The 66738-nt window shown below is 36.6% G+C and overlaps 1 protein-coding gene and 2 non-coding genes across 7 annotated transcripts; 2 read left to right on the top strand and 1 right to left on the bottom strand.

Annotated features, from left to right (window-relative positions):
* The first annotated feature begins 10630 nt into the window (after positions 1 to 10630).
* On the top strand, positions 10631 to 10736 carry LOC145596391 (small nucleolar RNA R71). Its single transcript, XR_014103230.1, has one exon. It is a non-coding gene; the product is annotated as a small nucleolar RNA R71 (small nucleolar RNA).
* A 5684-nt stretch (positions 10737 to 16420) lies between these two features.
* Positions 16421 to 36648, bottom strand: LOC145593548 (eukaryotic initiation factor 4A-1-like). 5 transcript variants are annotated; one of them, XM_081649798.1, is made up of 7 exons: positions 36424 to 36648; positions 36097 to 36269; positions 20381 to 20954; positions 20220 to 20268; positions 20045 to 20151; positions 19538 to 19968; positions 16421 to 17418 (listed from the first exon to the last, which is right to left on the bottom strand). In XM_081649798.1, the coding sequence occupies exons 3-7, from the start codon at positions 20835 to 20837 to the stop codon at positions 16774 to 16776; spliced, it is 1689 nt and encodes a 562-aa protein (XP_081505924.1). In that variant the 5' UTR covers positions 20838 to 20954; positions 36097 to 36269; positions 36424 to 36648; the 3' UTR covers positions 16421 to 16773. The 5 variants fall into 5 exon arrangements, with proteins under 5 accessions (XP_081505924.1, XP_081505926.1, XP_081505925.1 ...); XM_081649800.1 differs by having other exon boundaries at positions 20381 to 20505; XM_081649799.1 differs by having other exon boundaries at positions 36097 to 36223.
* A 22531-nt stretch (positions 36649 to 59179) lies between these two features.
* Positions 59180 to 59286, top strand: LOC145596300 (small nucleolar RNA R71). Its single transcript, XR_014103149.1, has one exon. It is a non-coding gene; the product is annotated as a small nucleolar RNA R71 (small nucleolar RNA).
* The last annotated feature ends 7452 nt before the right edge of the window (positions 59287 to 66738 follow it).

The following is a 66738-nucleotide window of genomic DNA, read 5'->3' as shown; positions in this document are numbered from 1 at the left end:
AAAGATACAACATATAAGACCTGGAGGGAAGCTACAATCGTTAGATGTGCCAGGATGGAAGTGGGAGTCTATCTCTACGGATTTTGTGATGGGATTACCACTTACAAGGGCAGCAAAGAATGCTATTTGGGTCATAATTGATCGTTTAACGAAGACAGCAAGATTCATAGCAATAAAGGATACTTGGAATGTGAATCAGTTGGCAGATGCCTATGTGAGAGAAATTGTGAGGCTACATGGTGTTGCTAAAGATATTGTTTCAGATAAAGATCTAAAATTTTTATCAAAGTTCTGGGAGATGTTTCAGCAAGCATTTGGTACTATCCTGAAGTTTAGCACAGCGTTTCACCCTGCCACAGATGGACAGACAGAGAGAACAATTCAGACCTTGGAGGACATGTTGAGAGCTTGTGTGATGAACTTTGGTGGATCATGGGACGAAAGATTACCTATGATCGAAATTTCATACAATAATAGCCATCATGCGAGCATAGGAATGGCACCTTATGAAGCGTTGTATGGGAGAAAATGTGGGAGTCCCTTGTGTTGGAGCGATATTAGTGAGTCTTTAACTTTGGGGCCAGAAATGATTGAAGAAACAACGAAGCAAGTTAGTCTTATCCAGGCAAACATGAAGGCAGCTCAGGATCGACAAAAGTCATATGCAGACCGGAATAGGAGAATAATGGAATTTGAAGTCGGGAAAAGGGCTTTACTAAAGGTTTCACCTACCAAGGGAGTCATGTGGTTTGGTAGAAAAGGGAAGTTGAGTCCTAGTGATGTGGCGGAGAATGGTAGGTCGTTGGGCTACCACCCCGCCCTATCAAACAATATTTATAGCTTAACTAACCCCTAATAGTGTAGCGGCAAGTCAAGGTCGAACCCAAGGGAATGATGTTAAGTGCACCAAGTCTAGATCAAGCTATTTCGGAAACAAAAGGGGTTTGAGGTAGAACTAGGTCTAAACTAGGTATGCAAACTTGTATTTAATCGATCTAAAACACTAGGGCAATGGATCCACATGCAATCACAATGAAATCTGTAATTTGGGAGGTCAAACCGACTAAGTCAATCGATATGAGGGAAAATTATCATGTATCCAAAAGAGCATACTAAGGTGGTTCACCTAGAGGTCTAACTAGAGTCAACTACGCTAAACACTAACTAGGGAACGTCACAAAGCACCTCAATCGTGAAATTGCAAGTCTACTAATCAATTGTCTGTATCATAGCAAGCTTACAATGCAATCTAGTGTATTAATCAAAGATGGCCAAACCTCAATTAATCACACACATGCACATGAAAAATCAACCAATTTAATCATATCATCAACTCCATCAATTATCCCCAAATTACACTATTCCATCATTCATGCATGCTTCACCATCTCCCTAGCTAGGGAACTACTCGCTAGCCATATAAATGGAGATCAAAACTACAACATTCATCAAATTCATCATCAACATGCTTGAATTCAAAGATTAAACCAACAATCAATCAAAATCAATCAAAATTCAATCAATAACCAAATCAATCATCAACAACATGAAAAACTAATGAAATCAACTAAAATCAAACTTGAATTGAGATTAAGAAGAAGATCCTTACAAAACTTTGATCAAAAGATCAAATACAATGATGAATTCTTGAACAAACACCAAAGATCATGAGTTTCTCTCTCTAGTTCTTGAGTTTCTCTCTCTAAAATTCTCCCAAAAACTAACTATCTAATTCAATCTAAAACTTCCTTTCTAAAAATACGTAGAAATAACTATATATACAAGGAGGAGGTCGGTAATGACGCCCAAAAATAGACCCTCGTAAGTGCGGGCGCTCGGAGGAGGGAGAAAGGTGCGCACGGGACAAACCCAGGCATGTGCGCCCGCACGCACCTGGTGTGTGGTCGCACACGACCAATGTGCGGCCGCACACTCCCTGTGTGCGCCCGCACATAGCTGGGTTTCCTCCCCTACTTCTCTTTGTCCTAGCTCAAGTGGTGCACGCATCTAGGATGATGATGATGGAGGACAAAGTGGGCAGAAACTTTCTTGAACTTCTTGAAGAATGAAATCCATGAATAAGGCATAAACAAAGCCTTGAAGCTTGCCCCTTGGATCCACCTTTGACTTGAAACTTCTTGCACCTTCTTTAGGCATAAAAGCAATGAAAAATCGTAGAGAGGAGGCTCGAGAATTCTTGGACAATCAATTACCACCTACAAGCAAAAGATAAAAAGCAAGTAAAAGAGAAAAATAACAAGTAAACTAGAAAAAGACATGAAAAAGAGAAATAAACTACAAAAAGCATAAAATGAGGAAAACAAGAATAAAACTAAGGGAAACTAAAGAAAAGAAATAAAAATCATCCAAAAAGGAACCAAATGAGTGCCAAAAATGTCACTCATCAAATTCCCCCAAGCTAAACTTTTGCTCGTCCTCGAGCAAAACAAAGCAAGGAAAAAAAAGAGGATGAAAATTTTATTAAAAACGAAAAAGAAAGACTCAAGATAAGAATATACACTAAAACTCATTGTCGTAGGAATCACGGTTGTTTTTAGCTACAACAAGCCCTTTAAACCCCAAAGTCGCCTATGAGGACGAGTGAGGTCTCGTAAGGGTATCCTAAGAGTTTGACCCATAACTCTCAACCAAACATCAATGAGGCAAACCAAAGAATTAAAAGATAGAAAAATGAAAGAAAAACAAACATTTACGAAATGAATCAACATAAAGACTATAAAGCAAATGAATGACAATCTTTCTCAAGTAGTTAAGGTATGCACGTTTCAAGATATCCAAGGTTGATTGAAACATAGGGTATGCTAGGCATAGGAACTAGTTATCACAATTCACTTTCATCCCAAACAATCTTACCGCGTTCTTCCCACTAGTCTCAAATCTCCCTTTAGTGAGTGTCCCAATGATTCCTCGAAGGAACCGGAAAAAGAAATATTTTTAGGCTACTCGACATCTTGACTATGCATCCCCTTTCCTTAGGCAATGACCCATGATGCCCTCCCCCGAATAGTGACTCAACTATCTAGGTCGAAAGGTCTTTCCCCAAGGTTGTAACGTAAGGCATAAAGGGTGAAGGTAGGCTAAAAATTTAAAAATTTGGTGATATTCCTAAAAAGTGAATCAAAAGGGTGATCAATCCTTAACACCACAATCAAGAAATTACCAAACAAAAAACAACACCCCCAAGCTTACTTGAAGCTATACTCACAAAAATATATACAAAAAGCGTACACGCTTCTCCCCCAAGCTAAAATGGAGCATTGTCCTCAATGCTTAGTAGGAGAAAAGAATACATCAAAATATTTTTGAATTTTTCACTTTTCACATTTTTTGTTTGTATTTTATAATGTAATTGCAAAGTCCTTGCCTTTTTTAACTTTGGACGGCTTTTACAACTTTTGCACTTATTTGTCCATGCCTTTTATAACATAGGACGGCTTTTACTCAAACTCAAATGCCATTATTCACAAAGAAAACAAAACAGAATCTTGCTTTCATAAAAACCAAATTTCCAACTTAACCACCACAAACTTCATCTCAAATGATCATATTGCTTCACAAAAATCAAGAAAGGTAGAAAATGAAACAAAAGGTCAAATAACTAAAGATGTGGCTTGAAAAGAAGGGATTAAGCTCAAATGGTTGCAAGAAGGCAAATGTAAACCCAAAATAAAAGAAAATAGCAAAATATAGTAAAAATGAAAAATACCACCCCGAAAAACGTGCCTTTGTCCTTCCTAGATAGTTCGGTCTCGTGTTTGAGAATCATACATCAAGCTTTATTAGATTAGGTTTGCATAGTCAAGGATCCACGCCGCTCATACAAGGAATGTTGAAGGCTAGAAAAACAAGTAACCTCACAAGGTTGTGGCAAAAACTCACCAATGGTGTCAAATCAACTATAGGAAGCAACTACCAACATACCACAAACAAGTAGAATCCGGCTTCATGATCCTCCTAGTTCAAACCAACTACCCTAGCATACACTATCCTAGAGTCAACCAAACATAGTCTCAAACCGTGCATACCTTTACAACCTAGGAAGAAAGTCATGCAAAAGGCAAGTCCAATGTACAATGTTCATCTCAAAAGAAAAGAAATGAAAAACAATGCCTCAAAATCACATCAACAATAAAAAGAAAAATAAAAGAAAATAAGAGAAAAAGGTAAAATAAAAGAAAGTAAAAGAAAAGAAAAATGGAGACATAGGAAAGGAAAACATAGGAGAAAAGCATGCAAAGGTCTAGAAAGCATGTAAAACACATAAAAAATCCCAATCGACAAACAAGTGATCGATAGACAACAAAGTCACCGATCCCAAACACATTACGTGTTAACAAGCATCCATCCTCGAACTATTCAACTTCTCCTAAACTAATCCTATTCTATGCAACCAAGGAAAATAAAGAGAAAAATAAGAAAGGTCTCACCGGGATTCCAAGCATAGCAAAAATAGACGAAGCAATAAGAAACCACCTCGTAGCATTCCATATCCATAAGCTCTTCAAGGAACCAAGTGAGAAAAAGAAATAAAAGAAACTATGAACAAAGAAAATGGTTAGTAACTTCAAAACAAAGAAAAGAAAACAACAAATAAAAGAAAATAACCAAAGCAAGTAATATATACAACTAAGGGAAAGAAAAGCTAAAACTAAACTAACTAAAGAACTACTCTAAACTACAAGAATTGGATTTAAGGGATTTGGATTGAGGGATTTGGATTTAAGGGATCATCAACAACAATATGTCAAGCAAAGCATCTCCACAAACAACAAACATCCAAGCGAATAGGGCAAACAAGCTAGCTACAAGGAAAGTAGCCTAGAGATCAAGAAAATGAGGAAACCAAAAAGAGGAAAGAAAATAAACATGCGAGCAACTAAGATATGTACACAACAACAACAAGGTCACCGAGCAAGTTACTAGTTCCCCCAAGATAGATAGAAAATACATCTCAACATCCCAAATCAAAACAAAGCAAGTATCAAAAATATAAGGGATGGAGGTAAAAAGCATGAGAAGCTAAAAGGGAACTAATAACTACTACCATCACCACCACCACTCCCACTAGGCCCGGCCCCATCGGGGTCTCTGTTGCGCTCGGGGTCATCAAAGGGATGAGGGTAAGGCTCCCATCCTCCGGTGTACCCATCGGGCCACCCATAATGCCCCTTGAAAAGATCTTGTTGCCAAGGAGCAAGAGGGGTGTAGCTATCGGGCAAAGTGAGCTCAAAAGGGTGGTTGGGATGGACATGGGGATAGTTAGGATCCCCCCTAAAGTCACTACCACCCGGAGCCTTGTAATCATAGTTTCCATGCTCATCCGGGTAATAGCGACGCTCGGTGTCGGGGTTAGAAGGCCCCGACCAATAAGGATGCCCAAACGAAGGTAGAGGACCTTGTTGGGGCGGGAAATATGGATAGTTAACCGGGGGAGTGATGTTCCCACGGTTAACTTCCATATCATAGAGTTGTTGTTGTTGTGAAAACATACCTTGTTGCACTTCTTGAATACCTCTTACTTGGTCATAGAGTGCCCCAAAGTCTTGATCATACATGTCATCAATGTGGATTTTCCATCCACTCATTTGCTCACTAAGAGCTCTCAAGTCATCATTGGCAAAAGCATGTTGCCCTTGCTCTTGCTCTTGCTCATGGGAAGTTTGTTGGTGTGGAGAGAAATGTTGTTGTTGTTGAGGATGTTGTTGTTGTTGATCTTGTTGTTCTTCCTCATCTTCTTCTTCTTCATCCTCCTCGGAATCAAAGTTGGGATGCCGGAAGGACCTTGGAACATGCCAAACATTGTTGGCAATCCTAGCCAAAGAAGTCAAGCTAGGGTTAGGCAAGAAGAACCAATGCTCGTTGTTCCTTAGCCACTCATATCTCCCTTCACTAAAACCCTTGGAGATAAATTGGATTTGGCCCAATTGTTGCATATCAAGATAGATGGAAGCCGCATCCCCTATCTCCCTACAAAATGGAAGATAATCATTGAGGCGAAGGCGAGTCACAAGCCTAGTCACCATACCCCCACAAGGGATCTCTCCCGACCTTCTTTTGCGAAGGTCCAAACAATATTGGGCAAAGATGTAGCCCAAGTTCAACCGGCCCACAAACTCCGGGCGAGTAGAAAGCCAAAGTACCTTGAGCTCCAATTTACTCAATTTCCCCATCTCTTGCTTGGGGAACAAGACATAGCCCAATAGACGATGCACAACCCTAAGGCAAGGTTGGTACACGTCCGAGATCTTGGCCTTGTTGGCAATGAACTCACTACCACCGGAGATGTCTTCCCACCAAGAATCTTGATCATAATCCGGGAAGATGAAGTGTTCAACGTTAATAATATCCCCATGGGGATCAAAGTCCAAAGCAACGTTGAACTCCTCCAAAGATTGGTCAAAAATGTGGTAGAATAATTGGAACCGCACTCTATATACCCCTCCAATGGGTACAAGTTCCAAGGTAGCCAAGAATTCCAAGGTAGGCTCCTTGTAAGTGCGGTAAGCATCGGCGATGAAAGTCCCCAATCTCAGATTCAAAAGCAATGACCGCACATCATTATCGATCCCCAACTTCAACATATCGGGTTGAAAGTAATGGCGGGTTTGTTTGAGGGTTCTTTCATCTTTGAGATTTTGGTAAAAGGCTTTTTGTTTATCGGTGAAATTTTTCTTCTTTGGAAGAGAGGTTGGAGGTCGTGTTTGAGTAGAAGATGGGTTGGAAGTACTAGGCCTAGAAGATGTACTAGGCCTAGAGGAGGTACTTGGGCGGGGAGGCTCTTCGATGCTAACATCGGTTTTTCTCTTTTTGGTGAGTTTCTTGAGGTATTTAGACATTGTGAGAGGTATAGAAAATCACCAACAACCAATCAAGTAATCAACCAAAGAACCAAGAACACCACACCAAATTCAACGCTTACTACCAAAATCACCAAACTTCCAATTGCACAATTTCTTTCAACCAAACCAAATCCAAACCAATCAATAATATCAATGTACCAAGAAAAATTCCTTTCAATCAATCCAAGAGCAAAACACAAAGCCAATACCGAAATCACCACTTACTACCAACTTTCCAAAATTTCAACTCACAAGAATTCAACCAAAATTGATGAAAATTGCTACAAAATCAACAAACAACACAATGTCATGCAAAATCAATCAACAAACATCACTAATTCACAACCAAAATCAAGAACAATCATCAAAAATCACAAAATCAATACTACACTATTCATGCTCATACAAAATTGTAAATCATGCAAATTTATGATATAATTGACAAAATTAAAGCAAGGATTAGTGATTATACCATAAAAGAAGCAAGATAAACCAAGTTTGAGCAAGCAATTCCAACTCCACACAAAACCCCCAATTTTCGGCCACCAAGAGAAGGAGAGAGAGTGAGTGAAATTTGGGTCAAATTGTGAGGAATTTGTAGTGTAGAAAGATTTGTGAGTGATTTTGAGTGAAAAAGGAGTGATTTTAGTGAGGAATTGAGTGATTTTAGATGGTGATTGAGAGGGTTAGGGTGCGCACAAGGAGGAGGGTTTGAGGGTTGTGTTCGTGAGCTTGAGGATGGAGAATGGAGGAAATGAAGGGAAAGAAGGAGGAAGAAGAAAATAAAGCCCGTTCAGCTCATGTGCGACCGCACAGAGCTGATGTGCGACCGCACAGGCAGGCTGTGCGCCCGCACAAGCCTCGTGTGCGGCCGCACATCCTGTGCGTTCTCCTTCCTTCTTTTTTTCCTCAAAAATTTGATACTTACTGCCTATTTGGGTGCGCGCATGAATCATGATGGTGATGAGGAACAACATAGGCAGTAGCTAAAATCATTTTCAAAGTCCTCAAAGTTGAAAATTCATGTGCACACTTCAAAAATTCACTAAGTATCAATTTCCTCCATTATTCAATATATGAATTTCCTATCTCACCTTTCTAAAAATTCTTACCCTTTTACCTCAAATTTCGATTGGAATCGAACAAAATATGATTTGTGCCATGAACACCTTCCATCCATCATGCATGCTTGTTGAATTCCAATCCCACAAACGAACATCCTAAAAATCCAAATAAAGAGAAAAGTAAAAGAAAAGACAAAGTAATAAAAGAAACAAAAATGAGAAAAAAAAAATCAAAAATCAAAGAGAAAGGTTAGAAACTCCGGGTTGCCTCCCGGGAAGCGCTTGCTTAAGGTCCTAAGCTCGACCCTTCCTCCTAATCACGGAGGATCAAAGAACACCACCCTCTTCAAGGTGGTCGATAGAGCAAATTTTTCTTCAACCTTTGGCAACTTCTCATTGTTGCATGATGAAACTCTCACAAACTTCATTTCAAATTCTTCTTTTTCACTTTTTAACTTCTTCCTTTTTCTTGCCTTCTTTGAGTCACGAGCCTTTTTATTTGGCTTGACTTCAACATCCATTGTCATGGAAGCTTTCTCTTCCTCATGAGGATTAAGTTTGAACCAATTTGGAAAACCAATATCTTTCTCATCCTTTGGCTTTTGAATCTCAAATTCTTCTTCACTAACAACATCAATACTTGCACAAACATCATCAACAAACTCAAAAACATTGTTAGTGTAAGAATCAACCATGCACATATCATCGATCGAATGAGAAAGACTAGCACATGCAATATCTTGGACACAAGACAAAGACTCATGCATAGGTTTCAACTTAAATCTCTCTTCTAAATTCCCACACCTCAAAGTAATTTGACCTCCTTTGACATCTATTAAAGCTCCCGAGGTAGCTAAGAAAGGCCTCCCTAAGATGATTGGAATATGTTCATCTTCCTCAATCTCTAGAACAACAAAATCCACCAGAAAAACAAACGCTCCAATCCTTAAGGGGACATCATCAATTCTTCCCTTAGGTAGCTTAATAGAACGGTCGGCCAATTGAAGTGTTATCTTGGATGGTTGAAGCTCACCAAGATCAAGCCGCTTGAAAACCGAGTAAGGCATAATGCTAACACTAGCACCAAGGTCACACAAAGCATTTTCAAAAAGCATTTCCTTAATTTGACAAGGGATTGAAAAATTCCCCGGATCTTCCATCTTCCTTGGGAGTTCACCATGGATAAGAGCACTAAAGCACTTCCCTCCATCCACCGAACTACCCTCATCAACATCCTCTCTCTCTTCTAAGATCTCCTTAACAAACTTGGAGTACTTAGGCATGTCGGGAATTGGTTCGGTAGGGGGTGTAGAATCATGAACATCCTTAAAAGCTTTAAGGAATTTCCCAAATTGCTCATCCATTTTAAATCTCAAGTATTTTTGGGGATATGGAAGATCGGGAATTCTCTCTATCTCACTCATCCTTTCATCAACACACTCTTCTCTTTTGTCAACCCCACAAAAGAATTCCTTAGACTCAACTTTTTCCTCTTCATTCTCCTTAGCAACACACTCATCTCTTTCCTCCTTTGACCAAGAAACTCCCTCATCAAAATCAAATCCACCACTAGTGGCTATAGAGTACACGGGTTTCTTTGGTTCAACACCTTGGGAAGGCAAAGATGAAGGACTAGCAAAATCCTTAATTGTGCTTGCTAATTGAGTAATTTGAGTCTCAAGCATCTTATTGTGAGTCATCATCTCATTGAATTTCTTATCACTAACCGCCATATAGGTGTTAATGATCTTGGTTTGATTATCAATCAACTCTTCCAAGGTTGTCTTAGGAGAAGAAGGTTGTGAATAGGAATTTTCATTTTGAGTCTTTGGAGCAAAACCGGGTGGGGGACCTCTTTGAGCATTGTTTTGAAAATTTCCCCTTCCTTGGTTGTTCCAATTACTCCTATTTTGATTTGAACCATAACCTTGATTATGGTTACCACCACCATGATTATGGTTTCCATTACCTTGGTTATGATTCACATAACCTTAGTTTTGATTACCATAATTATGATTTTGATTACCATAATTTTGGCCTTGATTTTGGCTACTATAACCTTGGTTATTGTTACCACGAGAACCTTGATTCCCTTGGTTCCTATAACCACCATTATGATTATAGTTGTCAAAATTACCTTGGTTTTGATAATTCCTATTCCATTGGCCTTTTTGATTATCAAACCTTTGAACATTGTTGTTTGACACAAAATTGACATGTTCACATTCATTGTCAAACTCATCAACGCATTCATTAGGACAAGCACTAGAGTCATGATCATACGATCCACATGCATCACAAAACAAGCAACCCAAAGGCATATTATGTGAAGAGGGAGGGGGTTGAGAGTTAGAGGGAGTACCTCTCCCCTTAAATTGGGAGTGAAGATTAGAAGCTTGAGAAGAGGTAGAAGTGCTCTCCAACTTAGCTTTGATTGCGGTGACCTCCTTTCCTAAATTTGTCATTTGAGAGGAAAGGTTGTTGATTGCATTGAGATGGTCCACCGAATACAATGAAGATTGTTTGCTTGAAGAGTCTCTCTCCCCATCTTGCCAATCCCTATAATATGTCACCACATCCTCAATGATGTCTACAACTTCTTCCTCGGTTTTATTCATGATAGGGCCCCCGGCCCCTCCATCAAGGCATGATTTGCCTTGGGGACTTAAACCGCCATAGAAGATTTGGATCACTTGGTATGTGGGGATTCCATGATGAGGGCATTCCCTCTGATACTCTTTAAATCTCTCCCATGCTTCATAGAGACTTTCATTTGGCCTTTGCTTGAACCCTTGAATCAAGGCTCTTGCCTCCGCCGTCTTCTTTTGGGGATAGAAACGGGACAAGAAAGCCTTTGTAACATCATCCCAAGTTCTCAAGGAGTTGGGCTTCACCTCCTTGTCTAGCCACTCCAAAGATCTTCCTATTAGAGAGAAGGGGAACAACTTGAGGCGGATGAATTCTTGAGAGACCCCATTGACTTTGATAGTGTTGCAATATTTTTCAAATTCTTTCAAATGGTTCAATGGGCTTTCATTCTTAGCCCCACTATATTGCCTTCTCTCGATCAAGGTGATCATTGCCGGACGGATTTCGAAGTCATTTGCCGGGGTAGTTGGTGGAGCAATTCCACTCTCAAATCTATATGCCCCGGGCACTCCAAGCTCCTTCAAGGCTATTCTAGGATGTTCACCCATTCCTTGTTCTTCTTGAACTTCTTCTTCACTCGAAGAGCTATAAGCCAAAGATCTAATGTCCACTCTTCTTCTTGAAATAGTCCTTTCTATTTCCGGATCAAGGGGAACAAGGGGACGATCACGGGTTCTATGCATGCAAAACTCACACAAAAATGTTAGTAGCACGGCTACAAATGTAGCCTAGAGAAACAAAATCTTTTTGTATTTTATCAAAAATGAAATAGACTCAAAAACAACATACACTCAAGCACCATTCCCCGGCAACGGCGCCATTTTGATGTGGCGGAGAATGGTAGGTCGTTGGGCTACCACCCCGCCCTATCAAACAATATTTATAGCTTAACTAACCCCTAATAGTGTAGCGGCAAGTCAAGGTCGAACCCAAGGGAATGATGTTAAGTGCACGAAGTCTAGATCAAGCTATTTCGGAAACAAAAGGGGTTTGAGGTAGAACTAGGTCTAAACTAGGTATGCAAACTTGTATTTAATCGATCTAAAACACTAGGGCAATGGATCCACATGCAATCACAATGAAATCGGTAATTTGGGAGGTCAAACCGACTAAGTCAATCGATATGAGGGAAAATTATCATGTATCCAAAAGAGCATACTAAGGTGGTTCACCTAGAGGTCTAACTAGCGTCAACTACGCTAAACACCAACTAGGGAACGTCACAAAGCACCTCAATCGTGAAATTGCAAGTCTACTAATCAATTGTCCGTATCATAGCAAGCTTACAATGCAATCTAGTGTATTAATCAAAGATGGCCAAACCTCAATTAATCACACACATGCACATGAAAAATCAACCAATTTAATCATATCATCAACTCCATCAATTATCCCCAAATTACACTATTCCATCATTCATGCATGCTTCACCATCTCCCTAGCTAGGGAACTACTCACTAGCCATAGAAATGGAGATCAAAACTACAACATTCATCAAATTCATCATCAACATGCTTGAATTCAAAGATTAAACCAACAATCAATCAAAATCAATCAAAATTCAATCAATAACCAAATCAATCATCAACAACATGAAAAACTAATGAAATCAACTAAAATCAAACTTGAATTGAGATTAAGAAGAAGATCCTTACAAAACTTTGATCAAAAGATCAAATACAATGATGAATTCTTGAACAAACACCAAAGATCATGAGTTTCTCTCTCTAGTTCTTGAGTTTCTCTCTCTAAAATTCTCCCAAAAACTAACTATCTAATTCAATCTAAAACTTCCTTTCTAAAAATAGGTAGAAATAACTATATATACAAGGAGGAGGTCGGTAATGACGCCCAAAAATAGACCCTCGTAAGTGCGGGCGCTCGGAGGAGGGAGAAAGGTGCGCACGGGACAAACCCAGGCATGTGCGCCCGCACGCACCTGGTGTGCGGTCGCACACGACCAATGTGCGGCCGCACACTCCCTGTGTGCGCCCGCACATAGCTGGGTTTCCTCCCCTAATTCTCTTTGTCCTAGCTCAAGTGGTGCACGCATCTAGGATGATGATGATGGAGAACAAAGTGGGCAGAAACTTTCTTGAACTTCTTGAAGAATGAAAGCCATGAATAAGGCATAAACAAAGCCTTGAAGCTTGCCCCTTGGATCCACCTTTGACTTGAAACTTCTTGCACTTTCTTTAAGCATAAAAGCAATGAAAAATTGTAGAGAGGAGGCTCGGGAATTCTAGGACAATCAATTACCAAGCAAAAGATAAAAAGCAAGTAAAAGAGAAAAATAACAAGTAAACTAGAAAAAGACATGAAAAAGAGAAATAAACTACAAAAAGCATAAAATGAGGAAAACAAGAATAAAACTAAGGGAAACTAAAGAAAAGAAAGATAAAAAGAAATAAAAATCGTCCAAAAAGGAACCAAATGAGTGCCAAAAATGTCACTCATCACCTAGATACATTGGCCCGTATGAGGTATTGAAAAGAGTTGGAGAGGTAGCATATCAACTAGCCTTACCCATGGAGTTAGCCAATGTTCATAATGTTTTTCATGTTTCCCAACTCCAAAAGTATGTACAAAACCCTACCCATGTTATCGAACCCGAGACTATTGAGCTAGATGAGACCTTAACTTTTGAAGAACGCCCTGTGAAAATTCTTGATACCAAAATGAGAAGTACTCGAAATAAGGCGGTAAAGTTAGTTAAGGTGCTATGGTCTAATCAAAATTCTGAAGAAGCAACTTAGGAAGCTGAACATGACATGAAAAAGCCTTATCCGGAACTTTTTGACCAGGTATGCTAAGTTTCGAGGCCGAAACCCTTAAAGGGAGGGTAGAATGTAATACTAACTTAGCCTTTGTCATCGCATGAGCCTTGTTTGAGAGCTAACTTTAAAGTTCGAGGACGAACTTTTGTTTTAAGGGAGAGTAGATGTAATACCCCAATTTTCTAGCTAGTATAACCTTTTAAACTTTAATTAAACATGTTATTTATAATAGATTTTATAATTATTATTTTCGGATTTGATATCATATATATATAAATATATATACATAAAAAAAAAGAAAAAAAAAACTGAAAACTGATAATTTTCATAAACTGATTTTGGATTATTTCAAGAAACTGATTTTGTTAAAAAAAATAAATAAAATAAAAAGAAGAAATAATGAGAAACATATTTTCTAGAATTGGTGTTATCGGATAAAAAGAAAAAACAACAAACAAATTCTATTTGAAATCAATACTTATCTAGCTTGTAGAAGACCTTCAGGATGAATCTACCTTCACAATATTAAGTTTATAAATACCCAATCTCACGCACCCAAATTGCTATGAGAAAATATTAGTTTGTGTCATTTGCTAAAACACCAACTATAATTGATTGAGTATAGTGGTAAGCTATGATTCTACTTCACCTATCATCCTTGATAATAATAATTGTTAGCCAACCCACTACAAACTACGCCTTCGTCCCTTGACCTTGAGTTATATTTCTATGGCTTCTTCCGATTCACATTTTAAGAAGTATGGTTTTTATTATTTATTTTTGTTTTTTAAAAAAAAAAGAGGGGGTTGTTTTTGGTCTTCTGTAAATTGTAAGATGATTCTTTCAATCACAAACAATAGCTAGGCGAGCAACAATGGTGGGGAAAGATGAGTAATTGTCTAATTGATCTACAAAGTTAGAAAGAGTTGGCAGACATCTCTTTTATAAAAAAATATCTACTTCCTTTCTTTTTTACGTAGTGGTGTATTAGTAATAGGCATCAAGCATTAATGATGTTGCCTAACTAATTCGATTAGTATACTAAACTAAATTGGACTCGTTTATTTGTAGACAAAGGCTATTAGGTGAACGTTTCGGAAGTTATTTACCTTGAGATATTACGCACGATCAAGGTAATTTTCAATGTCCATCATCTTTAGAATCCCGTTAGGAAATTATTTTGAAATATTATGTGTCAAATACGTGCTTATGTAATTATATGTGATGAGTGTGCTATCGTATGATAATATGGAATCATATATAATATTTATGAGTTTTTCTATTTTGTGAACTAGTGTATGTAATTTCAAAAAAAATATGATAATTTTTTATCGTATGAGTTATTTTAAAATAAATATAATCTTGGGAATTAGATGATTGATTATATATAATTGATGGTCTCTAAGGCCTATTGAGAATCGAGTTATAATTAGTATGTCATGTGGAATGACTATGTTCTAATAATATTGGAATTGAAATATTGTTACTTGGGATTAAATTGATTTGTGCAATGCTTGTGTGCAATGTGATCGGACAATGTAACCTAATAAAATGTACAGTGAAATTTAATTTAAGAAGGGAAATGACACCCGAAAGGGTGAAGAACAGGTTACCCACTAGTGGTTATGGTTGCTACTAGTTGGTTTGAATTATTGTATATTACTGTTAGTCTTCCTCCTAATCACTGGGTATTAGTGAGGGGTGTGCACACTAGGGACATTCTGATTGTTTTATGACCATTTGGGGTTACGCGCGGCCCTCTGTAAAGTAGGTGGTGACAGGGACTAGTCCCGGCTTACTGGCGTTCTCTTTCCCTTTCTTAAATAAAGTAATAATATGTTATGTGATAATTTGAACTTGGTTGAGTATTATGATGTCTATGAAGCTATATTATGTATAATATGTTTTTGAACTAAAATTATTTATTTTACGGGATGGAGTTGGATCGGAATTACTCAGTTTATCTTATTTTTGGGAGTTTTCTCTCTTTTCTTGTTTCTGATTTATTTTGCAGGTTGGTAAGAGGGTACTCGATTACGTGTGAGGAGACGTTAGAATAATCACGTAGTTAAGACAATTTAGTTATTTCCGAGCTTAATTATTTCCTTTTAACTATTGGTTTCAAAATAATTGCAGTTTTGATGTAATGACTATTTGATTTGCCACCAATTAGACCACTTAGTTTATTATATATTATTTCATTTTGCTTTGCATTTATTTTCTACGGAAATAAGTGTAGCAGTAACACTCCCAGGGTTCGATGGTTCGGTTTGAAATTAAAGACTCGAATTTTGGGGATGTTACAGTCGAAATCAGGACAAGGGTCGGGATCGAGACAGAAAGTGGTTTTCGAGGGTGGAGGGCAGGTTGTTCTACATTTTCGTGGTGAAGGGAAGGTTGTTCTACGTTTTCGTGGTAGAGGGAAGGTTGTTCTGCGTTTTCGTGGTGGTTCGACAGTTCGTGGAAGGGGGTAGGGGAGGCGCTGCGTTGGGGAAGGATCTGGGCGGCCGGAGCCTGGCGCAGGGGAGTCACACAATCTAACTGTGGGGATGGGGCGGCTGGGAGGGTGGCTTGGGATGGTGAGGTGGTTTTCAAATAATTAATTTTTTTTTCCTATAAAAATATTTTAAACTTTTAAAAAAATTGTTTTATTTATTATTATTTTTTGACAAATTATAGGCTGACACGTGTCATCTAACCTGATATAACAAGTTCGATGACCGATTGGGACCATTTGGAGCAAATAGACATTAAAGGTCGGATTATTAAAAAATAATCAAAAGGTGGGATTATTTTTAGCGGATGAGGCAAAAGTGGGATTATTCCCAGCAATTTTTCCTTTCTAATAAGTGTAAGATTTGGAATTTTACACTTGTTAATGTAAATATTAGAATACTAATGTATCTAATTACCGTTTTATACGGAGTATCAAATATAAAACTTTGGTATTCCCACTTTAACCTTCCGGAGACGTTCGTTAACAAGATCAATTCACAAATGATTAATTTCTAACAGCCTTCAGGTAATGCTATGGCAAACTTGGGGCATCCACAACATAATGTAGTTTTTTTAACGCAAAAAGGGGGGGCTGATTATATTAATTTAGAGATAAAGTTGATGATTGAAATCATCAGTACAAAAGGAGAGCACTGCTGCTTGCAACAAACAGAACAGCAAGCACACAGCAGGCTCAAAATATGATAATCAGTTGGCTCAACATGCCAATCTGAAATATCTAAATTCATCCCCAAACCAGTAACATAAATTACCACAACATAATGTAGTGATGTTCCCAGAATAGAGAGAAAAAAAAAAAAAAGAAAAAAAAAAAAAAAAAAAAAAAAAAGACATGCAGTAATTTGCCCAAATCAGACAAAACATCTTGCCTCTAAACAGAAACACAGTGACAACTTGTACTTATCATCATATAAGATCCGCAACATTGGTGTGGAGCTCCTCATCAATCACCACATTGTAGAATTTCTGGATATAAAAGAGCATTTGCTTATCTGAGCTGGTCGCAAAATTGATGGCAACACCCTTTCTCCCAAAACGCCCACTTCGTCCAATCCTGTGCAGATAGTTCTCAGGTTTAGTGGGAAAATCATAGTTAATCACCAAAGATACTTGGTGCACATCAATACCACGAGCAAAAAGATCAGTGGTAATGAGGACACGGGATGAACCAGAGCGAAATTCACGCATATTATAATCCCTAATATCCTGGTCCATGTCTTCGTGTGTGGCAGACACGGTCTGACCACGAGCTCTCATTTGGTCAGTCAACCAGCCAACATTCTTCCTGGTGTTCACAAAGATGACACCTTGTCTTTGGGTGATTGCCAAAGTTTCATACATCTCACAAAGAGTGTCGAGTTTCAATATTTCATTATCAACATTTATATAGACCTGCTTGATACCCTCAAGGGTGAGCTCATCTGGCTGCACAAGAATCCACACAGGCTTGTTCATGAACTTTCTGATGATCTCAAGGGCCTCAAGAGGCATAGTAGCAGAGAAAACTCCCACCTGGATCTTAGGGGGTAATTGCAAGAAAATGGCATGGATCTGTGGAGGAAAAACGTAGAAATAAGTACCAATAGTACACACATTTAACCCACAGCAATTTAAAAAATTATGAGTGTCAGGTCAAATTAAAAATCATTCATGATGCAGCCCAAATAAAAGGCTGCTACCTTGTTTTTGCACCATGGCTGCAGTTATCATATAGTGTGCATTTCACATTGCAAAGGTTCTTTCAATAAAGAGCAAATAAAAGGCCTAAGCTGAAAAATCTGAATGTAAATTCCTGTAAGGTTAATAACAGTATTACCAAAGTTTATTTAGTGAAGGTGGGGGACAAAAGAGTGCAATCGCATCCTTTACCTACTCATGTTGCTACTCAAGTGTTGATTATGCCTAAGCTAATCAAACAGGAAAGAAGAGCAATAATGTTATCATTTAGACACTAACATCCTTTTGAGATTAGTACATTTGTTTTTTTTTTTTTTTTTTTTAATTCCCGAACGACTTCAATCATTCAAGGGGAAAGAATGAACCAATTGAGGTTTCAAGATTATGCATAGGAAGAATTATGATACTTGTCATGTACTCCATGCAACAAGAATTTAATTTGGGCTACTATTAGGGCATATGGCTTTTATATGAAACTTGAGGTCATAAACAGATTACCACATCAATTTGTCAGATAATAAGAGTATTAAAAATAAATCTAAAGATTAGCACTCTCTCATAAGTCAAGCTTCATGTGACACAAGATTTTAAAATGATATTCTTCTATGCCAAACAGATTGCCAAATGAATTTGTTAGCCTGTATTAACACCAAGACTTATTTAGAAGAATGTTTTCACCGCCAGGTAGGCTGAAGTAGCCCTAATCACATATATTCAAATGCCTAGGTCACATAGTAAGCTAACATTGAAATACAACAGATAATTGACAGTTCAATAATCATAATAATTCAGCACTTCATGGACCACTGTGCTCTCAAAAACTATATCAAACGTTCAAGCCCTTAAGAACCTACACTCCTACCTCCAGTTCATCAACAGCTTTTCAACTAGCTTGTGGAGTTTGGACACAATAGTCAACTAGTGGATTTTATTTTACCATGGATTATTTGAAATATATCCATCTAAACTAATATAGAGTAACTACTACAGCTAAATGCCTCCAAACCCCACTGATTCTTTTGTGCATTCTCACAAACAAAATCATATAATATATCCAACTATCAAGGTTTGCCTCCAAGGCTCCAATGCAAAATGGCACCAATAAACAAGGCAACACACTAAATACAACAAAGCACACACCAAGAACATATATAGCTGTAAACATGACACCAAATTCGATGTCATCCCATATAAACAGCCAAAATTTGTTAAGCATATCCACAAAGATCCCACATAGAAAGAACTTTCAAAAGACCACACAACTTAAAAAAACAATTAAAATAAAAAAAGTGCATAAAAACACCACCATTAAACATTCTAATAGAAAACTAGTAATTAAACACTTCAACCACTTCCCTCAATCCCTCACAGTGTCACCCTAATAGTCGTCCAGTTCTGATATAACTCAATAGATAACAATCCACATCATATCCAAAAGGCCAACCCAAAAATTAAAATAAGAACATTTGAAAGTAGAGCCAGCTTTTAAACACACACCGCCAACAGGTGAGATGGGGGAACTAGGCTCTATGATTCTTAGAGACAAGGTACTAGCAATAAACAAAGGTGAGTGTCCAAGTGTTAGACTTAAGTATTTCATGAAACTAACATCATAATTTAGCCTAAAAAGAAGTGACAAGCGTCTATACCCATGCCAGATAGGCAAGGATTTATAATGGTTCATTGAAGTGGAATGAAGAATAGGAGTTATCAGCAGCTCCACATAGTACTTTATGAAGTAATAACGCATTATAATTTGTTAAAAGAAAAAACTGCAGAATAGTAACCCATATAGTTATTCAACCATTGCAAAAAACATTCATGTATGTGTAGATTTCAATGATTAAAAACATAACCAGTCTCATTAAACAGTCATATATGTGTATATTGCAATGCATAGAATAGGCAGGACAAAACATAAACAGTCTCATTAAATATTGCAATGTAGAAAACCTAATTGCAAATGAATATACAAGTAAAGTGTGCATTGTACCTGGCTCTTGAAACCTCGAGAAAGAATTTCATGAAACTCGTCAAGAACAAACACCTTAAGGTTGTTTGCACAAAGGTGCCGTCTACACAATCTGTCAAAGACACGATCAGGGGTACCAATAACCACATGTACTCCTTCAGCAAGGATTCTTTGATCCTCAAGAACGCTTGTACCATCAACACAAACAAATACCTTCACCCCCAAGTAGTTACCAAGAGCCCTCAGAACGATCTCAATTTGCTGAGCGAACTCCCTACTAGGAGCAAGAACAAGAGCTTGACACTCCATCAAATCAAAATCCAGTTGGTTTAATATCCCACAGCACAAAGTGGAAGTCTTTCCAGTACCAGATTGGGCTTGCTGAATGACATCAAGACCATTACAAAAGGGAACGATTCCCTTTTGTTGAATTGCTGAAGGTTTCTCAAAACCTGACAGCATTAATACAATTAACCACCGGAATAAGCACATGATATCAATTTAAAGTAAATGTATCTTGAAATTTACCACAAGCACAGATTCCTCTGAGAAGGTTCTCATTCAAACCCATCTCATCAAATGTACAGAAGACCACATCATATGAAATGAAGAGGTCATTTAGTTTTCGGAAACACCTTCATCATAAGATTAAAGTTAGTCAGAAAAAGAAAAAAATCAAAAAGTTCAAGGTGGATACACTCACAAAGTAATTTGAGGAGCTCTAGGTATGACTCCAGAGTCTCTAGTCATGACTGCATCACCAACACACAAATATTATTAACACAAAAAAAAAAAAAACCAAATTGATTACACACTTTAAAAAAAAAACAAAAAAAAATTTCTACAATAAACTGATTACTATACCTCCTATAAGCTTCTGGATCCGAAACTCATCAACTCCTAATCTACGAGCTAAATTAGCACCATAGTGAGCTAGTTGATTCTCTTGTTTAGGAATGTATTGAAGCTCAAAAGCAGGGGGGAAATTCCTGTTCAACTTTAGAACAATTTGATAAGCCAATTGATATACAGGACCCCTTCTATGCTTAGGAAACTTTTGGTCTAGTGTGCCTGCTTTCATGGCATCAGAAATACTTCCAAGTTCAGAAATACCCCACAAACAATCAGAAAGTAGAAGATCCACTTTAGGTCTTTGCTCACTGGCAAATCTGTCAATGACTTTCAACTCACATAGTTTGGAAATAAACTTGCCAAACCATTTTTCATAGTAAATTTCGTCCTTCACCCAAACACCGTAACAATCCCTCTCCACCCAATACATTCCCACTACCCCTTCCTTTCCAGTTGTTGTGGCACTCATGTCACAATTGACCACATGAGTAGGTCCCAAAACTTCAGCGCCGTTCAAAGACTTCAAACCACTGAATCTTGGAAAAGGACATTGGTAGGGTTTATGATTTACAACGAAATATCTCCTCTGAAATCAAATAAGGGGTGCAAAAGATTCAAAAATCATTAATTTAAACCCTAAATGGGATTAATTAACATTTATTAACTACTACGTAATAGAATAGCATAGAAACGAACCTGAATTACTCTGGTGCTCGTCCTTCCACATTTCAATGTCCCAAAAAACATGGTTGCAAACCCTTGTTTGGCAAGTTGGGGGAGAGAGTATTGTTTACGTTTGGGGGTTTCTAAACTTAGGGGGTGTTTGGAAAGTGGGACTATGGCCCTGTTTGATTCCCCTTAATTCTGCTGAACTGAAATTATTTTTACTGAATTGAACTTATTTTTACTGAATTGAACTTAATTTTACTGAACTGAAAGTATTTTTACTGAAATTATTTTTACTAAAATTAAATTATTTTTATAGAATTGAAATTATTTTTACTGATTTTCTATTATAATTCTTCTTTAAGAAAACTGAATTTTACTGAACTGAACTTATTTTTACTGAACTGAAATTATTTTTACTGAACTGAAATTAATTTTACTGAACTGAACTTATTTTTACTGAACTGAAATTATTTTTACTTAATATTATTTTTTTAAGGTGAAAAGAACAGGGCCTATGAGGTGGGTAGGGGTGTTCAAAAAAACCCGACCCGCTGTCCTGCTGTCCCGGCAACTACCCGATGGGAATTTTTTTTAAAAAAGCATGTTTTTGCGGGTCGGGTTCCCGACCCGGGAAAACTGCCTTCAATCCGGGTCGGGACATGGGGCGGATTTTTTCATAAACGGGTACCCGAATACCCGAATTAAAAATTAAAAAAAAAAAAATTTACCCTCTCTAACCCCTCACAGTCAGTCAGACACTCAGACCCCCAACCTAATTTCACGAAATTAGGGTTGTTTCCCCTCACTCTCTCTCCGCCGCTCCCTCTTTCCTCTCTCTCTTCCTGCCCCTCTCTCTCTCTCTCTCTTCCTGCTCTTTCTTCTTGCCTTCTTCTTCCTGCCCTTCACGAGTTTCAGCGAGTTCGTTCCATCGAGTTCAAGGCTTCAGTCCAGGTAATTTCTATTCTCATGCTATTTTAATTTCGTTGTAATTTGTGGTAATCCAATTGATGGTGTATTTCGTGATAATTGATAGTGTATTTCGTGCTAATTGATAGTGTATTATGGTGTTTAATTAGATGACAAATTCATACATGCTCGAATTCGTTCTTATCCTTATTTTTCATTTTTATTTTTTGCTGATTTGCTCGAATAATGGTGCATTACTTAGAATTATTTCATTATTGATGATTGAATTATAATGTGTGACCTGAATTTTAGTTTCAAGATAATATATAGATTATCAATTCGGTATTTAGGCATTGACAGAATAAGTGATTAGTGTACAATGTAATTTTCAGTTTTAAAATGAATGGACTAATTTATGTATGTTTGTTTTTTTACCAGAAAATGTCAGATTTAGATGACATGATGGTGACAAATTCAAATGAAACAGTTGGGAACCAAAGATCTGATGATAGTGATGATAGTGATGAGGCAGAAATTTTGGAGAAGGCTCCGAAAACATGGCATAAGAAGAAGAGAGCGGGGAAAAAACCAAAAGCCGAAAACAATGGAGGTAAGAAGAAAAAAATCTCTGATGCTTGGGAACACTTTCGCGTGCTTGCAAATGATGTAGATCATGCTAAATGTGTTTCTTGTGGAACAATAATTGGTTGTAAAAGTTTAAATGGAACTAATGGCATGAAGAGACATCTGAAAGGTGTAAAAAAAGCTCCATTTTACAAAGATAAAACTCAAACAATCTTAGATTTTGAGTCTAGGACACAGATTAATACCGATGGGACTGTTCATCAAACTGTTAGTGTTCCTAAATTGTGGAGATATAATTATGATGAGATTAGAAAAGCACTTGCTAAGATGTTGATTGTAGCTGCCTTTTGCTTTCGTTGAACGTGAAGGTTTTCGTCAGTTTTGTAAAGTCGCTTGTCCTGAATTTGTTACTCCCTCGCGTGCTACAATTACAAGGGATTGTTATGGTCTTTTTATTGAAAAAAGGAAAGAGTTAATGAACGTTTTCAATAATTTGTCATCTAGAGTATGTCTTACTACAGATACATGGACATCGGGTCAAAATTTGTCATATATGTGTCTTACTGCTCATTTCATTGATGATAATTGGAAATTGCATAAGAGGATCATTAACTTTTGTCCTGTTGCTGGTCATTCTGGGGAGCTTATTGGTAAATCTATTGAAAAATGTTTGTTAGAATGGAATGTAAAGAGGGTTTTAACTGTAACAGTTGACAATGCTAGCTCAAATGATTTGGCTATAAAATACTTGAAAAAAATCTTTAATCTTTGGGATGGGTGTGTGTTGAATTATGAGTTTTTGCATATGAGATGTGCCGCACATATTTAGAATTTGGTTGTCAAAGATGGCTTGAAAGATGTGAATGTGTCTGTTTTAAAAGTTAGAGCTGCTGTGAAATATGTGAGGTCTTCTCCTTCTAGGCTTCAAAAGTTCAAGTCTTGTGTTGAAGAGGAGAAAATCACTTCCAAAGGTCTTGTTTGCCTAGATGTTGAAACAAGGTGGAATTCCACCTATTTGATGTTTAAGAGTGCTTTAGTGTTTAGGAAAGCCTTTAAGAATATGAAAACAAAGTTCTCTCCTTACACTAAAGAGCTTATGAAGCAACTGGTAGGGGGTGTTCCGGATGATGAGGATTGGGATAAAATTCAATGTTTCTTGCCTTTTCTTGAAATTTTTTATAATGCTACTTTGAAGTTGTCCGGATCCCGTTATGTGAGGGGAAATACTTTTGTGGAGGAGATTTATGATATTGGGTACACAATATATGACTATGTTAATGACCCGAATGATGATGTTAAGAAAATGGCAATGCAAATGAAGTTGAAAATTGACAAGTATTGGGAAAATGTTCATAATATTAATATTTTGATGTTCATTGCATTGATTCTTGATCCTGGAATAAGATGAAGTATACGGTGCACATTGTGCGTAATTCTTATGATGTTAGTAGTTCCTATACTTTGTGTCAACGCATTCAAGATGCATTGAATTTATTATATGAATCTTATGCACAAAAAGTAGAGTCATCTTCTACTAACCTTGCCTCTACAAATCAAAGTGAAAAAGGTGGACAAGAGCAAAAAAAGGGTCTTAACAATGTATCTCGGTTAAGGGATAGTTTTGTAAGGGAGAGTGGGAATGATTCATCTTCCAAAGGAATGATATTTTGATATGGTGGAGTGGACAAGGAAAAACATACCCAATACTTATGACTATGGCTCGTGATATTCTTGCTATTCCGGTTTCTTCCATTGCTTCCGAGTCCGCTTTTAGCACGGGAGGACGTGTTCTAGATTCCTTTCGCACTTCTTTGAGCACAAAAATGGTAGAAGCTCGTGTTTGTGGCCAAGATTGGATGCGTAGTTCTAGTGTCCCTATTACTATAGAGGAAAGCTTGCTTGAGTTGGAAAGTATGGAAGAAGAAGGTGATTTAATTAACTTTATCTATTACTTTATTTTACTATGTTATACATAATATATTTGATATGTAATTATTTTTTTGCATTATTTGTTTTTGCAGGAATTAAAGACTTGGTTTTGGAGCAACCAACAATTATTATTGATGAGACAATTGAAGTTTCGGATCTCACAAGTGAAACTTGACCTCCAAGCTTATTTAATTTGCATTGTGGCTTTGTTCTATTATTGTACTTTGTAATTTGTGTGTTTGGAATTATGTAACTAATGACTTCCCCTAAACTTTAGCTTTTAATTAGTACTTTAATTATGTTAAGACATGTATTTTAATATGTTAAAACAGGTTTCTAGGTTACTTAAATGATGTAGCAGGTATTTAACGAGTCAAGGGCTCAAGGCTGATTTCTGGAAACCATGCAGGTCTTTACAAAAAAAAAATGCGGCAGGTTTTTTTATAATAGGCAGCAGGTTTTTACAAAAAAAAAATAATAATAAAGCAGGTTTTTACAAATAAATGCAGCAGGTTTTTACAAAAAATAAAATCTGAAAATCTTGAATTTTTACAAAAAAAATGCAGCAGGTTTTTTATTAAAATAAATTAAATAACAGCAGGGATAAATAGTTAAATACATAATATTAAGTAAAAAGTTAATTAAAAAAAATGAAAAATAGATCCGGGTACCCATGTCCCGACCCGAATAACCCGGGTACCCGGATTATTCGGGTCGGGACATGGGACAAGCTACCAAGTACCCGAAAACCCGGGTACCCGGATTTGAACACCCCTAGAGGTGGGAATAGGATTATTTAATCCCAAGCTCCATAATCCCATGTTTGTTGGATGGGAATTAGTTTAGGGAGTGGGAATAAGCTTGGGAATATTTACCCTCTATTCCCACCATTTTATTACCTAGGGGGGGTAGGTAATAAAATGGTGGGAGTTCTCTAACTATATAAAAGACATAACTGCCCTCAACTTAATAATACATATCAAATTTGAGCCTTTGAGATTTAAGACAATAAGGATAAAATTGTAATTTCATCTTTTAATCCTAATTTTATTCCAAGTTATATGCCAAACAAGAGATTGGGAATATTTGACAAACTCCCACTTACCAATTCCCATTCCCACTTCCACTTTATATTTTCCCAAATTCCCATTCCCACTTGCCAAACGCCCCGTTAGAGCTTTCCCAATGGTTATAAAATTCGTTGCATGAAGAAATATTTTGGGGAAAATTTTATCCCAATGGTAATTTTTTACCAAAAACTTCATGAACTTTTGTAAAAAAGTTCACACTGTGAACTTATTCACAAAAATATTCACGCGGGTCCCAATCTCTCTAATTCTGACTTTTATGCCTTTTTTCCTTTTTTTTCTTTTTTTTAATAAATTATGTTAGAGAGAGAAAGAAAGATGAGTATGGTTAAAAGTAAGAGATAGATTGGTAAGAGAGTTTTTGGTTTTTTCATTGATGGGATAAAAAAAATTTCCTCACAAAAAATCTGATGTGGAGGAGAGGGAAAGTTAGAGAGAGAGTGGTGAAGAATTTTATTTTTCTTCACTATTGTGCATGCTCTAATGCTTCTTTTAATCTTGATTCACGGAATAGTCGTTGTTTATTTAGTACTTTTAGGATGGAGAAAATGAAGGAGGCTGAGGCGGCATTTCTTTTTTGGAGACAACGAGCAAAAGTGAAGTGGGATGCGTATGGTGATGAGCATTATAGATTACTTTTATCTCCAGTTCAGGCCCGACGTCTGAAGAACATTATTCTAGGGCTTAAGGACAATGATTTTTCCTGGGTTTCGACTGTGGGGGATATTCGTTCTTTGGTTCTCAATTTTTACAAGTCCTTATGCAGTAGGAATTTGGATCGACCTCCTCTTTCTTAGTTTCCTTGGGATTCCCTTCACATCCCTTCATTATCTGACAGACATCGTCAGTCACTACTAATCCCCTTTTCGGCCGATGATATTAGGCAAGCGATGTTTAGTATTGCTGATGATAAGTCTCCTAATGGTTTTACTTTAGCCTTTTTTAGTGAGGTGGGTGATCAGGTGGTGAATGTTGTCCAGTTCTTTTTTGCTCATGGTTATTTGCTTAAAGACTAGAATCGGACACTCTTTGTTTTGCTTCCTAAAGTAGATCACCCTGAACATGTTTCTCAATTTAGACCGATAGTGCTCTGTAATGTTCTTTATAAATGCATAGCTAAGTGTCTTGCTCGCCGTCTACGTTAGATACTACCATACATAGTTTCGGAATTTCAAAATGCCTTTGTTCCTGGTAGGTTGATGTTTGATAACTACTTGATGGTGCATGAGATTCTTTCATTATTTATGAATGCTTCCAAATCCAAGAAACGTTTTTATGCATCCCTAAAACTAGATATGAATAAGCTTATGATAGAGTTGAGTGAGACTTTCTTAGTAGGGTTCTTCAGGTTTTTTGGGTTTCCTCCCTACTGGATTCATCTGATTGTGCAGTGTGTATCTACAGTCTCATACCAGGTGTTGGTTAATGGGTCACCTATAGAGGGTTTCTGTCCTCAACGTGGTCTACGTCAAGGAGACCCGCTTTCTCCATCCTTGTTTGTTCTGTGCATGGAGGTTCTTTCGGCTATGCTGCGTAAGGCAGAATCAGAAGGCCTTTTTAGGGTATTAAAATTGCTAGGGGAGCTCCTACCATTTCATACTTGTTCTTTGCAGATGACTCCTTGCTATTTTTCCAGGTTTCTCCTCCAGATTGTGAACAGGTGTTGAATGTGCTTTCTGCCTTTTGTGATATTTCAGGTCAAATGCTTAATTTGCAAAAGTCGTTTTTCAAGTTTAGTCCTGATACTCCTGAGAATTACTAAGCTTATCTGTCTAGTTGTTTGAAAGTGAGATCTGAATCTAGATTGGGTTCTCATTTGGGGCTTCCTGTTGATTTAGGTTGTAGTAAATGCTCTGAGTTTGGTTTCCTCTTGGACAAGGTGGTCAAACGTCTACATACCTTTACATCTCTCCGGCTTTTGTCGCGGCTAAGCTTGTTATTATCAACTCAGTGCTCATTGCCTCCTTTAATCACATCTTGTCTGTTTTCGAAATTCCTAATTCTATGTGTTCCAGAATGGATAATTTGTTAGCCAGGTTCTGGTGGAAATCTTCTTCTTCTAATCGAGGATTGGCTCTTCGGTCTTTGTCGTTGCTCCATCTTCTGAAGGGTTTAGGGGGATTGGGAATTTACAGTATTTCCCCTTTTGAACCCTATTGCCGAAGCAGAGTTGCCGACTTATTCAATGCCCTCAGCTATTGGTTTCTTGTCTTTTATCTACAAAGTATATCCGGCTCTTCGTTTTATTGAATCATTCTCGGCTTCTCGTCCCTCCTGGGGTGTAGGGGTCTTATTTCGGGGATGTCGTTGTTGCCGAGGGGGCTGTGTTGGAAGGTTGGTTCAGGTTCTCGAGTTCGTATTTTAGAGGATTCTTGGGTTCTGGGGGGCAGTTCATTTTAAGGATCTTCCGTCCAAGTCGGTTCAACCGACTCTTGTGTCTTCTTTACTTGATCCGCATTCTTGCGCGTGGGATGCTACTATTATTCACATGCTGTTTCATTCTAGCTCTGCTGCTAGAATTCTTTCGTTGGATATGTCTATGCGTTTAATGGATGATTTTGTTTACTAGAAGTTTACTAAGGATGGTGTTTTTACAACGAAATCTGCTTATGCTCTCCTTTGTGAGCCTAGGGCCATGTTTGGTAGTCCGTTTCACATCTCTCAAGCATGGTGGCGGAAGTTTTGGGCTTTACCTATTCTACCTCGGTGGAAAATATTTGGTTGGAAATTGCATCACGACGCTCTTCCTTTAGCGACCATTCTCAATTCTCGAGGCCTCCCTGTTGATCTAGTTTGTGCATTTTGTCATGTGGATGTGGAATCTGTGTCTCATACGTTCAGAGATTGTCATGTTATCTGTAGTCTTTGGCTATCTAGAGCGTTGGGCATCCAATGGGATCTTATGCAGTTCCCTTCATTTAGTATTTTGTTCTCGAGTACAATTTCTCTTTTTTCGACATCGAGAAATCGGAAAGGCATTGCTTTGTTTGTTCTCCTTTGGGCGATTTGGATTTCTTGTAATCAATTGAGGTTTAGGAAAGCTGTTTGGTCACCTAAGTCAATTGTTGTTATGGCGTCAGATTGGGTTCTTCGTAATATGCAGGCTCTAGATTGTAAGAGGTTTGCAAGGTCTTCTCGTTCGGTTAGTTTGGAGGCTATACAGAATGTCAAGTGGTTGTGTATGCGGGGGTTACCTTATATTTCTCCAACGGCTTGTTTGATTGTAGATGGGGCTTGGGATTGTTCTACTTACAGGGTGGGAACAGGCTGGATAATCCGCGATCTTCATTCTGCTGAGGTCCTAGGAGGTGGTTGTCGGCCTTTTATGGCGAGTTCAGCGTTGCAGTTTGAGCTTCAAGCTTGTGTTTGGGGTTTGGAGTTTTCTATTCGTAAAGGCTTTTTGAAAATTCGGGCTTATACAGATTGTGTTGCCCTCCTTACTGCTTGGTGGCTCATTTAGGAGTTGCGGGCTTTAGTTCAGTCCCTTTTGGTTCGCCAGGTTCAAAAGGTTCCTCGTTTGTGGGTTAATCCTGCTCACTGGTTTGCTGGTTGTGCCCGGCGTCATCATTTGTTGTACTTTCAGGTTTAGTTTTTTTGGGTTGACAGTTGTTGTTTTTGGTTGTTGTTTCCTTTTATTTGATAGCTCTTTTGTCAAAAAAAAAAAAAAAAAAACTTTGAGTCTCATTTGACAAAAAATGTGGGGCCCTTGTCAATATTCTAATATATTTTATAATTTATTTAAGTTTTACCTTTTTATTTTATTTTTTAATCTTTTAATATTTGATATTAAAAAAGAAATGGATTTGGTGGGCCATAAATTGAAAGTGACATTTGTATATTTTTAGAGAGTTTCACCATTGAGAAATTAGACTTTACATGAGTTGCTAAATTGAGAAGTGGGTATGGTATCACCATTGGAGGTAAACTAAAACTTGAGTCTCACCATTGAAGATGGTCTTATAGTTGGGAATTCAATAAAATATTGACAACCCCTTGTTTGGGGTGTGAAGGGAATTGATTGGGAATAAATAGCAAATTTACAATAACACCCTTATTAATATTATATCCTTATGCTTTCAATAATGGCAAAATGGTCTTTTCCTATATATTCCCAATCCCCATCTCTATTACTTGCCCCCCCCCCCCCCCAAGTAATAAAATCATAGGAATAGAGCAATTTTATTGCCACTCCCAATCCCACCTAAAATTTCCCTTCCCACAAACAAACAAGACAATACATACTCCCACCTCCTCAATTCCCATTCCCAAGCCCCAATTCCCACTTACCAAACACCCCCTGAAGGTACGACGAGTTCCGGCGACGGTGCGACGAGTTATAGGGAAAGTGTGGTGAATTCCGGCGAGGTGGTTGGGCGGTGGGGATAACTGGGTAAGGTGTGGATATGGTGGTGTAGTGGTGGCTTAGGAAAGGGAATGCAAAAGTCTAAGGGGTGGGGAATCAATGTATAAGGATTTTGGGTAAGCTCAAAAATAAAAATGGGGAAAAGGAATGAAAAAAGTGACAAACAAACATCAAGAAGGAGAGTTTTTTTTTTTATGGGGTGAGGCATATTCATTCCCTTTCCCTTTGATTATTAAACCCAACCAAACGGCCCCTTAACACAAATAGAAAGAGAGGTGTTTTAAGAAAGAAAGAGAGTTTTTTTTTTTTCCTCAATTTTAGGTTTTGTCTAGTTTACCTTATTTTTACTTATTTCGGGAAAAAATAAGTTCAGTTCAGAAAAAAAAAGTACAGATCAGTAAAGAAATAAATAAGTTCATATCATATCATCGTCTTATGTGTAGTTTTTTTTTTTTTTTTTTTTTTTTTTTTTTTTTTTTTGCGCTAAATATCTTTAATTTCGTAATTAAAAAATTGTGAAAATCACATAATAATAAAATACACAATATTACGAGTGTAACAAGATCCCACTTGATATATTTTTTCTGTATAAATTATCGTATATAAGGTCAAAAACTGGTCAAATCTGACATTTAGATCAAATCAGATCAGACCAAACCAGATCAGATCAGACTAGATCAAATAAGCAAAAATAAGGTGAACTAAACAAGCCCTTAGTATTTTATTCTCTAGTTGGTCTCATTCTAGTTATTTTTCCCTTTTTCATGTATTTTTGTACTCCCTCCGTCCCATAATATAGTTCTTGATTTCCTGTTTTGGAGATCCAAAATGTTGTTCCTGTTTCTATTATTAGATAATCTATAAAGACCATTATACCCTCACTTTTTTTAACTTTATTTATTGTACTTCCTATATTACCCTTTAATTTTGCACATGCCTTGTACTTTTTTCCACTTTCTCTCTCTAACTTTTGTCTATAATTGTACTTTTCACTTTTATTAATGTACTTCATCGATTTTTTCCTCATAGCTCTTAAATACCAAGAAAAGACACAAACAAGAACTATATTATGGGACGGAGAAGGGGATTTTATCGTCTTTTCCCTTTTACTTGGTTGTCTTTTTTTATTTTCAAGAGTAAGGTGAAGTCCAAGGCTCTTCATGGCAATTCCTCGGGTTTGAACATGCTAATAGTGCACGGTAGAAGCTCTCATATACCTCACAAAGCAAGGGAATACTTACTCCAAGACTTGATGCTTGCGACCTCATGTTGAGATCACATGAAAATATGATGTTGAACCCACCATCAACTCATTTCGAGAATGCCATAACTAATGTTGATCAGGAGTCCGCACCACTTACATTGAGGGACGCACAGAGGAGATCCCCTTCTCAGGGGCGCGGGCGTGTAGGTCCGCGCCACCAGAGTTCCCAATTCTGTACCCTTTTCTTTGCGGTCGTGCATTTCGGAGTAAGAGTGCGCCTGTACTGGTTTCTTTTGGGCGCCCAACTTATTTCTCCGATCCTTAGTTTCACTACATGTAGGTTTTCCTTCTATTTTTAGAAGATGAAGATTCTAGTAGTTTTTGAAAGTTAGTGAGAGAAAGTTCTTAGATTTTAGAGAGAGAAACTTGAGAAAATCAAATGATTTCTACATTTGAATTCCTTCTACTTTGAATGCAAGCAGTATTCCTTTGATTTGATCAAAGTTTGTAAGAATCTTCTTCTTCTTAATTTAATCTTTTGCATTTGATTTTGATCAATTGTTTGCAATGATGATAATGATGATGATTAGATTAGTTTTGTTCTTCATTTTCACCATGTTTAGTGAGAAGATTCCTTACTAGGGTGATGATGAATAATGCATGAATTATGGATCCTTGCTAATTGTTGGATTTTGATTGATTGAATGATGTGATTATATTGGTTGATAGAATTGTGCATGTGTTTGAATTATTAAGGAGTAGCTAACCTTGATTCTTAAGCTGGATTACATTGTGATCTCTAATGACATAAACCATTGATTTTGGGATTACTTTTATTGATTAATTTGATTTTTGATTCTTCTTACTAGTCATTTATAGAGGAAACCTGATTTAACTTCTAGGAGAATTCTCTTGATTGCAATTACTATTTCCCCTTGCAACATTGGTTGATTGATTTTCCCTCGATTAGTATAACTGTCATGATTTTATGTGGATCCTAATCCCTAATGCTTCGATATTGATTTTTGATACGATATTTGCTTTGTATGCTTAGCTCTGTTGAATGGTATTTATACCACTCTTTTATCCTTTTCTTTAAGGATTTTTCCCTTCATTTGGCAGTTGTTTGAGCCTTTTTCAAGCACTTTGTTTTAGTTTGCTTTGCCTTGTTCCTTTTTGTGTTTTCCCCTCCTTTTCCTTTGTTTTTGGCCTTGCTTTGTCGCTTTCCCTCTTTTCTATACTTATGTTTGTGTATGAGTGTTTGAGTAGGTTGAATGGAGTGCTCGTGTGATCCTGCTCGAGGCTTAGTCAACCTTTTTGAGTGCATTGGAATAGCGGAAGAGAGGAGCATGGATTTGGAGAAGAGTCCGGAGCTTTCAAGAGGAGCGGCCGCTCACCAGAGAGGAGCGCCCGCTCCATTTTATTGAATGTGTTCAGTAGTTGGTTTATAATTAAATATATTAAACAACTAAAGAAGGAAATACACAACATTCAAATAAATTATTATTTCATACCAAAATACTTGATAAAATTTATACAAATTATTACTTCATATAACACATATATATGGGCATAAAAGATAACGTATATGAACATCGACAGAAAATATATGAACAAAATTATGAAGGTAATGGATATGGAACGATTAACATCAGATTTGCTAATTTTATTATACAATCCACCAAAAATGGTCAAAATCTCCAAAAAATAAAATCAGCATATCTCCATTTTTTTAACAACTAGAGTGTACCCGTGCAAAATGCACGGGATATATTAAAAAAATCTAATAACAAAATTATATGTAAAAAAAAAAAGCTGATTTTTATATAGTACGTCGTATGCAATAAATAGATAGTTTTTTGGGTAATTGTGTGTTTTTCGGTAAAATAATAGTAGAAGTTATTTGGAGGTTTTTTTTTTTTTGAGAGGTGGAAGTTGTTTGGATGCCAATAAAAAAAAAAAAAAGAAAAAAGGAGAGTGCATGAGAATTAATACTCGTGCAGTAGAAAATATGATAAAGCGAAATGTTGGTAGTTAGTCCCTTGAAAAAAATACCAGAAAAATAAAATAAATAAAATAAAATAGTCGGATGGTAGTTATTGGTTTTGTTTTTTTTTTTTTTAAAAAAAAATCAGAAAAATAAAATAAATAAAATAAAATAGTAGGATGGTAGTTGTTGGTTTTGTTTTTTTTTTTTAAAAAAAAAAAAAAAATCAAATGCATAGAATTTAAGTATTGGGGATTTGGAGGTTTGTGGGGAAGTGCTGCCAAAAAAAACTCTACAATTATAATATAGAAATGCAAGAAACTTTATATTAAAGTGAATAGAAAAGGTAGAGTTTTTCCCATTGTTGAAAATTTTAGAGGTTCTAGTAATTTAGAGGTAAAAAAAAGGAAGAATCAAAATTGTCAATAAGGGAAACAAAAAAATAATCTTTTTAAAAAAGAAAAAAGAGGAGAGAGAAAAATCAAAATTGGTTGTTGAAAGTTTTAATTTAGGTTTTCAAATAAATTAGAGGTAGAAAAAAAGAATATCAAAATTCAATAGTGAAAAAATAAAAAAAGTTGGTTGGACTTCAAACTGTTGGGCGCAAGCTTCTTTCTGTTGGGCACGGATTCGTCTGGGCTAAGCAGCGGATTGGCCTGGAGCTAGAGGTGTCAATTCGGATAACCGGATGGAGTTTGGGTCGGGTCTGATCGGGTCGGGTCTGCTCGGGTCGGATATGTTCGGATCAAAATTATCCTTTTAACTCGGATCGGGTCGGATCGGGTCAAATTCGGGTCGGGTCAAATTCGGGTCATGGTCTATCGAGTCCGGGTCGGGTCAACTCCAGATCGGTTCACTTTCGGTTCGGATAAATTTGGATCGGGTTTAAAACGGGTTTAACCGGATAACTTCGGGTCGGATGAATTTGGGTCGGGTTGATTTCAGTTCGGATGATTTCAGTTCGGTCAAGTTCGGTTCGATTAAGATAAGGTTGATCCGTTGATTCATTAAATGGTCAGTTTCAATTCAATTCCTTTTTGTGTTTGGCTGGATTTTGGTCGAGCTGACCAAATTCATATCCAAATAAGGTTATTTTTAATCTAGAGATATTATTGAGTTTTTACCTTATTATTGGTTCAATATGATTATTAATTATGAAGCACGAAGTTTTAGTTTTCTCATTTGATCAAGTTATGTATAATTTTTATGTTAAAGGAAAATTGAGATTGAATAATTATCGATAACTTATCGTACCTATATAAGTGAGACCGAGCTAGTGATTGATGAGTAATAATAGTTACATATGGTGATGTATACAAAATAGAATATCAATTTTTTAAGGTTATTACAAGGGTACAACTCTTCATCAATTGTACAATCTTGCGAGGTTATGAGTTCTGTACTATTAGTTTAGTTTATTACTAATTCAATTTGTATAAGATATTTGTTAGAGTTGTTAGAATTACTTTATCACTAATTCAATTGTTATATTAAAAACTTGACATTATACATAGTGATGGTTAATTGTTACTATGTACATTCTTTTTATTTGAGCATAAATTATTGCATATGTATGTAGGGTGTGTATATAACCGTATGATGTATAATGCCTATAATTCTAGGATAATGCACAGTTGTAGAGGAAGTAGTAATGAAGGAATGTTATGTATTTGTAAATACATAACAACGATTATAAAATTCTAAAAACACATGGTAGAGAGAGAAAAAAGGAGAGATATAGGAAGAGAGGGCTCTTTATATGGACCCCACCTACTTTTTGGTCAGATTGTCTCACGTGATGGTTTGTAGTAAACTTAAGACTCCAGACTATTTCTTTGTAGTAAAAAAGTTAACTTATTAATAATTAGTAAATATATAATATAAGAACTTGAATAAAAAGGTCAATAATCAATCATGGTCGGGTTAAATTCGGATCGGGTAAAAATCAAATCGAGTTAAAATCGGGTCGGGTTAATATCAGTTCGGGTCAAAACAGATCGGATCTGATCGGTTATTTGTCGGGTCAATTTCGGATCGGGTTGAGCTTGGGTCGGGTCAAATCGGTTCGGTTTGAGTTCAGGTCGGGTCAAATCGGATTCGGGTTGAGTTCACGTCGGATCAAATCGGTGTCGGGTTGAGTTCAGATCGGGTCAAGTTCGGATTCGGGTTGAGTTCGGTTCGGTTACAGATCGAGTTTGGGTCTTGAATTTCTCGGATCAAATCGGATCGGTTACAGTTCGAAACGGATAATTTTTTTCGGGTCGGTTCGGATTTGACACCTCTACCTGGAGCACCTATTTCTAGATGCACCATGGTGCATGTTATATTAATTGATTTTTGGACTTTATCTTTATTTCATTTCACAATTTATACAATGTATTATAAGTTTTCAAGCCCGTAACTACTCTCATAGTTTCATTTTATTTTCTTATTCTTGTTCTTTGATTTTGCCTTAATTTATTTAACTTGTTATTGGACTTCATTTTATACTATATAATAATTTATATAAGTGCATAATTTTTTTTTTACATTTATTAATTGTTTGGAACAAAATACAAATTTTATTTTTACACAATACATTGTAATAATTTCATTAGTCAACGAAAATTGTGTTTAATTTTTTTTTTTTCGAATGTAATACAAATCCCTTCATATATAATATCAATTTGTTTAAGGGCTTATTATTTTATAATTCGTATTTATCAATTATAGGGGATTACATAACTTATTAACTTGTCACTGGGGTTTACAAACAAAATTTACAACTCCTCGTTTATCATATAAGAATGATTGTCATATCACATATGCAATTTCAAATTAATAATTTATATGATCAATTTCTTTTCTTGAAATTTTATTAAACCATTAAACATTTGAAGTTTGTCCCTGGATTAAAAATAATGGCTGCCACACACTAGTTGATATAATTAAAAAACATTAATTTCTTGAAGAGAGAGAAAAAAAAAAAAAAAAAGAAGAAAGCATTAATTAACATACCTGCTCATACTCCCTTAATGGATGCAGTTGGTGCTCTTTGTACAAGTCGCAACCACCACCGCCACTATCATCACCTTAATAGTAAAGGAAGGTGTTTCTCAGTAATCCATTTTCCAGCCTGTACGAGCTAATATATGGAGATTGGAGAAATACATCGCGTGAATTCATATTCTCTGAGACATTAATAATTAATAATCATTAAAAAAAAAAAAAAAAAAAAAAAAAAAAAAAAAAAAAAAAACTGAGACAGCCGTAAACGATGCAGATCTAGGTAAACACACAAATAAGTATAATTGCTTATTGTTATGGTATGAATCTGTAAATTACCTTATATCATTTTAATTCATGTTGGATGAGTGATGAGAGAGATGGAGAAAAAGAGATGTACTATTTTGCAAAGAGGGAGATTGGTTGAACAATAACTGGTTTCTTACCATTCCCTGGCCTTAAGGAGTAATATTCTAGTTTACGTGTAAGTTCCTTAAGACCATGATTATTCAAGTGAGGGAGAAGAGAAGGAAAGTTTACGACTTTATGGCTGAGAAGGCTCATAAGAGGGGATAATAGAGTTGTTTGTGGTCATAACTAATTATTCAATCTTACAAATTAAACTCGGGTGGCCTTACTTTTTAAATCTAATTTAATACTCTCTTCATTTTTAAATAGTTGTTCCATTTCTCTATGAAAGTAGTGGGGTAGTTGAGAGAATAAAAAATTATAGAAAGCAAAAAAAATAAAAAAAAAATAAAAAAAAATAGTGGAAGAATTGGAGGAGAAAGAGAAATGAAACAAGTATTTAAAAACAAGTATTTAAAAAAATAGTGGAAATGTTGGAGAATAAAAAAATAGTGGAAGAATTGGAGAATAAAAAATAGTGGAAGAATTGGAGAATAAAAAAATGTTGGGTCCACTAGGTATGAGTAATGAGTTAAACATTGTAAAAGCTTTCAAAAAAAGGAAATGAAACAAGTATTTAAAAACAGTCGAAAATGAAAAGTGCAGCAAGTATTTAAAAACGGAGAGAGTGCTATACTTTCTCTGTTTCTTTATAGTTGCAATATTTTCCTAAAATGGAAATGTCATAATAATTGCAACATAATTATTTTAAAAGGAAGGTTTTTATGGTAGATATTGTATTATTATCTTTATTTACAATTCATAGCCCACTTAATTTTAATCCTAACAACCTTTTAACTCTAGTTTAAATATATTATATCATGTAAGATACACTTTTTTAAATACCGTGATAAAGTGTGTGCTGCTACTAAAGACTTGTTTGTCACGATTTTTATTTTTTTGTTTTTTTTAATTTTTATTTTACAATAAAAAACCAAAAAAAAGAAATAAGAAATAAGTGTTTTCACTATTCTTTTATCAGTTTTCAAAATTATCATAATTTTAATTAGTTTGACTAATTTATATTTCATTATATGTCATATATCATATGATTTGATAAACAAAAAACTAAAAACAAAAAAACTACAACGATATCAAATGAGCCCTAAGCTAATGTCATATTGGTTAGAGTATTATTTTAACAAAATCTATATTTATATCTATATCTATACTTCTATACTTAATATTTAAAAACTCAACCCATCATCCCCATCATGCCATATGTTTTATTTATTTTTATTTTTTTTTTGAAAGAATGGCATATGTAAACTTTGTTTATCACCAATGACACATGTTACCTCACCTTTTCATTAATTAATCCCCTTTCTCATATATTTTTAATAAAAAATAAATAAAACACTAGCTTTAATTCAATACATTTATGAATGTTGTTTGATTTACTTTCGCGCAACTTAATATCTTCTACCATTACATTCAATTTTCACCCATTTTTCTCATTTATAAACTATTCATTTTCCAGTTAAAGCATATAGAATAAAAATTTTTATTGTACACTTATAAACACCCCATGCATTGTACGGACCAGAAAGTTAGTTAAATATTAATAGAGTTTCAATTATAAAATTAATGTAGTAACTCGGGACATAGTTCTGGCCTAGAAACTTATTTGCTATTAATATATGATATATGTCAATCTTAATGTTTTCAGTCAGTTCCATTTGATCTACATACCAAAAACCATTATCAAGTAGGATATTTATATTTTAGTTTCTGAATCGTATACTTTTCAATTACTAATTTTTATTATAGTAATAAGTAAATAAAAATTAAAATTGTAATCGACTGATTTGAATAATTTGAACATGATGTAATCTAATACTTTCTCCGGTTTTTTATAGTTGCAACACACCAGAGCTTTTTCAGTGCGGCAAGCCATATGGCACGGTAGAGGTTACTTGTATTATGGGTTACTTGTTTCTAGAGTTACTTGTAGCCTTGTAAGTGTTTCTTGTAGGATGTTACTTGAGTTCTAGGGTTACTTGTATTTTGGGGTTACTTGTAACACCTACAAGTAACCCCAGAGCAAAACCTCGTACCAAACCAGTAACACCCTACAGGTAACCTCTGACCAAAAACCAGTAACACCCATACAAATAATCTCAGAATATAAGTAACACTTACAAGTAACCCTGACCAACACCAGTAATACTCATACAAGTAACCCCAGAATACAAGTAACACCTACAAGTAACCCCTGACAAAACCAGTAACACCCATACAAGTAACACCTACAAGTAACCACTGACAAAACCAGTAACACCATACAAGTAACCTCTGCCGCACCATGCGGCCAACCGCATACAAAAATTTGTGGCAACACACACTTTATCACAGTATTTAAGAAAAGTGGATCTCAAATAATAAAATATACTTAAATTGGGGTTGAGAGGTTATTACTTGTTAGAACTATAATCAAGTGGGATATGTGTTTTAAATAAATATTATACTACAATTTTCACCATATAAAACTTCTTTTTATGATGTGTTACAACTTTTGTGATATTTTTATTTTAGTAAATTGTTGCATCTATAAAGAAACAGAAGAAATATTGAAAAGGGGTTAAGTATTGGCGCATAGCACCTATATGTTTTAGAAATACATAGGATGACAAAATGTACCACTACAGCCTAATAAGTGATTGGTGGTAGGTATTTTAGGAGAAAATAATCAACGACATAATTAAGATAAAAAAAAAGTACCACCACATGTATAATAGTAATGAAAAAGTACTATTAATACAATTTATACATTAATGGTACATTATAATACACAAAAATGTACCACTGTAGAAAAATATCAAATGAAAAAATATAATAAAAACCCCATACTGCCCTCCTATATGCATGCTAAACATATAGGTGCTATGCGCCTAGATGCACTCTTGAAAAGGATAACTATTCCACTCTATAATAAATTAATAGAAAAAATAAGTTGAAAGAGAACAATTCTACAGAATTATTCATGGAAACAAGATACACCCCACCGGTCCCTCGCATTAACCGAGTCCCCTTGTTTGTTGTGCAGGTGGGGACAAAAACGCAATACAACACACTGCTTCCCACATGCATAGATTCCTCTAATACGAAGTACAAACTATTTTTTTTTTCCCCCTTCCTTCCTTTCAAAATTAGCTTCAATACTCTGAAGTCTGAACTATTGAAAATTAGATACAGCACCTTGTACATAGTACAAAACAGCATAAATTAATCACTTCGGTGCAAAGCTCACGTTTAGTGAGTATTTCGTGCACCATTCTTACCAATCAGTAATTAAAAAAGAGACTATAGCAACCACTTTCTCATCTCACCATCACACCTACAAGTAGGGGTGTTCATAATTCTGATAAAAACTGAAATCCAATCCACACCGAATCATCAATTCGGATCGGATTCGAACTTGAAATCGGATCGGATCGGATTGAGATTTTTGTAAAATTCAGATTTTAGGATTGGATCGGATTGACCCTAATTGTATCCAATCCAAACGGAAAACCGAATTATAAAATTAAGCTAATACAAATATGTATTTCTTTTTCCTCCAAAAATATGTATTTCTTTGTTTTTTAAACTTTAGCTCAAATACTTACTACTACATAATTTAAATTATGGAGACTTTGTATTAATTAATTAATGACTTGATGTTGAACTATTTATTTTAACCATGATTTTGAAAACTTGTATTTATATTAAAGCTTTATTTTTATAATCGCATTATGTGCTAGAAAATAATGTATTATAATTCGAATTTTCGGATCGAATCCAAGTAACCGAATTTTAATTCGGATTGGATTAGATTGGATTGAGAGAGAAATCAGAATTGGATAGCATTGGAAAATTGAAAACCAAATTATATTTCGGATTGAATCGGATTTGGACTAAATGCAAACCGAAAACCGAATGGACACCCCTACCTACAACCTATATTAAACAAAATGTGTTTTACAACGACATGTTGTTCATCAGTTTTTTGCCTACAAATTGCAACATTCCTCCGACTCCAAATGTGATAAACTTTCTCAACAAAACTCATAGTATAGACCTTAGCCTGAATAGTAAGTAGCTTTCCTTCTCATATTCATAGCAAGAGGGAGCTTTGAAGGAATTATGTCTTCGATAAGTGCAATTACTAGATATATCAAGGATCACTATTATGGAGATAATAAGTTCATTCTATTGGGGCGTCATCCTCTGTTGCTAGACTATGAGAGATGATCTTTGGGCTAGTCAAATAGCCCAAAGCCCTTTAGAATGGATCCTATATTGGTCACACAACAAGGGTATTGGGTTAAGCAAGTAAGAGGCCCATTAATGGGCCTCATGAGCAATTAACTAATCATGAATTGGATTGGGCTAGCATAGTTAGATTGGAATTAGGTTTTGGGCTTTTGACATGGGCTCTTATTTAGAGATGAGATCTATAAATAAGATTCATGCCTAGGGTTTGTAAGAAGTAGTCATAATTCACACACTGTGAATTTTGACATCAAGGCAACCAATCCCAAAACCCTAATCCTCTCTCTAACTCACGGCTATCTCTCTCCTCCCCTCACGTTTGTACGGCCGCCCCTTAGGTGGTGGTTCGTGGTGGTTATTGTGGTGGTTCTTGGTTAGCATGTCGCTCTTCTCCATAGAAGGTCAATTGAAGGTTTCAATTGCGACTAACTAGCATTAGTGGAGGTCTTAATCTGTGCCCGTGGACCAAGTAGAGGAATCACGCTTGGGGTTCTTTATCTCCCTTTGTTCTTGCTCGATCGCACGTGGAATCACGCTTCAAAGGTACGATTATTTGTGCTTTATGTGTTATGCATTAGATCCTTGGATTAGGTACTATATGAATATGATTCATGTTATTTCCGCTGCGTAGTACCTATAAACTCCTACAATGGTATCAGTTAGCCTATTGCATTTACGCATATTGCCAATAATTCTTTGATAATCCACAATTTTAATTCAATTAGGAGGGAGAATAATTAATTATGGGTCAATTATTATATTAAATGTGATTTAACTTTTGGAATAGATTAAATGCGATTTAATTATGCTCAAATAGCCATGAAAGGACCGATTTTATGCCCTAATATGTTCGAATTTTCGAACCCCTAGCCCTAATTATTCGAATAATTTCGAAATTTATAGCCCTAAAATATGATTTTTGTGCTTGATTTTGATTTAATTCGAATTGTTTTATGTTTCATAATTTTAATTGGGTTGATTTATGCATAAAAATGTTTTATGTATGATCATAGATTTAATTTTAAAAGTTATAATTAAATTGGAATTAATTTTATGATGAACCCTAATTTTTAAAATTGAATGTGATTTAATTTTAATCTTATGGACTAATTTAATTTAATTATGATAAATGTTGTTTTAATTAAATTAAAAACACAAAAAAAAAAAATTATTTAAGGTCGGCAACCGCGGCTGGGTGGCGCAGCCACGGCGGCTGCCGACCAGGCGGTGGTCCAAGAGGGAGGGGAAGGGAGGGCGGCGGTCTTGGTGGCTGGGGCAGCAGCTGTGCAAGCGTTACACGCTGCTGCCGTGGCTGCCTCTGCTGCTGGTTGCTGCTGCCTTGCGGCAGTGGCTGCTGTAAAGCGGCCAGCCACCGTGGCTAGCTCCGGCTAGCCAACCACGGTGGCCAGCAACCATGCAGTCACGGTTTTTCAAAAAAAAAAAAAAATTCTGTTTTTGAAAATTTATTTCAAGATAATTATGAATTAATTTGGGATAAAATCCGTTTTATTTTGGATAAGTTAAAATATTTTGAAAATATGATCTTTTATTTTTAAAAGATAAAATTGGTTTTATTTGGATAAAATCTTTTATTTTAGGATAAAATCAAATATTCAAAAGTTGTTATATTTGATATTATCCATATTTAAGTTGTTAAACTAGTAATTATCCATAATTAAAGTGGTTAATTTTGGATAAGATTTGTTAGGATATTCTGAGCATATTCCAAAAGGATAATAATTGATTTAAATAATGTGATTATCCCATAATTATTTTTGGATATAATTGATTTAAAATATTGTGATTGGCTAGTAATTAGGATAGAATTTCCTAACTTTGTTAGGATAATCTTTGAGGATAAATATGATTTATCTTTTAAGATTAAAATAAGATTTGATTCTATCTCATGACCAATTTAGAATATATGATATTTTATTGATGATCATGAATAATATATGATATTATCTAATTACATTAATTAAAATATGAGATATTTATAGCCATGTTTCCTTCATTATGATCATCAGATGTTATAGTTTAGGAAAGCATGATGAGTGATTTATTATATGGCACTTTATAATATATGATATTGTTTATTGCTATATATATAGACTAGTATGGCCCATAGATTCTAAAATACGATCTGCGCATCGTGATGTAATTTTGTAATCTAAATACGGTCTGCGTACCGTTGAGTATTTTTGTAATTTATTTTATTTTATTTAAGTAGTAGATAGAATAGAATAAAATTACAGGTTGCAGTTGATCCAAAAACAATGAAGTGAAGGCCCAATGGAGCAAGATGGATGAGATCCATGAAGGTTCAAGTGGGAGCATTTTACTTTATTAGTTTTCTTAGGATTAAGGTGGCAGGGGAATTAATCGGTCGTTGGACGATCACCCTAAAACCAAACAATATTTCTACCTAAACCAACCTAAGACAAGTCTAGGGCAAGTAAAGGATCGTATCCACAGGGAATGGGTATGAGTACACCGAGAATATGAAACGGTTGTAATCTAGTTCGGTCACAAATAGGAGGTTTGATTAAATAACTACTATATGGAGACAAACACTAGGGGGGAAATGGGAATCGACCCCAACCAAACCAATGAATCAAAACAATAGGCAAGCATGTACACAAATTGGGTGATAGAAAGGGCACTCAACATTGTCTTCTTTTGAAGTCACCACACTAAGCATTCTTAAACCAAACTCAACTAGCAAGATAGGCCAACCAAGTCTTAACAATAGGAAGTAGACTACTAACTCGGGTTTGTCTTTCGATCGGTTCGAGATAGTACTAAGTCACAAATAATTGGGATTTCTCACCTAATTATCGCAACTAAGACTACTACATCATCCAAACGAGGTACCGTAATCAAGATAGAAATTCGGTCTAATCATACAAGAAAAGGTTCACTTCTCTCGAAACTACAACACTAAGCATTCCTAAACTAAACTCGACTAACAAGATAGGCCAACCAAGTTTTAACGATGGGAAGTAGACTACTAACTCGGGTTTGTCTTTCGATCGGTTCGAGATAGTACTAAGGCACAAATAATTGGGATTTCTCTCCTAATTACCGCAACTAAGACTACTACATCATCCAAACGAGGTACCGTAATCAAGAGGAATTTAGCATAATCATACAAGAAATGGCTCACAACTAAACCTCATCTTTCAATGCAAGCATAGAAGTGAATACATGAGCAATAAGTGGCCATCCAATTACACATGCAATTAACCAATTCTTTAACAATCAATCATCAACCCAAAATGAACATGCAAACACAAACATCAATTAACCCATGGCTTGGTTGGGTCTTCACCCAACCCCTAGTTAAGAAACTACTCACTAAACATGGTGAAGAACATTCTAACAACAATATCTAAGTTCAAAATTAATCTAACAAATTGAAGAGAGTAGTAAGAACAAAGTAGATTGAACATGCAACAACAATTAACCAAGATTAAGAGAGAAATCTACAATTCAAGGAATTAAAAACAGAAAATAAAGAGTAAGGGATAGAGGAAAGAGATTACTAATGAAGCTTCAAGGTTGAGAAAATGTTGAAAGGAAGAATACAAACTTCAATTAATCTACTTCAATGATAGAGTTTGAGAGAAACTAAGCTAATTAATAAGAGTTTAGAGAGTTAAGGGCCTAAGAAGACTAAAGGGAAGAAGGTGATCTTCTCCAAGGAAGAAGATGCAGAAAACTGAAGCCAAGGGTAGTATTTATACACCCCGAAATAACATTGTAAAATCCGCCCAAAAAGTCGGGTCTGCATGTAGGAGCGCCCGCTCCTACATAGAGGAGCGCCCGCTCCTCAGGCTGGAGCGCCCTCTCCTGGCTCTTGCGCGCCCTCTCCTCCTGCAGCGATTTGAGGCAGTTTGTAGGAAAACAGGGAGGAGCGCCCGCTCCTATATAGGTGCACGCCCGCTCCTAAAAGTGCAGGGGAGGCAGAATGTGGCAGTTCAGGCAGGAGCGCCCGCTCCTAAAAGGCTGCACGCCCGCTCCTGCTTTCCTTTGCTTCCAAAGAGTATTTCTTCATGCTTATGCTATTTAGCCCATTTTTCATCGTACCTACAAGCACGAGCACACACATAAAAAGAAACAGGGAAGCACAAAGATGCAAATTAGCACAAGAGGAGTTAGAAAAAGGGATTAGAGTAGGGAAAAGAGTACAAAATTGTGTTTAGAAAGCCATGATAAGTGGACAAATAAAACACTTATCAAATTCCCCCAAGCTAGCCAATTGCTTGTCCCTAAGCAATTCACTTGGCGCAAAAGAAACCAATAGATTAGTCCGCTCATAGAAAAGCACATGTAAAGATAAAAGAATCCTTAAGCAATAAAAACTCGAGCATGAGGTATATGCCTAAGATCAACCACGGTCATGACTAGCCAAGGCCTAGCTAACCTTCCCGAATGTACTCAACTTTGGTCCATTCAACCAATCTTACCGCGTCCCCACATAAAGTTCAAATTCTCCCTAATGGTAGTGTCTCATGACTCCTCGAAGGAGCCGGAAGAAAAATAGACAAAAGAAGGTTTAGAACACTCGACATCTCAATGATAAGTACCCTCTCCATATGCTTGTGAACCAACTCCCTCCACCGACTATGGCTTCAACTACTCTACTAACATTACAAGACTCAAGGATTATGACACAAGTTAAGGCATAGAGAAAACTAGAAGTGCTTTACAATTAAAGTCAAGCTAAGATATATAGCACTAAGAGCAAACCTAAAGAGGTTTCTAACTTTGACCCAAATTACAAAATATGAATAAACTTGAAATAAAAACGCACCCCCAAGCTTGTTTAATTGCTAGGGTGATGGCTATTCATCACTTCTTTTCTTTCCCTTCTTTCTTTCCTTTTTTTTTTCTTTCTTTCTTTCTTTCTTTTTTTTTTTTTTTTCTTTTTTTTCTTTTTTTTTTTTTTTTTCAAACTTGAACATTTACATCACTAACTACTAATTACAATAAATTAAAAATTGAAATAAGAACACAAGAATGATATGCCTTAATTTTTTTGTGAATAAACAATATATAACAACCTTTATCAATCACTAAGATTAGTTTAGGCCGCGATCTTGGGAGTTGGGACTCAAGTTCTCGATCTAGGTACTAAATCAAAGAGGATCTTGCCACTCATTCAAAATGTAGTAGGCTTGAAAAAAAAAATATTACAACCTCACTTTTGGGAACAATATGGGATCAATTACTACCTTTTGGGGTTCAAATTCCTTTGATATGGGCGGCAACCTTCTTACCACAATCCTAGACTTTAGGTCTCGTACATTCGGTAAGGTTATTGTCACACTAGCCTAAACTAGCCAATTCTATGTTCAACCAAGGGCATCTAAACCATGCTCGAAATTTTATTACCAAAAGAAAGCAAATATCCATCACATGCAATCCAATATCCTCATTGAGGACTATTCTAAAAGCAATTTTTTTTTTTTAGAGGAAAAGCAAAAATACTCGGGTTGCCTCCCGGGAGCGCTTCTTTAACGTCACTAGCTTGACAAAAATTCGAAGATTGGTTTCTTCACTAACACCTACAACAAAAAGTTAGTCAAAGAAATCAAAGAAAAACAAATCTATACAAATGAACTAGTCTCACATGTTTCACAAGTAACTCAATGCTCAACGCCATTCCCCGGCAACGGCGCCATTTTGGCAGGGGGATTAATCGGTCGTTGGACGATCACCCTAAAACCAAACAATATTTCTACCTAAACCAACCTAAGACAAGTCTAGGGCAAGTAAAGGATCGTATCCACAGGGAATGGGTATGAGTACACCGAGAATATGAAACGGTTGTAATCTAGTTCGGTCACAAATAGGAGGTTTGATTAAATAACTACTATATGGAGACAAACACTAGGGGGGAAATGGGAATCGACCCCAACCAAACCAATGAATCAAAACAATAGGCAAGCATGTACACAAATTGGGTGATAGAAAGGGCACTCAACATTGTCTTCTTTTGAAGTCACCACACTAAGCATTCTTAAACCAAACTCAACTAGCAAGATAGGCCAACCAAGTCTTAACAATAGGAAGTAGACTACTAACTCGGGTTTGTCTTTCGATCGGTTCGAGATAGTACTAAGTCACAAATAATTGGGATTTCTCACCTAATTATCGCAACTAAGACTACTACATCATCCAAACGAGGTACCGTAATCAAGATAGAAATTCGGTCTAATCATACAAGAAAAGGTTCACTTCTCTCGAAACTACAACACTAAGCATTCCTAAACTAAACTCGACTAACAAGATAGGCCAACCAAGTTTTAACGATGGGAAGTAGACTACTAACTCGGGTTTGTCTTTCGATCGGTTCGAGATAGTACTAAGGCACAAATAATTGGGATTTCTCTCCTAATTACCGCAACTAAGACTACTACATCATCCAAACGAGGTACCGTAATCAAGAGGAATTTAGCATAATCATACAAGAAATGGCTCACAACTAAACCTCATCTTTCAATGCAAGCATAGAAGTGAATACATGAGCAATAAGTGGCCATCCAATTACACATGCAATTAACCAATTCTTTAACAATCAATCATCAACCCAAAATGAACATGCAAACACAAACATCAATTAACCCATGGCTTGGTTGGGTCTTCACCCAACCCCTAGTTAAGAAACTACTCACTAAACATGGTGAAGAACATTCTAACAACAATATCTAAGTTCAAAATTAATCTAACAAATTGAAGAGAGTAGTAAGAACAAAGTAGATTGAACATGCAACAACAATTAACCAAGATTAAGAGAGAAATCTACAATTCAAGGAATTAAAAACAGAAAATAAAGAGTAAGGGATAGAGGAAAGAGATTACTAATGAAGCTTCAAGGTTGAGAAAATGTTGAAAGGAAGAATACAAACTTCAATTAATCTACTTCAATGATAGAGTTTGAGAGAAACTAAGCTAATTAATAAGAGTTTAGAGAGTTAAGGGCCTAAGAAGACTAAAGGGAAGAAGGTGATCTTCTCCAAGGAAGAAGATGCAGAAAACTGAAGCCAAGGGTAGTATTTATACACCCCGAAATAACATTGTAAAATCCGCCCAAAAAGTCGGGTCTGCATGTAGGAGCGCCCGCTCCTACATAGAGGAGCGCCCGCTCCTCAGGCTGGAGCGCCCTCTCCTGGCTCTTGCGCGCCCTCTCCTCCTGCAGCGATTTGAGGCAGTTTGTAGGAAAACAGGGAGGAGCGCCCGCTCCTATATAGGTGCACGCCCGCTCCTAAAAGTGCAGGGGAGGCAGAATGTGGCAGTTCAGGCAGGAGCGCCCGCTCCTAAAAGGCTGCACGCCCGCTCCTGCTTTCCTTTGCTTCCAAAGAGTATTTCTTCATGCTTATGCTATTTAGCCCATTTTTCATCGTACCTACAAGCACGAGCACACACATAAAAAGAAACAGGGAAGCACAAAGATGCAAATTAGCACAAGAGGAGTTAGAAAAAGGGATTAGAGTAGGGAAAAGAGTACAAAATTGTGTTTAGAAAGCCATGATAAGTGGACAAATAAAACACTTATCATAAGGGGCCATACTATGTCATGTTTTATTGCATTAGTAGATTATGCATGCTTAGGTTTATTTATGTTGCTTGATGATGCGCTAGAGTTCACTATACAATCACAACATAATAAATCTAGATCCCAGTAATATTGATGCAGCTTTTCCAATTAAAAACCCGATGAAAACCTTGATCGTTTGTGATGGGTCAGCTCTCAGCAGAGCATCATAATATATCTTGGGGAAGTGGGGGTAGAACTGCATAACTACACTTTATATTCAACAAGGTTACCTAAATCGTTTAGAACCTTGAAGCTAAGAGTAATAATTAAACATGCGATGGTTAATTATTCAACCAAGAATTACAAGAGTTGTAATCAGTAAAGAGTTTACTCACCTTGAAAATGTAATGGTTGATGCGGGGCTTCACTCTGGTTAATTATTGCACAAATAAAGGATCTTGGAATCATTTTATTCAATAGGGGTCAATTTAAAATTGAATAAAATGCTTTAAAGTTACCAATTTAATTCGCTTTTGGTACTTTAAATTTAATAAACATAATTGAATTTTGCGTTTACTTATTAGTAACATGTCGTTCTAATTTTATTATTATATTTAATCTCCTCGATTGAAAATAAAGTTGAGAAACGTTCTCAAAAAGGCTTAAAAGATAATCCATAAACCTATATCCCAATTTTGCTAAGATTGTTCTAAAAGGCAAGTTTTAGAAATTCATGTTACATGTCTAAGGTTGATTTCATTCAAAATGTTTGAGTAAAATGCCAACACATCTTCATTTTGAAAAATATTTCAAGGAATATAATGAGATGGGAGGTACAAATCCTTCAAAAGACAAGTGTACAAGTCCAATAAAATCTCTTATCTTCAATATGATTGAATATAAGAAAATGATTGGAAATCTCTATGATCAAAAGTTGATCAAATAACAGTATTCTTCATCTACTTTATATAGAGTTTAATACTTGATTAAACTCAAATATAAATAATGTAGAATAGACTTAGCAGAATCATGAAAAGTGCTTAAAATATTTGAGCAAGGTATCATTTTGAACCTAAGAGAAATGTTCTAAGTGGCTCAAATGGAAGGGTTTAGGAATATATGAGGATTGCATTAAGAAGTTATAGGCCAAGAATTGCAAACAAGTTGCTACTTCTCAAACCTAGAACTACTTACATGCTAAAAGTTGTTATGAACAACAAATGTTTCTAATTAAATGGATCTATTCCAATTGATTAGATACTACCTCATATAGTTGGAAGGTAAAAGAATGGAAATGTTCCAATTTAAGAATAATATTATAGAAATTGATTTAGCATATTGCTACTTCTTGGACATATGATGTCTTGTTTAGATCATTCATTGCACAATGTGATTGAACTAAAGGAAGAAGTTATTGCTAAAGGAGAAATAAATCTACAAGTTTAGAAGCAAATGTTGCAACTTCACAAGTAGAATCTACAAGTCTGGAAGCAAAAGTTGCAACTTTACAAGTAGAACCAGTATTTCACCAATAATGGCTAGAGTTAAATAAATGTTATCTACTCTTGCCATTATCAAAACACCATTCAATGTTAGTAATGACTAAGCATCGAAGATTCAAAAACGTGGAATAAATGTTATTCTATGCTTCTTTGAGTCATAATGTGTTTTGAATTGCTAAATAGGTTTAAAGTTCTTAAACCATTTCTATGTATATAAGTTGTCTCTAACATGTCAATTAATTCGAATGAAAATGAAAATTGCATGCAGAAGATCCAAATGGATGGACTTTCAATATCATTGGATTATGAATCCATTGATATATGTAATTATCATTCTAATTTGAAATTATGCCTAAGTCACCATTTAGAGAAATGATGATGAGAACTTAAGGTTGAATACATATCGATGTAAGAAAACCAAAGGTTCAAAGGTTAGAGACGACAATGAAACTTCATTTGTGATATGATCACTACTTGTGCTTAGTTGAAACATAAGGGTGAAAATTTTGAAATGTTCAAAATGTTCAGTATGAAGTTTAGTATCAACTTGACAAGATAATGATTACACTACAATATGATTGTAATTGTGAAAATTTAAGTCAAGACATGTACTTGGCAACATATTCGAAATATTGCGATATGATCGTAATAATGAGAATTTAAGCCAACACATTGATAAACATCCAAGAGTTGTGAAATCGTTTTACAACAAACTCTGAAAACAAACCTTGTGAAGTGTTTATGAAGGGAGCTATCAACCTATATGAGATATATTTTGATAGTGGATGTAAGTTACCTATCTTCCAACCATTGTTCAAGGGATATACTTTTAAGATAAGCTACAAAACTAAACAAAAACTACATACGTCAAATCAAAATGTAGCAAAGACTTCATATGTGATATGGATAAGAAAAGTTCTTATTAAGTCTTTCTACAAAGCAAGGAATAAAACATGTATTAAACCGTTTGATGCACGTTCGATTCCTATATAGAGCACAGGGTACTACTACACAACCATACTTAGCACAAAATGTTTGTTGCTCAAGTAGGTGCCCTTATGGAAATTGTTCCAAAAGGTCAAGTGGGAGTAGTGTAAATCTCAAAAGAGTTCGAGAAAAGCAACAAACAAACATGGTTCAAAACCTTGGTTGGTTCACCCTATGCTAAATATGCCTCCTCAAAAGGCAAGTGGGAGTATAAGAATCTCGAAAAGTTCGAGAGCCTTGAAAGAGTTCAAGAAAAGTGATTTCGAAATTCTCGAAGAAATTTGAGAAGTTATCGAATAACAGCAACAATATGAGCATGATTCACCTCATGTTACAAATGACAACGCGTGGTCTCATTAAGTGTAATGGGATTAATAACCATGTGTCGAAGGTAGTACATTCCAAGTGCACATCCTCTATTGTCGTTTCTCATTGAAAGCTAAACAAAGTTGTTGTATGAGTTTCAATTGTTGCATCAAAACCACAATGAGTCTAGCATACGTAAAACTTAGCCAAAGGAATATGATTTCATATTGACTAAGAGTTCTAAAATATTCATTTTGGAACATCATGATTATGCAAGTAATAAAGATGATTTGACAAGTTATGACTTCAAGTGGTTTAAAACCATGAAATCTGAAATAGATTCTAAGTCTGTAAGCAAGTGTATGACACTTGAATAATTTGCTTATATTGGGTGAAACCCATTGTAAGCAAAGCAGACAAGAAAGAAAAATGTTTTCTAACTAAAGCAAAAACTTGTTAAAGGATTCAACTAATTCATAGTATGACTATGATTACGATGAAACCTTTACATGTTGCAAAGATCTATTAAAGAGATTTTAGTGATTTCTACCTTATGAGATTTGGTAGATGGATATCTAAACGCTTTCTTGAAATTGTTCATGAAATAAGATTTGTATATGATACAATCAAAAGTTTGGAGATCCAATAATCCTAGGGATGCATAAAAGATCCATAATGGATTGAAGTTAGCATTAGGGAGTTAATGTTCTTAATTTTGTGAGTTAATCAAATCGTTTGATGTTCTTGTAAAATGAAGAAAAGGTCTTGTGTGTACAAGATGTTTAGTGGGAGCTATGAAGTCTTCTTGGTCTAGTATAAAGAGCAATTATTCATTGCTTGAAGAGTCAAGTGGTGGGTAATGCATTTTGTATGAAAATCTCGAAGAAGATGAGTACATTTGGGATTCAAGATCTATATAGATAGGTCTCGAAGGATGTTTGAGTTTTGGTTAAGAAGCTTATATTGATAAGATTCTTATAAGGTCAACATTATATTGAAAAGAGTTTCAATCCCTTGTGACATGGCACGTTGCTTAATGATTCAATACCTTGAGAAAGGGATGATGAAATTAAGGATTTGAGTGATGATCCTTATGCAATTTGCAAAGGACGCATCATGCGTGCCATGGACTATACTCGTCTATTTGATTCACGTGTTTTAAAGAACAAGTGATGATAGATTTCAATCGAAATCCAATGTAACGTTGGAATACAAATTAGAAATTCCTAAGTTCCTTGCGAAAGGGCGAAGGAAAATTCTTAGTGTATGGAGATAAAAATGATTATAAGATTTAGAAATTGCAAAATTCATGTTTATGAGAATGTCTCATGAACTCTACTTTCTAAACCCCTTCCATGACCAAGGTATGAGAGTCATACTAAGATTTTTTGGATTGAAGCAAGTTATGTAATTTTAGTTGTGTATGTTTTTGAGAAAGCATATTACAAAAGTAAATACATTAGCTTGCAGAATTATGTTTATCAATTGAAACAAAGTTTCAATCTTATTTGATCGTGGTTTCAAGATTAAATAAAATGTCCAAAATAATTATGGATTGATGGGCTCATCAGGTTATCTATTTTAGAGACCTGGTGTATGAAACTCCACAGGTGAACAAAATCCACATATTATTTAAGTTCCTAGTTCGAAATCATTAAAGTGGACATAAATGATTTCAATGAATGGACTAGCATGTAAGATTGATTGGATAGCTCGGTTTCATGGGCTATAGGAGCATAGTGATAATGCTCGGTTAATCACATGGATATGCATGAATGATGCAGGATCGAACTATAGACCTACTTTGAAGTTCAAGTATAGAACTTCCGGATATATTAGTGGATTCCTTTGACATGAGTGGAACATTGGTTTCATTCAATGGATGATATAACTGTGGTACATTCAAACGTCTTCTCGTAACTGGAGATTATAAAGGGTGTTTCCCAGTTATTTCAGAAGTTGAGTGGGAGCTTTGGTTGCCATAAGATTGGATTGAGTCTACCTATTTAATTAGGAATGTGTCTTGGCCCCTTGAGGAGGGAGAATTCAGAAAATGCATGGCCGTGCTCAAATGGATTACGTAGTAATCATTTGTTTTGCAATTCTAACTCAGATTTCAAGAAAAGATTTGTAGATTAATATGATCACGACATAAGATGCAATCATATTATCAAATCGACACACATTGACTTAAGGAATTTGAATATTGCGCACTTGTCTCAGACAAGTGGGAGATTGAAGGAATTATGTCTTCGATAAGTGCAATTGCTAGATATATCAAGGATCACTATTATGGAGATAATAAGTTCATTCTATTGGGGCGTCATCCTCTGTTGCTAGACTATGAGAGATGATCTTTGGGCTAGTCAAATAGCCCAAAGCCCTTTAGAATGGATCCTATATTGGTCACACAACAAGGGTATTGGGTTAAGCAAGTAAGAGGCCCATTAATGGGCCTCATGAGCAATTAACTAATCATGAATTGGATTGGGCTAGCATAGTTAGATTGGAATTAGGTTTTGGGCTTTTGACATGGGCTCTTATTTAGAGATGAGATCTATAAATAAGATTCATGCCTAGGGTTTGTAAGAAGTAGTCATAATTCACACACTGTGAATTTTGACATCAAGGCAACCAATCCCAAAACCCTAATCCTCTCTCTAACTCACGGCTATCTCTCTCCTCCCCTCACGTTTGTACGGCCGCCCCTTAGGTGGTGGTTCGTGGTGGTTATCGTACGTGGTGGTTCTTGGTTAGCATGTCGCTCTTCTCCATAGAAGGTCAATTGAAGGTTTCAATTGCGACTAACTAGCATTAGTGGAGGTCTTAATCTGTGCCCGTGGACCAAGTAGAGGAATCACGCTTGGGGTTCTTTATCTCTCTTTGTTCTTGCTCGATCGCACCTGGAATCACGCTTCAAAGGTACGATTATTTGTGCTTTATGTGTTATGCATTAGATCCTTGGATTAGGTACTATATGAATATGATTCATGTTATTTCCGCTGCGTAGTACCTATAAACTCCTACAAGCTTTTCCTAGAAGCTAACACTATTTCTCTGACTTCTAATACCTTGCAACACTCTTTGCATATATAAGCAACAAAATCACAATTGAAAACAAATGATCAGTGTGGCCGTCATTCGAAACGCACCTACGTAAGCATATAGTGAATATGCTTGGCAACCATAGGAAGTGGGAATTGACATATACGAATAGGGACACAATTAGGGACATGAAGCTCAAAAATGATTTCAAAAGCCGTCTCCTTTTTAAAGAAAGTCTTTTGGAGATCTGGAGACATTGCGATCAATATGATGCATTTGACATCCCGATTGGTAATGTGCCATCGATTTTTTTTTTCTTGACAAGAAGAAAAGGATTTCATTAATGAAAGATAGCCAAACGACACTTACAAACAATTCTAAGGAAATCTAAATTCCAACACAAATACAATTCACCTTAGAGCTAGTTACATCGCAGATTCGATCAATGACCGCTTGTATAAAAATCTTCATTTGAATTAACACAATTTGTAAGTTAGCACTAATTCGGCTTGAGATCCACGGATGAATAGTTGTTTGGGTGAAAAAACTCATATGATCTTCTAGATACTTTTGGAGATTGTGAAACCCTAAATCTTCAATCTTTGACAGACGCACAAACAAATTAATTAAACCTAATAGAATAAACACCGCCATACAGATGTGATCCTTTATTGAAAGCAATTAAAAAGATTTTTGGGGCTTACCACCGGTAAAATCACTGGTGGAAGCCCCTACAAAAATTTACAATTGAGTCTTGAAGAAAAACGATGGAAGAGAAAGAGAGAGAAGGAGAAGATTTAAGGAAAACCTTCAAAAAAGTAGAGAAAATCTAGCAATGGAGGCTAGAAAAATCCTCCTAAGGGAGAAACCCTAGAGGGACCAAAAAAACCCTCCCAAGAAGAAAACCTAGAGGGAAAAAGGCTATGTACCATCGGTTTATGGAAACCTGTGTCACCTTCTCATTAGGAGCGCCGGACATTTCCTCATCAAGGACGTACGTATTACTTTTGCTCTTGCATGAGAACTATACGCAAGTTCCTTTGCCATTCAAGGAAGTTTGGCCCACTCAATCTCCTTGTCGAGAATTGAGCGTAACGAAAATTGGTTGTTGTTGGTGTTATTTGCAGACATATATCTACAATTGAAAGAATTTGAAATGAAAAACTATTCATAGAACCAATAAGTTTGAAATTTAAAGCATTCATGCAAATTTTCAATCTTATTAAGCCTTTTATCCACACATTAAAATTTGTCCTTTTTAGGTGAGAAAAAAACGATTTTGAGACCCCAAAAATCAAAAAGTGATTAAGCATGATTTGGCTTGTCTTAACACTTAATATTTTTAGGTAAGCTGTCTAATTGCTAATAGCTCTAAGCTAATTATGGTTTGATAAAACATCACATCTAATGCTTTTATGACGTTTATCTCCATTCCCACGACATCTAAAGACTCCTTACCAATATCGTTGAATTTAACCAAAATCAACATGTATACCTAGTGTACCTTACGCTCCTAGGAAAGTAGAAATGCCTTGTGTTTGAACCCCCCATGGGCCCACGTTCATTAAATACAGAAATTACCGAAATTCCCTTACTAAACCCTAAACGGGAACACTCCATAATCATGCATTGCGTGCATCCCGAGAAACTCTAATATGGCCCAACAAGGCCTGACACGGCCCACAACGGCCAAAAACCCTAATCCTAACCCTAATCAAGTTAGTTAATCCTCTCCTATAAATACTAATCTTCACATACTAGCAAGGTAATTAATTTTCTCCACACTCTCTCTTTCTAAATTCTCTCTCTAAACACAGTTTACTGACTTGACCGTCGGAGGGGCTTTTTCGGGAACACCCCCGAGGCAGTTGACTTTTGTTGTTTTGCAGGACTCGGTTTGACCAGAAAAGCAAGCTCCCCTACAACTCAGATCCAAAATTCTTTTGCAGAAACAATTGGCGCCGTCTGTGGGGATTTTTCGAACAAAAAGTCATGGTTACCACCCGTCGAAACGATTTTTCTCAAAACGCTGGTGGGCAGAATCAAACCCAAGGTCTGTCACACCCACCTCGTTAGCCGCGGAACAACCCGCAATCCAATCGTAAAGATGAAGGTGACAACATGGAGGTTGAACAACCCGTTGATCAAGGAAATCAACAACTTGTGACTAGGCAAGATCTAGAAAAGCTGACCGAACAGCTCAATACAACTCTCCAGGAGACCCTAAGGCAACTGACCGAAGCTGTGAAAAACAACCAAGCCAGTCCCTCTCACCGACCACCGCAAGACTAGGGACGCAAAGCGTCACGGAACAATCAAAGGGCACAACCCTACAATGTTCCCCGACGAAGCGGAGGACAAAGCTGTAGGGCACAACCCATCGGTACTACTAGGTCCACCCTTAGTAGATCTGGAAACCGTCGTTGATCTCCTCATGATAGGCCTGTGACAGGCTAAAGTCGTATCACCTAATCAAAAGTAATTACCTAAGTCCTTTAACTAAAGTAGATAGGGAAGTAGGGTCGAATCCACAGGGAAACTAGTCTTTCTATTCCTAATTAATTAATAGCAATCTAAATTATTAGTAACAATTTGTTGTGATTTAAAGATTATACTACGAAGAATATAAGTAGGGAGAATAAAATAGGAGGAATCAATGAATTAAAGACCTAGGGCATAGGTTCTGATCCGTGCCATTTATGGCACCTTTAGGCTATGTTTTCTTTATATTTCTATGCTTGTTTTTAGTCGTTTATGTCGTGTTTTTAGAGAATAATGCTTGATTTGCGTGATTTTATGTTAGTTTAGAGAAATGCATGATTTGAATGGTTTTCTTATCATTTTATTCATTTCTCGGCTATTTCTCTCGCTTCTCCGTTTCTTTGTATTGTTTTGTAGGTACGTCGCGGGCTATATGCATGGAAATTGAAAATAGCACCCACTAGCATCAATATGCACTTTTCGGAATTGAATTTGAGTTTGAAACAAAGGAAAATGAAGGATTGCAAAGTATCAAATAGGACCTTTGTGCATTGTTTCAGCCATATCTCAAGTTCTACAAATTGGATTGATGTAATTCAAGTTGGGTTGGAAATTAGACTTGAAGAGCTTTCCAGTGATAGGTCGCATGCCTTCATACAATTCATAGATTGAGAGTTACAGCCTTCCAAAGTTAGCCCTGAAATTCTGCCGCGGGCGCGGGATTGTTGCAGCTCTAAAACTGCCGTATTTGGGCAGTAAGCACCCGCGGTTTTCCTGAGGTTTCCCCGCGAGCGCGGGCCCTGACCCCGCATGCTCAGGTTTTGGGCGCCCGCGGGCGCGGCCGAGTTCTCCGTGGGTGCGGGTTTCTGGGTCTTTTACGATTTTAAGCTTCTTTTCTCCTTTTGTTTATATAGTTTTTGGTTTTCATTATTCTTCATTCATGTAATTCTTTAGTTTTAGAATAGTTTTCTCTCTCTTAGGTTGAGAGCTTCTCTCTCTAGATTAGGCTAGCTTAAGAGTAGTTTTAGAGAGAGAAAGTGAAGAATTTCAATGGTGATTGAGAGATTGAAGATTCAATGGTGACAATTGTGTTGAAGATCTTCTGTATTATCAATGAGCATTTCTAAACTCTATCTCATTTAATTGCTTTGTTTAATTTCATGTTTGTCTGGATTGATTTTGATATTTGAAGTTTGATTAGATTAATTGTTCTTGATATTTTGTTGATTCTTGTTCTCTATAGTTGATAGTTGATTTGATGTTGTTGTTTGAGTAGTTGTTGGCTAGGAATTGGGTGAAACTTGTATGATTGATTAATTGTGATTAATTTTGGAATTGTGTTGATTAATTGTTGAGATTAAAGTGATTAATGAAGGTTTGCATGTGTGTAATTCAATTAGGCCTTGAGAATTATACTAGATTGCATTGTAATTGCTAATGACACGAACAATTAATTTAGGGATTGCAATTGTGGATTGGTTTTGATTGTGATTCTCTTGATTTGTTATTCATAGTGAACCCTAGCTTAACAATTAGGAGATAGCTCTTTGATTCTAATTGATTGCTCTTTTCATTAGTCCTCACAACCTTTGATTCGCATACCCTGCAATGTAACATCAGAAATATTAGTACTACCCTTTAACCCTGTAGAGCTAGGATTAATATCCTTTGGTATAAAAGAATCAGGATTAGCAATTTCTGTTAAAATAAGTTCATCATCTTTGGGCATAGGAGGCCCGTCGTAGTGTGAACCACTCCTAAGGGTAATTGCAAAAGCCTATCGATGGGTTGTACTGGTTGCGATGGTAGGGCTCCCTGCTGGCGAACCTGAAGAGCAGCGGCTAGCTATGCAATTTGAGTATCCATGACTTTATTGTGGGCTACAATTGAGTCAATTTGTAAGTCTCTACTCTCCATATGCTTTTGCATACTAGTTAACATCGCTCTAATTTCTGATAAGGACGGGTTGGAATGTGGTGGAGGAGTTTGTTGTTAGTTTTTCTGGCCAGCATTGGGATGGTAATATTTCTGCTGTGGTGGTGGTGCTTGTTGTTGTGATTGTTGTCGAGGTGGAGGTGTGGGGTTTTGCACATTAGTACTCCGGTAGGAAAGATAAGGATGGTTCCGATACCCAGGATTATATGTGTTGGAGTATGGGTTATTTTGCTTGATGGATTGAAAAGCATTAACCTGCTCCATGGAACTCCTGCACTCTTGTTCCCAATGACCTACAATTCCACAATTTTCACAAAAAGCATCATTAACATTATTATCAATTGCTGAAACATAAGCTACATTAGAGTTAGCAGTACTGAGATTATCCAATTTCTGACAAATAGAGGTAAATTGAGCTTGTAAAAAGGATACTGAATCAATATGGTGTTTGCCCTTATTTGCAAAACTTCTGGGATTCCCATATTGGGAATTGTGGATTGCCATATCTTCGATAACCTGACCTGCATCATCAACATTAAGGTTCACAAACCTCCCATTATCTGCAGAGTCTAAAATTGTTCTAGAGGAATTTCCAATCCCATTGTAGAAAGCTTGTATCAACTGCCACTGTGCTAAATTATTATGGGGGTACTCTCTCTGCAGATCTTTAAATCTTTCCCAAGCATCATATAACATTTCATCCGGCTCTTGGGAAAAATTTTGAATTGCACTTCTCAATAAGGATGTTCTCTCTGTAGGGTAATATTTATTATAGAAATTTAAAACAAGAGTTTCCTAGTTAGTAATGCCAAGTGCAGTTCTATTTAAACCATTAAACCACAATTTAGCTTTTCCACATAAAGAGAAAGGAAAAAGAATCTCCCTTATTTGGTGTTGCGTGACCCCAGCTTGCCTTATAGTATTACAGTATTGACAGTAGTCGGCAATTCGAAGATTAGGGTCTTCACCCTAAGCTCCACTAAATTGCTTCCTTTCTATCATCGTGATGAAGTGGGGCTTGATCTCGAACTGAACTCCCTCGAGATCTGACGTAGGAGAAAGGTGGGGAAAATGCGCCAAAGATGGCTGGGAATAGTCGCTGAGCTTTTTAGGTGGATCTCCTAGCATCTCTAGTTCTAATTCTGAAGAGGTTTCTGATGAAGTTTCTGAATCACTAGAATCAGATGGAGGGCCTCTAGGAATATTACCACCGGAACTCGCCAATATTTGCCTGTATACATTCTTTTGCTTATGCAAAGAGCGCTCGATCTCAAGATCGAATGAAATGTAACCTGATCTGAAACACTTGGACATAAACAAAGAACTAGACGACAAATATGAGAACTGTCCTAAAGAACTTACGTTCTCTGGGACGAAAGAAAATTATCTAAACTACAAAAACAATCAGAAATAAAAATAAAACCGTTTCCCCGGCAACGGCGGCAAATTTTGACAAGCTAAAGTCATATCACCTAATCAAAAGTAATTACGTAAGTCCTCTAACTAAAGTAGATAGGGAAGTAGGGTCGAATCCACAGGGAAACTAGTCTTTCTATTACTAATTAATTTATAGCAATCTAAATTATTAGTAACAATTTGTTGTGATTTAAAGATTATACTACGAAGAATATAAGTAGGGAGAATAAAAAAGGAGGAATCAATGAATTAAAGACCTAGGGCATAGGTTCACCAATAAATAATACTCAAGGGTAAAACATAATAATCAATCATCAATGCATCAATTAACCAAATTATAAAGGGCTTTCGCTACGTATTACAATCACAGAATTACTCTACCGGTATTAAATCTCATATCTCGAATCTCGACTTAACCATTGATAAGTGACTTTTATGTCACTTTTAGGGTGTTTATTGAGTCGTATTCCGGCCTATTTTCCAATAATTTCACCCTTTTATCCTTTATTTCTATTATTATATTATTCTCATCTTTAATCTTTATTTTGTGTATTTTTGCCCTTTTTATTAGTTTTTAGTTTATTTTTGTAGCTTTAGTTAATAATTTCCGACTTCTCTCTTTTTATTTATTTTCTTTTAGTTTCTAGTTTATTTTATTTTATTTTTTTATTTTATTTCATTTAATTTTATTATTTTATTAGTTTTAGCATTTTATTTTATTTTACTTTATTTATCTTATTTTATTTTACTTTATTTTTCTTATTTTATTTTATTTTATATTATCTTTTGATAATCCCCTTGTGTTGTTTTTGGTTGTAGGTGTTTTCGGGTCCTTGGTCGATCGAGTTCAAGGTCCGAGAATTAAGTCAAACAACATGCCCCTAACCAACCTACTGCTGCCAGCCTTAACCTTCACCCTACAAACACCTTATCATCCACCACACCAGCCCAACAACACAAACCAACCTCCCCTGCTCCTCTAATTCACCCACAACACCAACAACAATAGCAGCAAATCGACACCACCCATCACCCCACCTCAGAAACACAACTCCACTCACCATACCACCATTTACACTAGTCACACACCCTTCCACAAACCTACCTCCCTTACTTCCCCTGCTGCTGCACTCGCACCACCTCCAATAGCCACCGAAATCATTTCGCCACCAATCCCAGCCAACCCGCAACTCCATTAACCTCTGCATCCCACCATCAACAACCACCTGCAAGCAGCAATCAACTCCAATCACCGCTGCTGCCTGACCACCAGCCACCTAACGCAACCACCAGCACGCCGCACCCCTGCCGCAGCAACCATCTTCACCACCTCAATTACTCACCCGATTCCACTAATTCTGCCCAAATCAGAGTAAATCGCAAATTGATTGAGTTCGAGCAAACCATTCAATTCGAAGAATTCGGTCGAAGTATAAGTGCAAAAACAGTCAGAATTGTTTGAGATTTTGTCATTTGAAGAGGTATGGGCGAACATACCCATGGTTCGACCGAACCAACCCAAAGTTTAGTCGAACCCACCCTCGGCTCGATCGAACCACCTCATGAGCTTCACACATGATATTTAATAGGATCGAACGGTTGATATTGAAGGTCGAAGCAAGGATAGCCATAGATGCTAGACGATGATGATGCTAGATGATGATGATGCTGATTGAGGTGAAGATGATGGCTGGATGATGATGATGATGATGCTGATTGAGGTGAAGATGATGGTTGGTTGATGCTGATCAGCGAAAGCAGCCACGAAAGGAAAAAGACATTTGGGGGTCTGTTGTATTTCGTGGGTTTGTTTGGTGGGAATTTTGGGGGTTTTGGGGGTTATGTTTTCCATTTCATTTTCTTTTATTTTCATTTTATTTTAGTTTTTTTTTGAATTTAGTTTTAATTAGTTTTATTTATTTTTATTTTATTTTGTTTAGCTTGTATTTTAAATACCCCTTTGGGGTTATTTTCTCACAACTTCACTTAACATAATTCTACCCTAGATTAGATTAGAGTAGTTTAGCTCTTTTATTTTCTCTCTCTTAGGGTTAGATTAGGAGTTTCTCTCTCTAGTTTAGGAGTAGTTTAGAGAGAGAAAGCTTGGATTTTTCATGGAGTTTTGAGAGGTTGAAGATACAATTTGTGGATTTTTCTTCTCTTTTATTCAATGAGTCTTCCTAACTTTCTCTCACCTTTATTGCTTTCATTTATTATTGTTTCTGCTTATTTATTTGTTGTTTTGAGTAGATTAATTAGTTTAGTTGTTTGATCCTTTATTTTATTATTATTTTACCTTGTTTTCCATGTTTTTGTTCATCATGTTAGCTTAGGTTTTGTTCTAGGGAAATGGATGAAGGTTATGTTAATAAATTTAACGATTGATTGTGATTAGTATGAAATATTTTCTTGATTATTGTGTATGGATGATGCTTTTATGGATTAGAATCTTTCTAGCTAATTGATTCTATGTTCTTAATTGTGCTTTCAATCAATTGTGCGAGAGTGAGTTGGTTGAGGGTCTAAATTCTTCCATACCTTTGCTAGGCTAGTTGCACGAGAGTGAATTAGTTTAGTAGGATAATTAACATGCTTAATTGTGCGAGAGTGAGTTAAAAGTGTTAATTGTTCCTAATCGAGGTCATTTTCATCTTATTGTTTGATGTTGTTGAATGCATTGATGTAATTGGATTCCACTTTCCCTAGTTTTAGTTATTTGCTTTTAGTAGTGTTTAGTTGAACCTCTCTTTACCTCACAAGCTTTCCTAGTAATCTAGTCGGCATAGATTGATACACTTAGTCCTTTTGGGTTCGACCCTTTACTTACCCCTATACTCGTATTAGGGTAGTTTAGGTTATAAATAATTAATTTGATTAGGGTTAGTAGAACCAACGACACTATCTAATCTCGCGATCAACCATTTATAGATTAACTTGCCTATTGAAACTAGACCTAATTAAACATCAATTTTTATCTCTCGAATCTCGAATCAATATTGTCAAACTCATGCATAAAAGATCAGGCATAATCTAGTCACAGAGCATTAAATCAATCAATAGGAAATTAATATAGCATTGATAATCAACAACAATAAATTACCCCTTCATATTATTTATGGATCCCCATAAACCCTAGAAAGTGAACTACTCACACATAATTAAATCTAAACTAATCAAAGCAATAAAATAAGACATGATCGTAGGAATAAAATAAATAACTGAGATTAATAGAAAAGAAACGGTTACCAAAGTAATTGGAATAAAGAGTTGAGTAAAGAACAAAGTATAAAGTGTAGAGAGAGAAAATAAGCTTAAGTAGAGAGAGAAAGTCTGAGAGAAAGAATTACAAAAGTAAAGAGAGAATAAGGAAGTGTATGAGAATACTAAACTTGCTTAACGAAAACATATTTATAATAAGCAAGAATCCTAAACTAAAACAAACTAAACGATGCTTAAAAGATCTATCAGAGGCACACACCCGTCCGGGCGCCACACCGCCTGACCGGGCGCGCCTTTTCTTCATCATGGGCGTCTCTCGCGCCCAGCCGGGCGCAAGATCAGGCGAAGAGTGCTGCTACATGTAAACCGCCCTGCCCGGCCGGGCGCGCCTTCGGGCAGAGCCCCTATGCACCGGGCGGCACTCTTGGGCCACTCCTTGGACTTCGATTCTTCGGCCCAATCCGGATTTCCTCTTTGGGTCTTCATTACTTGGTCCAAATGCCCCGGTATCACATATACCGAGCCCTTAATCACTGGTTCGATGACTCTAACCGGCCTTGGGCTATAAAGAATGGTCGTGCTCCTCCAATGCTTGTAGTTGCTCCATAAAAATCCCGAGAAAATGCTTCAAAAGTGCAATTCCCTACAAAATTCAACCAAAACTACGAAAACACTAGAAAACACCAATTAGTAATAAAAGTGACTCTAAAGAGCAAAAAACACTACTAATTATGACCAAGGGACAGGGGTAAAATACTATATAAAATGGACATATCAGCCTGTCATATCACCTGTCCGCATGGAAACCATCCGGCACTCTACTTCAAGCCGACGCCGGAGTGATGGTGAACTGGCAAACCGGGTTAGAGACCCAGATGCTAGACAACTCATTGATGAGATGCGCTTATAACGGCATGAGATGAATGCCCGAGAGCGCATTAACAGGCGTAGGATGATGAGTGACATTTATGTCACTCCTAGGATAGTGTTTATGCCTTGTTTTAGCTTGTCTTAGGGTGTTTTGTAGTTGTTTTGTTCAAATAATGCGTGCATACATGTCTCGATGTGTTTTTAATGAAATCGTGTATATTCTTAAATGCTTGCCTTCATTGCGTGTTTGCACCGTTCCCTATACCTTATTGGTTCCCTTGGTGTTTGTGCTTAGGTATTTGAAGTCTTGGAGTGCAAAGAAGAAGCCAAGGAAGCATGTTTAATGGTAGATTTCGGGCATTGTCAATCGATGATGCTTGGGACTTTATGTATGGTTTGCTAGAGATAGTTATAATCGTGGTCATGGTTGTTCAAATGCTTCTATTGATGATCGTTATGGTCCATGTTCCATGAATAATGAATCTTGCATGCCTTCTTGTGCCCCCATCCCCCAAATTGATGATGCCACTCATATCTCTAGTGTTAATCCTCGCATGCTTGCACATAATTCTTTTCCTCATTATGCTCCTATACTCTCTTCACCTTTGAAAACTTTGGTGTCTAGCATTGAGTCTTCTCATAATCAAATTAGATTTTCGGAGAATATGGGAGGCCAATTGGAATTGTTGAAAAGGATTGAAGAGAAAAGTGAGGACATTCTTAGTAGAAATGAGGCGATGAGAAATAAATTGTCATCGATGTTGAATGTCAATGAAGTTTCTACTACATTGGTAGATATGGAAGATGATGATGATAATTGTTTTGAGAGGCCTAAGGTGTGTGAGGAGGACGTTAGAGATCTTATGAGTGAAGAAAAGGGTGTAGAGATGGATGTTCCAAGAGAGAGTTTGCACTTTGAACCTTCTTCCCAATTTTAATTTCGTTCCATTGACCCTTTATATGGAGTTGAAGAGAAACTAAAATGGTTGGTTTCTCTTAATTTTGAGGAAACGTTAATTCAAGTTATGAAGGATGGGACATTGCAATTGTTGAAGAGTGGAGAAGTTGTGAGGAAAGAGAGTGAGGATGAGAAGGATGAATTAGATTCCATGGGAGATTGGATGTTTGAGGGTGATGAGAACCAAGAGGTTTTGAGTGTTGAAAAACCAATTGACGAGTCAATTCCCCCACCCACCTCCCTTGATTGCAATTTCATTCCCCAATTCCTTAATTTTGAAGAACAATCTTCTTCCACCCCATCTCCTTTGTATGATGACCATGGTTACTTCAAGGGTGAGGCCTTGAGCTTAGATGATTTTGATGAATAAGATGTTCCATATGATAAGGTTGAGGAGGTAGAGCTTACTTTTAATGATTATGAAGATGAGGGTGAAGTGTTTGGTGAGGTTGAGTCTCCAACTCCTATCTCAATTTTTCAACCATAGCCTTCCTTTTTGGGGTTTGGTGAGTCCGACTCACCGCGGAAACCAACCCCTTCCCGAGGAACCACTCGCAATAAATAAAATCACAAAGCATAAATAAATATTCACAAAGAAAAGATAACGAATCTTACCCTCGAAGCGAGCTTCGCCCAAAACCCGGGGCTCTTACTTGAAAGCTACTAGCACGTCAAGCGCCGCGCCTCCAACGGTATCCACCCACAAATGGGCGAACACAACTTTAAGGTCTACTACCTTGGGGTTAGCAAGGTCCGACCTAAACCCGAGTGTTATGTGAGTTTAAGAGTTTTCCCAAAAATTATGGAATGCTCTTTTTAACTCCCACTCAAGCACTTTACTCCAAATCCCAAGCTTGGTATTTATAGAGGAAAGTATGAATGGGAATTTCTATCCCATCAATGTGGGATCATGAAATTCCACAAATTAATTTAAAGCTAAATTAAATTAAAATTGCAAACTAATAATAAATCTACAAGTGGCATCACCATGTGAGATGGGTTGGTGAGGACCACATGGAGAGTAGGGGACCATACTTGCTCCCCACTCAATACTCTCCTTGTGCCACATGTCCTCTCCCACTTACTCCCATATTCCAAGCTTCCCCTTTATTCATGGCCCTATGGCCCGAGCCAAGCCACGAGCCAAGCCCGAGCCCGACCCGAGCCCTGCCCGCACCAGCCCGCACCTGGCCTGAGCCCAGCCCGCACCAGCTGCTGTTTTGCGCGGCTGCTGCTGTGGTTTGGTGCGGCTGCTGCCGTGGCATGGCGCGGCTGCTGCTGTGCCTAGCCGCGGCTGGCCGGGGTTGCTAGCACGGTGTGCTAGCTCATCTTGCCCCTAGCATTCGGATGCTCGGGGCACATCGATGCTAGGGGTATTTTCGGGAATATGGTCGATTTATTATTATTTTGCGCGTCTCGTCTTTTATCATTTTAGACTCGACTTCTGACGATCGGTTTCGACGCTCTAAACTCGAATCACCGACGTCTAAATATTTAACACTCAGGCGACGAATTAATTTCTTCCGAATTAATTCGTTGAGTTGGTTCGCATATATTTGCTTGGGTGTGACCCGAATGGTTCAGTCAAGATTAAGCTGTAATACTAATTATATCAATATTACTGATCGGAAGTGGCCTCCACCCAGGCATTCCGATCACTTGACCTTACTGAATATATTAGCTTTCTAATAATTCTGAACCCGCTATCAGAATAATACACTTGTTCGAAG

Source organism: Chenopodium album, chromosome 19, assembly GCF_948465745.1.
Source record: "Chenopodium album chromosome 19, dcCheAlbu1.1, whole genome shotgun sequence".
NCBI lineage: Eukaryota > Viridiplantae > Streptophyta > Magnoliopsida > Caryophyllales > Amaranthaceae > Chenopodium > Chenopodium album.
The sequence above is the reverse complement of the archived record's forward strand: the minus strand, read 5'-3'. Positions and strand labels throughout refer to the sequence as shown.

What these genes read in the sequence shown, in the direction of transcription:
- LOC145593548 (XM_081649797.1), bottom strand. Translation starts at nt 21,115, where the DNA reads ATGTTTTTTGGGACATTGAAATGTGGAAGGACGAGCACCAGAGTAATT. An exon ending in AGAGCTCCTCAAATTACTTT is followed by an intron (nt 20,152 to 20,219) that starts GTGAGTGTATCC and finishes CTTATGATGAAG; the next exon opens with GTGTTTCCGAAAACTAAATG. An exon ending in CTCGAGGTTTCAAGAGCCAG is followed by an intron (nt 17,419 to 19,537) that starts GTACAATGCACA and finishes TTTCCTCCACAG; the next exon opens with ATCCATGCCATTTTCTTGCA.